Source organism: Echeneis naucrates, chromosome 14 (genome assembly GCF_900963305.1).
Source record: "Echeneis naucrates chromosome 14, fEcheNa1.1, whole genome shotgun sequence".
NCBI lineage: Eukaryota > Metazoa > Chordata > Actinopteri > Carangiformes > Echeneidae > Echeneis > Echeneis naucrates.
The window spans coordinates 13,047,415-13,116,594 of NC_042524.1; the positions used below are offsets into that span (position 1 = coordinate 13,047,415).

General features: G+C 40.5%; 8 protein-coding genes and 1 pseudogene across 12 annotated transcripts in view; 4 read left to right on the forward strand and 5 right to left on the reverse strand.

The window, feature by feature from the left end:
* Positions 1–379: 379 nt before the first annotated feature.
* Positions 380–3,572, reverse strand: LOC115054555 (rhodopsin kinase-like; annotated as a pseudogene).
* Positions 3,573–6,732: 3,160 nt separating this feature from the next.
* On the forward strand, positions 6,733–13,042 carry slc25a35 (solute carrier family 25 member 35). Of its 2 annotated transcripts, XM_029519228.1 has the most exons (5): positions 6,733–7,318; positions 7,406–7,471; positions 7,552–7,704; positions 8,907–9,041; positions 9,705–13,042. In XM_029519228.1, exons 1-5 carry the CDS (start codon positions 6,947–6,949, stop codon positions 9,873–9,875), a joined length of 897 nt encoding a protein of 298 aa, XP_029375088.1. In that variant the 5' UTR covers positions 6,733–6,946; the 3' UTR covers positions 9,876–13,042. The 2 variants fall into 2 exon arrangements, with proteins under 2 accessions (XP_029375088.1, XP_029375089.1); XM_029519229.1 differs by lacking the exon at positions 7,406–7,471.
* Positions 11,848–17,022, reverse strand: LOC115054169 (mannose-P-dolichol utilization defect 1 protein-like). Its single transcript, XM_029519230.1, has 7 exons — positions 16,932–17,022; positions 16,721–16,786; positions 16,069–16,201; positions 15,454–15,539; positions 14,187–14,302; positions 13,932–14,042; positions 11,848–13,828 (listed from the first exon to the last, which is right to left on the reverse strand). Exons 1-7 carry the CDS (start codon positions 17,020–17,022, stop codon positions 13,709–13,711), a joined length of 723 nt encoding a protein of 240 aa, XP_029375090.1. The 3' UTR covers positions 11,848–13,708.
* A 2,920-nt stretch (positions 17,023–19,942) lies between these two features.
* Positions 19,943–24,042, forward strand: LOC115054170 (transmembrane 4 L6 family member 1-like). 2 transcript variants are annotated; one of them, XM_029519233.1, is made up of 6 exons: positions 19,943–20,232; positions 21,424–21,500; positions 21,734–21,787; positions 22,600–22,733; positions 22,820–23,003; positions 23,124–24,042. In XM_029519233.1, exons 1-6 carry the CDS (start codon positions 20,181–20,183, stop codon positions 23,130–23,132), a joined length of 510 nt encoding a protein of 169 aa, XP_029375093.1. In that variant the 5' UTR covers positions 19,943–20,180; the 3' UTR covers positions 23,133–24,042. The 2 variants fall into 2 exon arrangements, with proteins under 2 accessions (XP_029375093.1, XP_029375092.1); XM_029519232.1 differs by having other exon boundaries at positions 19,943–21,500.
* Positions 24,043–24,799: 757 nt separating this feature from the next.
* tm4sf21a (transmembrane 4 L six family member 21a) lies at positions 24,800–26,584 on the forward strand. The gene is made up of 5 exons (XM_029519077.1): positions 24,800–25,069; positions 25,347–25,412; positions 25,911–26,044; positions 26,128–26,314; positions 26,432–26,584. The coding sequence occupies exons 1-5, from the start codon at positions 24,893–24,895 to the stop codon at positions 26,438–26,440; spliced, it is 573 nt and encodes a 190-aa protein (XP_029374937.1). The 5' UTR covers positions 24,800–24,892; the 3' UTR covers positions 26,441–26,584.
* Positions 26,585–26,590: 6 nt separating this feature from the next.
* On the reverse strand, positions 26,591–31,257 carry slc25a15b (solute carrier family 25 member 15b). 3 transcript variants are annotated; one of them, XM_029519076.1, is made up of 7 exons: positions 30,931–31,257; positions 30,174–30,270; positions 29,448–29,706; positions 28,881–29,018; positions 28,342–28,517; positions 28,084–28,242; positions 26,591–27,949 (listed from the first exon to the last, which is right to left on the reverse strand). In XM_029519076.1, the coding sequence occupies exons 2-7, from the start codon at positions 30,226–30,228 to the stop codon at positions 27,828–27,830; spliced, it is 909 nt and encodes a 302-aa protein (XP_029374936.1). In that variant the 5' UTR covers positions 30,229–30,270; positions 30,931–31,257; the 3' UTR covers positions 26,591–27,827. The 3 variants fall into 3 exon arrangements, with proteins under 3 accessions (XP_029374936.1, XP_029374934.1, XP_029374935.1); XM_029519074.1 differs by having other exon boundaries at positions 30,926–31,257; XM_029519075.1 differs by having other exon boundaries at positions 30,174–30,274; positions 30,926–31,257.
* Positions 31,258–44,332: 13,075 nt separating this feature from the next.
* Positions 44,333–49,300, reverse strand: LOC115054556 (insulin receptor substrate 1-B). Its single transcript, XM_029519821.1, has 2 exons — positions 48,952–49,300; positions 44,333–47,490 (listed from the first exon to the last, which is right to left on the reverse strand). Exons 1-2 carry the CDS (start codon positions 49,298–49,300, stop codon positions 44,333–44,335), a joined length of 3,507 nt encoding a protein of 1,168 aa, XP_029375681.1.
* Positions 49,301–54,031: 4,731 nt separating this feature from the next.
* Positions 54,032–61,695, reverse strand: gucy2d (guanylate cyclase 2D, retinal). The gene is made up of 18 exons (XM_029519822.1): positions 60,822–61,695; positions 60,436–60,737; positions 59,968–60,340; positions 59,774–59,858; positions 59,574–59,685; positions 59,363–59,482; positions 59,212–59,292; positions 58,721–58,897; positions 58,464–58,620; positions 58,216–58,365; positions 57,709–57,857; positions 57,452–57,615; positions 56,454–56,646; positions 55,927–56,101; positions 55,193–55,291; positions 54,427–54,521; positions 54,231–54,313; positions 54,032–54,116 (listed from the first exon to the last, which is right to left on the reverse strand). Exons 1-18 carry the CDS (start codon positions 61,693–61,695, stop codon positions 54,032–54,034), a joined length of 3,474 nt encoding a protein of 1,157 aa, XP_029375682.1.
* A 6,444-nt stretch (positions 61,696–68,139) lies between these two features.
* Positions 68,140–69,180, forward strand: part of hsd20b2 (hydroxysteroid (20-beta) dehydrogenase 2) — a 3,781-nt gene continuing 2,740 nt past the window's right edge. The window contains exons 1-4 of the mRNA XM_029519823.1: positions 68,140–68,290; positions 68,449–68,495; positions 68,589–68,664; positions 68,775–68,885. Of these exons, the coding sequence (XP_029375683.1) occupies positions 68,140–68,290; positions 68,449–68,495; positions 68,589–68,664; positions 68,775–68,885 (385 nt within the window). The remainder of the gene's footprint in view (positions 68,291–68,448; positions 68,496–68,588; positions 68,665–68,774; positions 68,886–69,180) is intronic.

Sequence of the window (69,180 nt, forward strand, 5' to 3'; positions counted from 1 at the left end):
AAACTGCTGAGGCTGGAAGACAAAAAACAGAACCTTGACATACATTTGTGCTTTGCAAGATTTTACTAATGCCATTTTTCTCATCTATACAATATTTGTTATAATGAAAATTATGTTTTCTCTAGAAAATAATTTTTATTCAATGTATTTGTAATCACTAAATGTAAATGATAGCATACACAGTAAAATGAATCAAAACCTTTTTCTAAAATTTATTTTCAACAAAATCAATCACTGTTACTGTATCCAGGACTGCTGTTCAGACAAGGAACAGATTATTGTACAAATAATCAGATAATACAGATTATGAGTAATTGCTAAATTTAATTCATTTCAATTTTATTCTTTCCTCTGCCCTGTTGCCATTTGTTGTCCTGAATCAAAGCAGCACACCCCCCCCACCTTTGGTCTCCGTGTAGTTTGGGTGAAGGTCATCAGGCAGCATGCCGCCCTCTCCCCAGATGCTCAGCTCCCCAAAGACACCTGTTTCAATCATTTTCTCCTGCCAGGGAATTGGGACGTTGCCAGAAGCAAAGTCATTGTAGAACTCAGTGTCTTTGTTATCCAGGACCGCACCTTTGATTGCACTGAAGGCGCCCACATCATCAATATCTTTGGTACAGACCATTTTGGGATCAGGGACAAATGGAGGAGGCAGCATGCCTTTGGGTAAAACAAAGAAGAGAATCAAGACAGAGTATAATATGTAAGTTCAGGAAATGTTTGTCCTTGAGGTATGTTTCTCAATTAATGCTTTCTCACTTGTGGGTAATTTAGAGAACGTCACTCACCTGCTTCCAGGCGGCTGCAGTTAATCTCTTTGATAAAGAGCTGATTCTTGAGCTCTGTGAACCTGAGACGTTTCCTCTCCCTCTCCATCAGGCCTTCACAGATATTCTCGTACTCATTGCTGAAGTTAGGTGGATATGTAACTAGATTGTTCAGGATTCTGTGAGTTACCTCTTCATTTTCAAACTGACAAAAGATACAAACACTTGGTATGTATGATGTTAACAGAGAGACGTTGCAATGGACATCAGCATTGGAGGATGTATTTGCATAAAGACGCTGCCTGATTCATTGACACATGTGGTACCTTCTCTCCTCGTACTCTGAAGGGCCCCTTGGCAGCAATCATCCCATACAGGGTGACTCCTAGAGTAAAATAGTCCACTGATTAGTCATACTCCTTCTTCTGGTGCAGCTCTGGAGCCATGAAACCCATATTCATCAATAATACTATAGATAAGCTGAATCTGAAATGGGCCAGTTTTGTTTGATTTCTTCCGAAGCTTGTGTTTAAGATATTGGATTTGTTTGCTTACCTGGAGTTCCAGCATATCCAGTAGTTTTGTCTTTTCCTGCTGGAAGTTCAACAGCCAGACCCAAATCTGACAAACGGACGTGTCCTACAATGGTGGCACATGTGTATTGAATATACCACCAACTATTATGTACAGAAAAGTATTCTCTCTGACTGGGTTGATTTTCATGAAACATATTTTTTCTTTTCTACAGAATTATTCTCTTATCCCTCACTAACATATTTGTGCAAAAAGAATTGCTACTCACTGACTTTGCTTCGCTGGGGGCTGATGGGTAAGGACAGACACTTGGGACAGGATCATCAGTGTCCATGCTGCAGGAAATGTCTCACCTGCATCATCCAGCAGTATGTTCTCTGGTTTCAGGTCTCTGTGCTGGTGAAGGAGCTCCAGCCCACAGATGATGTGAGCTGTATAGAAACAGGATCTCTTTTCATTGAAACGCAGGTTTTTTTCATCCACGTTATACATATGAAGTCTGTGAAAGTGGGGTAGAGACAAAGCTACTCAGGACTCCTCAAGTCATTCTGTGACTTATTCTCTGACGCTCCTCTGACGACTGTGTATTAGCTTGAGGGTTTATCCACTCTAGGCTGATTAGTATACTTGCGAGGGCAGGGACAGTATTCCTATGATGTTAATTACAGAAACCAGTATGTAGCATCTGTTTTAAAACATAATGTGCATGTCTGCAGGTTTCACTGAGACTGTGGGTAAGCTGTGAATTCAGAGCACCTGAGGTCTCCCCCATGTGTGATGGTCATGACTAACCAGAGGTCTCTGTTGGTCTGGAAAGTGTACTCTGAACATTTTACAAGGATGCGCTTCTCAATTGCTCCCTAGGCAGAAATAATCATCACAACGTGATTAGGAAAGAAAACCAGAAATGCGCAATGTTGGGAAAAAAAATTGTTAGCAAACAGGGAGGCCAACTAGACAGGGATTTTTTCTGCTGAGAGCTCCTTTGGACATTTTGAGCGATTATCTGATTTGTCAAACACAGGTCCATACATTTGTTTGATCTATTTGTTTTTGGTGTGGAATTTTTGGCCGGTCAAGGCTGTAAAAAAGCAGCAGCAGCAACTAAGTTTAGTCAAAATTGTTTCCTTTAATTTGGCTGTTGGGTGTATAATACAGGAGCTGTACAGCTTTGTGGCATAGCTAACTCTGTCTATCTACACTATGTCTCGCTATCAACTAAATGAGTTCTATTTTGCAGGTTTTCTTCTAATCATTCAATCATTTCACCTAATGAGATGTGTCTCTTCTCTGTGTGTAGTGTACTCACAGTGCATAATAATCTGTACATTTTAAGTAAGGGCCAAAATCTTAAACATATCTGCACATTGGTATCCAGCCTAATTTTACTTGAATTTCCACCTCAACAATACAGGTTATGCTGTGTTGCGGTGCTGCTCCAATTTCAGACAGCAAAATTAAAAGTTCTTTATCCACTTTTGCTTTTACAAGCTGTGAGGTTCAGTCGAGTGTATGGTCTGTGTGTCTGGCTCTGAGCTGCTTTGTGAGGTCTTTATGAGAGTCAAAAGTTTTGCAACGCTGTGGGCCGATGGGATGTTGCCAACAGAATGCACTCACTGCCTCTCTAACTCTTTTGGTTGACACTGGGGGCAGCACAGCAGCATATTGGTTCGTGCTTGTGCCCTACAAGCACGGGTACTCCGGTTTCCTCCCACCGGCCAAAGACATCATGTTTGGGTTAATTGGTGACTCTGAAGTGTCTGTAGGTCAGAGTGTGAGTGTGAGTGTGAGTGTGAGTGTGAGTGTGAATGGTTGTTGGTCTCTGTCTGTCTCTGTGTGTTGGCCCTGTGAAGGACTGCTGACCTGTCCAGGGTGACCCCACCCTCACCCAGAGTCAGCTGGGATTGGCTCCAGCACCCCCTGTGCCCCCAAAATGGATAATAGATTTTTTTTGGGCTTTCTGTACTCTGCCCTTCTCTTGACATACATTGTAGTCTTCTGTGTTTTTCCACAGCTCTCCTGCATTTTTCTGTGTTGCATTGCTCTCCAGAAACTGCTGGAACAGGCGCTTACCAATTGGTCGTTTGACACACATGCTGTCAAAGGTTGTGCCCACAGTTGCCTTCACAATTTGCTGATTTGCAGGAGTTTCAGCCTGGCACACATCTTCTTGTCACGCATGGCAGCAGCTGCAACTCTGTCCACGCTGCCACGGGTGGACACATAGGCAGAGTTGGCCACCACTGTCTCCAAACCACCAATGTCCATGGCTGCAACTTCCGTGGAGCACGTACACACACACCCAGAGTGAGAGGTCAGTGACAGAGCTGGAAAGTGTCTCTGTTTTTCCCTCTTCCACCAGATTTTTACGTTGTAACCATAAAGTGTCACTACTCACACTGAAAATAATATTTGTAACTTTATTCAAAAATTATTGTGATGTTGACTACTGTGTACCATCCATCATCAGCACTACATGCATTAAGTTATTTTGTTTAATCATGTAATCACTACAGTTCTATCCTGGGTGTGCAGCTTGTGTGAAGCTTGTCCAAGTGAATCAGAAAATGCTGCATGGAAGGAGAACAATGCTGCAATATGCTGCACCCTGCTGTTAGAAAGACAAAAGCAGCTGAAATGAGGGCGTCATTTTAAAAACTACAGACAGTGGCATAAAATTCAGCTTGTGTGTGAAAGGATTTGAGGGGTTGCAAGCCCAAGAAGGACATTAGCCTGAAGTCTCCTCAGTTTGTGAGTCCAGTTCCCTTCTATTGTTTTCATCTTGCTGATGTTTAGGGAAAATGTTCACAGGTGAATATTCACAGAACACATATTTGTAAATTATCCTACAACCTGAGCACAATCTGCATCTGAATTAAGTGTGTGGTTGAGGAAAGGAGACGGCAGAATCTTGATGCTGCAGTCAGTGAAGACAAACTATCAAACAGCAGACTAACTACTGTTATAGTTATGCAGAAGGATATATTCACCATAGACTAAGCCTGCTGGGAAGTCATTTGCAGTTTCAAAATCAGTCAGTTTCACTTTATGTAACACTCTGCACAGTTTACAGTAAGCGAATCCTACTTTCTTACTTAGTAAGAGGTCATTGTAACTGTACCTAAATTTAGTTTTATTTCAGGATACTGAACCTTTTTGGATCATATCTAGGTTAAAATCAGGACAAATGCACCAACTGACCACTGATAATTGATAATCTGACACAACATCTTAACTTACTACTTAAAAATGATTAGCTATGAACAAAAAATATACTACAACAGACAACACAAAGTTACATTTTAAATATATGGCAAAAATGATGAGGTAGAATGAGAATTAAATTATAATAAACAGAGTGAAAATTTGATCAAAAGTTTACAAATGTCTTACACTGATTCAGTGCTCCCTGCACTCGCTCAATGAAACTAGTCCTGGTGAGAAATATTTGTAATCTCAACACCTACTGCCAGACAGGATCACTGTGCAATGTGCAATGTTTTGTTTATGGAAGGTACATTAATTTTGAAAGAAGTGTTCAAAGAAGACAATAAATAACACAACAAAAAACAAGTGACCAGAAAATATGGGACCATTTTAAGCCCATTAAGATGTCCTGTCCTGTCCTGTGTTTTAATCTTATTTTAAAAAGCGGAGAGGTGAAACAGATTTTACATTCCAGTTTAATCCAGCTCAGTGACAAAGAACAAAGATACCAACCCACCCAGAACCACCCTCAAAGATACTGATATCTGAGCAGATCTAATCACAGCCTTTTCATCTGACAAGTCAAATGTGATATCACAGAAATAATGTCATTATACCTTCATTCCATCATTGCTCAATATCAAACATCGGTTTACCATTGTAGTAACTTGTTCTTCTGTCAAAAAGTGTATAATCTTTACCTGTTTGATGAAATCAGGGTGAAGTAAAAATCCCATTAGATTTGCATACACATTGGCGTTGTTTAGCCGTGGAGTTGTCTTGTGATCCTCTCCTCAGATGTTTAAATGGATATGTATTTAAAAACATCTCTGGAAGTCACTGTTGTCTCTCCGAAAATAATGGTGCTGCCCTGGTGACCCAGTACTGACCTGAACTTGATTTACCTCATCAAGGAAAATTTTAATAGGAACACTGATGAATGTGTGCCAGATGAAGGTCATCAAAGGTTAACATTATTAAATGTCAAGAGTCAGTTCATGCTCAGTTAAATCTTGAAAGTAAACTGTGACCTGAGGGGCTTTTTCTACCTTTAATAAGGAACTTTAACTTGTAAAATGAAAATGAAATGTGACTCCCAAAATATAAATTTTTTTGTTGTTTGTTTGTTTTCATTGCCTAACTGAGGGACTGGTAAAGGATAGTATTATCTTATCTTAACTTATCTTAACACTTTCAAGACCATTGTGAGCAGAGTTGTTATCGGTTTCTGGGGCCTTCTATTAGAGACACAGTATAAAAGTATTTTTCATTTGTTTTGACTTTTTCTCACTAAGACAGCCTCTTCTGAAGAAGCGCATTGATTAGTGTGTTTTCATTGGTGTGCAGATCACTGTTTGTTGTTGCAGCTGGGATCAGCTGGTTCACTCTGTACACTGCAAGTTCCAAACATGCAGTTACACAGCAAAAGTTCTTTTTATTCAGATATCCACTAGTTCGTGAATAGAAATGTAATGAATAATATACATAGTGAATAATACAATGATATGATGAATGTAAAGGATGACATCGACAGACAGACAGTCAGTCTAAGATGTACATTGTATCAACATGGCCGCACATTGACTTCACCTCTAAACCATCCTCCGAAAGATGGAGGGTAAATAAGCGTTTTCATTGGCTGACAGGACATGACGTCAAACGTACGTACACTGAAATACCAACGTGCCGATGACACATGAGACGTTCGCGGACGGCCAAGTGTAGGCCAAATTCGCATTAAATGCTGTTAAGGTGCCTCCTGATGGCTGAATGAATCGTTTCGTTGGTAAGTTTCATCAGACAGATGGATCCCAAACAATTCGGAAGATGGGTCACACCACACTAACGTCAACACACGCCACAGGTTAAAAAAAAAAAAAAAGCCATCCCTGCCAAAACATTTTTGGCTCACTCACTTCAGGAAACACCGTCCCAACAGGTGCTCCTTATCAAAGTCTACTTCCAACCATCTATACACGATGAAAACATGTAATATTCATCATTTCCCCCATCTATTTTATAACCGATAAAACTGGACCTGATTTAGGTCAGAACTGTGTTCCTTTTTGGAGTTTTTGTCTCTTTGACAGGAAGTAAAACTGAAACTAAATCATACGATGATATAAAGTGAAACGGAAAATGACATCACCCCATGTTACGACACATTGTAAAAAATAATAAAACAATGAAAAACATTCATAAGAAAAGGGCTGAGTTTGTTTGAATCCATTTTTCATCACAGTTAGCGGCGACTAACGGACGAGCCGCCGGTATATGGAGCAGGGATTTACGAGTGGGTCGTGAAGTGGCCTCATGGTTGCTCTCGGATAAGTGTCGGTGTGTGATGTTCGCGGAGCGGCCGCTGGGCTGATGGCGGCAGACACGGGGAGCCGTCCCTGAGCTCCACATCTGTCCCTTTCGAGCCGACGGTCAAGATGGATTTCGTGCTGAGCGGAGTGGCGGCGTGCGGAGCGTGTCTGTTCACCAACCCGCTGGAAGTGGTCAAGACCCGCATGCAGCTGCAGGGAGAGCTCCAGAGCCGGGGCACCTACCGGGTCTACTACCGCAACGTCTTCCACGCTTTCTACACCATCGGGAAGGTGGACGGGCTGGCCGGTCTGCAGAAGGGACTGGCCCCCGGACTGGTCTACCAGTTTTTTATGAATGGGGTCAGGCTGGGCTCCTACGCCATCATCGACTCCTCCGGTTACATCCACACCGATGGGAGGGTGAGCGCCCTGAAAACCACGTTAGCCGGAGCTGCGGCCGGAGTGGTGGGGGCCGTGATGGGCAGCCCCATATACCTGGTCTGTGAACTTATTTTACTTTCAGGCTGAAGTGTGACGTTTGAAGGTGAGCTGCCGCTTGTAACAGTGACCTGTTCCCATTAACAGGTCAAGACTCATCTGCAGAGTCAGTCCACCTCCTCCATAGCAGTTGGACACCAGTACAAACACCAGGTAACATTAGAGGAGTAAAGGGAGGTTTCTAGCACAGGGACACAGACATCGCTTTGCTCATGTGTGGCTCTTCCTGTCAGGGGATGATCCACGCTCTGGCAGCCATCTACAGGGAGCATGGCATGCTGGGACTGTGGAGGGGCTCCAGTGCTGCTGTGCCCAGGGTCAGCATAGGATCAGCTGCCCAGCTCTCCACCTTCTCCTCTTCCAAGGAGTTCGTGATTGACCTCCAGGTAGGAACATGTCTTAACAGAAAGTCATGGACGTCATCTAAACTCATGCTGACTGTACAGGGAGGAATGTTACTTACACTCAAGGTGCACATCTTTGCTATGAGCTCACTGTTCAAGGGTAAACATAACTTTTAGAGGGGAGTGGAGTCAAACTTTACTTGTTGCTTAACTGAGAAAGAGCTGCTAAAATTATCATTATATTTAAAGCACATAGGTGGAAAAAATACCAGGGTCGAGGCTTCTCAGATGTTGGTCTTTGTCTTTGCATTCTGGGCAACAGGTCAGATAAAAGCAGATGAAGCTCTGCATCCTGTGATGAACAGTATTCACGCATTAAATATGAATAAATTCAGCCTGTTTATCAGATGACAGAAAATAATAAGATATTCTGTTCAAACCGTTCATCCTGTCGGTAGAGCTCTAAACTCATTATCACACACAAGGCGTGTGTACAAATGACGAAAGCAGTAACTGACAAAATGCCAGGCATCGCACTCCTCTGGAATAGAAATTGGATACCTTTCATTCCCCTCTCTCCCCAGCCACACTCGCCTGACAACACAAGGCTTACACAACGAGTGCACCAGTTTACTGCATGCAAGTGACTACTGATCCAGCTGTACTTAAAAAAAAAAATTGATACTAAATACCAAAACCCCAAATGGTGGTTGCAAATGTTGGAATCATTTCACCACTTCCCCACCATGTACACAGATTAAGTGCACAGTATTTCCTTTATTTATTAGGTGGAGGTAGGATGTGTGAGCCACCCCAGGTAACACTCCCAATACCTCCAGTAATGACGTGTTAAAAGGGCTGCTGCTTACTTTAGTGGTTTATAGATTTACCATTATTATAAAGTATGACACAAATGTACCCTTCTGCTTTAACTTGAGTTTTCCTCTGTCACTTATTCTGTGCTGTGAAACTATAGTCCACACAGAAACCTGCTTCGACTGTGCTCCTTGTCTGTGTTCGTGTGTGTCTATGTGTGGGGCATTGCCCCTAAAAATAAGGCAATTCTTCCAGTCAACTGAATTTGGCAGGCCATAACCACACAGGGAGCTGCCCTGATGATTATATACTGGTCTTGCATCACTTCACTGATGCCATTTGTATTATGCTGCTCCCTGAACGTATGTTCTACAGTAAGTCCTGATGTTTTGGATTGCCGATTTCATATTATTGTCATTTTATTTTAGGTTTTCTCAAAGGACAGCTGGCCAGTGGCCCTCAGTGCTGGCATGATAAGCAGCGTGGTGGTGGTGTTGGCCATGACACCTTTTGACGTGGTGAGCACAAGACTGTACAACCAGCCAGTGGACCATTTGGGCAAGGTAAGAAGACAGACTGTTGAAGTTATAATTAATAAAATTCATGCACAGCTCACGTTTGTTACAGATAGCCATTCAATGAACAAATAGTCTAAGATATTTCAGTACCAGCTGTAGATGGCATATGAAGATGGCCATCATCTACAGGGTTCACAGAGTAGTTGTGAGCGCTCCACCTGGGCAGTGCCTCACTGCACCAAACCTCTGGCTAATCCAGGTGTGTGTGTGTGTGGCTGAGACAATTGCCCACCCACCTGCCCCTTAGGGCAACCCTGTCTCAATAATACATAACTTTGGGTTTTTATAAAGCTGATGATTATTTTATCATTGCTTTTGAAGCCAAGTGGCCATCTGAGGAAGTGCACTTTGTCATTTCCATGTTTCCATGTTCATCTTACCTCTCCAGAGGTTGCTGTTTTGTACTTAAGCAGAAAGTAACCTCAAGACAGGCATCTGAAAGCAAACGCCTGAAATAAAAGATAATATCTCTGGTTCTGGTACAATGATTTTGATATTTTCTAAACTGGCCCTATCAATCTGACTTATACTTGCAGCACTAAATTGGAGTGATTTTAAGGGTGAAACATACAGAAGGTAGTAACTCATTAAAAAAATTACAGCTGGGACATTTGACTGAGTCACTTTATTTATTTTATTGTCTATAAGGGGGAACTTTATAAAGGCTTCGTTGACTGCTTCTCCAAGACAGTGCGGAAGGAGGGCCTGACAGGACTCTACAAAGGCTTGGGAGCCTCTTATTTCCGCCTTGGTCCACACACCATTCTGTCCTTGTTCTTCTGGGATGAACTGCGCAAACTGTACCAGCAGTACAGTTAGCACCAGGGACAAGGAGACTGTGAAATGGGTAATTCATTAAGCTCTAAGTGCACAGGTTAATGGGTCCTCATTTAATGAGTTTGCTATTATGAGGTAAAAGAAAAACTAGGAGAGCTCCTTTTTTTATGTGAAAGAGCAAAGGTAACACTTTACACTCCAATAACAAAATGCATCAGGAAGCAGGATGAAACTCCAGTCAAGATCTCTGAACTGTTCTGTCTGACAGATATCGTTGGACTGGTGGGGGTAGCATACAGTATGCATTAATACCCTGCACAGAAACTTGAAGAAAAACGCAATACATACAGTATACTGTATGTCCGCCAGGGAAAATCCATCACACATCATGACTCTTTTAAGCTGCTTAAGTCTGTGGTTAGTTTAGTTATCATTCCCAAGGTTGTCCAACAAGGGAATAGCTGACGTACTTTCTGGAAAGATAAGGGATCAAACAAATAAATTGTGCCAACAGCCACAGCAGTGACACACAATATGAACTAATGTAGTATGTAATGTAATGTAACTTATGTAGGGCAGATGGCGACTGCGTCAAACTTTTGTTGACAAAAGTGACAACGGAAACTAGTATCTTCAAAGGGAAACAGATACTTTAGCAAAGTAATGAAGAAATGAGTCAGTAATACTGTAAATGACATGCATCTGCCTTGAAATGGCAAATGTTGAAGTTTGGTATCATACCAGAAGAAAGAATTAGGTGCATAAGGGATATTCCTGTAAACAACTTTACCTTCAAGATAACAAGTTGTTAAACTCAAAGATGAGTTGACTGGTTAGCCAGTCAGCAAGAACTCTTGTTCTTTTATTTGCATAAAATGAAGACATGTTTTACTTGGAAATGAGTAAAACTGTAATAAAATTGCATTTCACAACTCCCAGTGGATATACCTCATATAACAGAATCTCTTAGAGGTTTCAGTGTGACATTTTTAGACCTCAAAATCATCAAATAAGCTGCAGATTATCTTTTGTGTTGCTACCTAGTGTTTCTTTTTATATCATATATGACTATAAACCATTTAGCAACTCAATCTTTTACAAATATATAACTATGGAATTAGGTGACTTCAGATTCAACTTTGTTAGGTGATATGAATTTTTTTCCCTCACTGCTGAACTATTCCTGCTTGCCTCTGTGATTACAGAGCTGCAGTTTTTTAAACACAAAATGTATTTCAACATACTCCCTCAGGGTCACACCAAGAACAGTTTGTCTTTGACATGATTTTACCATACATCAGTAATCTAAAAGAAACGGTCTTTTCCACTGAAATGATATTGCATGTACAATGTGAGTTAACAAATTGCCTTATTCATTGTCAAGACGGAAATTCTTCTTTATTTGATATCTAAAATTATTAAATATGCAAGACACTTAATATATTTTACTTAAGATTTGAACTGTATATCACAACTGTCATCAGTCATTAATATTTACTGTCTAACAGTGTGTCAGGTATGCTTGACTTCCATTATCATGTGTGTGTTGTGGCTTTTAAAGCATTCAGTTTTTTCCATTGAAGAGCTGCTGTGCCAAGTACTAAAATATATTGCCAGTGAAACTTGGTGATATTGGCATGAAAGGTTATTTGTTTTTCTTCACATTTGGGACAGACAAGTTACTGACATCATGTACATATATAACATATATACGTCCATGAGTCAATTACTCATGAGTACAACATTGTTTTCTAGATTCAAAGTAGAGTCCATCTTTCAGACTTTAAAAGGGCGGTTTTACTGACTCCAGCAGCTCCTTGTCTTTCATTCAAGTCCCCAACTGTTAGTTACTGTAACAGAGTGCAGTGACTGCCTACTCTGTGTTGCCTGTACCTTTGAGGCTACTGGTCATACTGTCTTGAGTGGCCTCTTGAATCATACAAAATTGCTCTTTAATGACTGAGCCAGACCGAAAGAAGTGAACAATATTCTGCAGAGTCACTTAAATGGTATTTATTAGTTGCAATAGTGAGTGCACATCTTTTGACATGACAGACTGATGCGGTTTTCTCAAAACTTGTGCAGTGGTAAAGGCACCCTAACTTATAGCACATCGGCCTAGTTTCCATAACAGAAGAGAGGACACTGATGTTTTCACTTATGAGTTCATATTCTTCAAGTGACTTTTTCTTCTTAATATATTAACACTTTGTTTGCATTATAAACACTGTATTCAAACAAAGAAGGAAGGAAATATCATCTGTACTGAAATTGAAATTGCCAAACATTGTGCCATTTTTTTATTTTACATGAAATCAGCAAAATAATATTTGGTGGTTAAGATATTACAAAAACTTCTTCAAATGAGTTTTAAAAAGTAATTGCTTTAAACTACAATGCCTCATTCATGGTGTTCTGCCTATTAACCTAACTATGCCATATGATAAAGCAATCAATTGTGCTGTCAATTGAATGGAAACCTGCTAACAGTGTTAAGCAAAGATCACAAACTGCACCATTGGTGGTTATCATTTAAGCTGCTGATATTACCTGATCATGGATTTGATGGCTTTGATACTGCTGTTTGCTTGACTCTGTTACATGCAGCAGAGTAGTATTGAGTAATAAAATGCGTTTTCTTTAGCGTGCAGCAAATGTTTCTGTGTAAAGGACTTGAAGAAAAAAATAAGTGACCAGACGTGGTGGTGTTACTTGCCATATTTTGCATCGATGAATTTCATAGAAGACAAAATAATGTCTAACGTTCCATCATGTTGTACTCAGCCTTTACTACAAGAGTGTCACACTAGTGTAATGCTACTGTGTTGAATTCACACAGCTGAGCTCTGGGTGACTTATTAGACTAATTTGAAGAATTTCCCCAACTGGCTGAAAAAAATAGGGTAAATGGAGTTGGGTTTTCCTTTGCATAACGCATATTATCACGACCTCAGAGAATAAAATTCATTTTAATTGACAGACTGTTTTGGATGATTTAAAAGAAACTCAATGTTGAATCATGCAGTATAAAAAGTTCTGAAATGTTTAGGCTAATATTCTCAAACAAAAGAAAAAGTAACATTAAACAAGAGCAGGAGCTCCGAGAACATAAGCAAGTAAACACTTGTGTTTAGCAGCTTAAGGTTTTCTTTGTTCAGTCTAATATTGCGTGTTTACATTAACCATAAATTCATACTGATGGAAATAAATCTTGGCACCAGTTTCTCTGGTCTCTTTTCATGATTCTCTTACAGGATTTTCTTTGTGTAAAACTCTGGACGTGTCTGTCGTGCCTGAAGCTTGTTCACACATTCACAGAGTCAACTGTTATACTGTGAACACTACCAAATTACCTGGGTTGTGAAATGACTGAAGGAAACCTACGAGGAGAAGAAGACTTTTTGTAGTCCTGACATCGAAGTCACTGAAGGTTACACTGTTATTCTGCTTGCTTCCACTTTCAAATACCTTTTAAGGGGCATGACAGTGGTAATTCTCATTTGCAGGTACTTAAGAGTAAGTAAACTTAGGCCTTATTCCCAAAGGGAAATTGGTCTTTGTCACATTATTGCATTTTATTGCCTCCCCTGGAAAAATATAACAGACCAGAAAAACATTTTCACAAGAACAGCTAACTCACAATCAAACATTATAATAAAAAAAAAAAAACAATCATGGACCACCTGTCAACACAGAGACATACAATGAGACTGGTTACCTTGATTTAAAGTAGATATGAGTGTAGTACAGGCAAGTTAGCACATAAAGTCAATGGTTACTGTTATTGATGTACCAACATCAGGCACAAACGATTTCTTGAATGAGAAGTCTGAGAAGTTGCATGATGTGTGTCCAGTTGCTGCCACCCACCTCCTCTACTCCTTTTTCTCTTTAGCGCCGGTGCTGCTCCTGTAGCAGAGGACCTGGATCAGGAGGACACTGCTGAGACATGCTGACACTATATGTGACAGCGTAGCCAATGAGGTTCCAGTCTCCTATAGCCAAGGATTCAATCCACCTCAGTTAATGGAGACCGAGATAATAGATTAGGGCAGTGTAAAATATGCAGTTGTGTTGGTGGGATTCCTGAAAGCATACCTGTAGAGAAATCCAGACAAAGCCGTAAGATCCTGCCCACGTCAGTAACACTGACAGCGTGGACAGTTGGCCTGTATGGCCGTTAAAGTAGTTGGTTCCAGCCTGGAGAACCTGGAAAGAAATCCAACGGATAAATAAATTGTCTTTTGCTAAGTTTTGATAAGTCACATCGTTGCTTAACTTCACAGGTCTCATTAATGACAGAACAGCTCTAACATGGAGCTGGGTGGCCAAGATAAGTCGCTGACTTCATACCTTGCTTGGAATTAAAGCTGCCAATTGTGAGGCCTGAATCACTGTGATGACTGCTGTTGCTCCATAGGAACCAAGGAGGACCGTTACAGCACTGTAGGCCAGAAGGAAAAGCACTCCTGCCACATTTACAGAAAACAGGATGTGGTGTATGAGACAGTACAAACGAGAACACCACAGTGCGGCATTGTAGGGGTCCCTGCTGCGTGTGATCAAACACACAGCACAGAGACTTGTCAGAGTAACATGTCTGGTATATGAATCTTTTGTATGAGCTGACAGACAGAGGAACACATTCAAGCTATCCAACATAAATGACGTGTTCATGCTCTGGGTCATTCCAAATTACTCTTCAGATTAGATGAAAGAAGAGTGGTGATAAGGCGATTAGTTATGCCCACATCTAGTATGGTGGGTGTTTGTAAACTCTAAAGTTCTGTGTTGTTTGAGCCACATAGTTAATTCCTCAAACTGTCTCTGTTGGAACACATTGTCTATCTGTGCTTGGTAAATTATTTTGGTAAAACTGGTTCAGGAATGTTGTGGCTTTGTGCAGACGTACTTTACCATGACCTATTATCATTACCACTGCCACTTTATATTTTTTGTACTTCTATTGCTTGTTCTATTCTCATATTTCTATACCTGTGGTTGCTGCTGTAATGACAGAATTTCCTAAACATGGGATAAATAAAGTCCTATTTCAGTGCTTCATACAGTAAAGTACAGTAATTACAGCGTTTAGACAGATAAATTGTCTGTCAGGGCCAGCAGTTTTCTTAAGAAATGGCCAGTACACTAAGTGTGCTCTGGTAAGTGGTGGATTACAACTGTTGCCAAAAGGCAGTACTTATCTGAGTCTGTTATCTGTATCGAAACTTCTTCTCCAGCTGAACAGGGATCAAATCCAATATATTTGTCTTTATCAAGGTCATTTTTAAAAACAGCAAATGTCAACCTCATTAAATCCCCAATGGATGAAAAATACAGTTTGATAATTGCATAAAAATATGAATGACAACGCTACCTGGAGCAACAGATAAGCATGAATCCACATAATGGAGTAAAGGTAAAGAATTGTCCTGCTGTTTTGGTAAATTATTTACAGGCTTTTTTTTTTTTTTCCCAAAGCATATATTAAGTGTTTAAACATTCACCTTTCCAGAACTTGGTTGGGGGATGAGAGCCACAAGGAAGTTTAAGTAAAGTGATCATTCACTAGTCTTTTCATTAGTTGACAACACACAGAAACAGACACACACATGCTAACCTGTGAGAGTATGAGCACGATAATGCAGGATGAGGAAGACAATTGCAGCTGTCTGGGCCAGAGTGAAGAGCCGATCAGCCCAGGCACTGTGGAGAAGATGGACCAAAACAACACACATTTGTTTAGAACCTCACTGACTCTGGTGTGGCTTCCTGCTTCGCAGGAATGTGGAACTGTAAAATCAATCAGCTGCTGCACTTAAAACCTTGTGTAGTTGACATATGATGGAATAAAGTGCCAAGACCTACCCAACCCTTTACATGCTGGCAATCACTAGTAAAACAGCTGAATAGTGATCACCATAAACAACTGATGGAAGAACGGAAACAGTGTTAGGCAGAAATTCTGATTTCTGACAACACTTTATCATTAATCTAAATGTCTGCATTAACAGTCTCCACAGTTCACATCAGTAAGAAGTGGAAAGTTTGTAATGTGATGATTATTAGCACCTGTGATGCATTGCCTGATACTAGCGAATCAGCATCAACTGAGAAGCTGTCAGAGACAGTTCTCTCATAATACTTAGCAACAAGGAGCCTCTAAATAATTTTGACTGTGTATCTGAAGTAATGAATTTAACTGAAAGACATTTCAATGTGGGCTCATACGTACAAGAGTGGCAAGTTGTTGGCCATGGCATATATGACAGGACATGAGAAAGAATAAAGTTGCAGCAGGGCAGAAGGCAGACTCAGCCCATCTGCACTTCCTCTGCACAGCATCTTCAGCAGCTGAGCTGCCAAAGCTGCAGGGAGACGACAGACAAGGAGGCAAAAACCTGTCAACTCTACAAACTAAGACCTGGTGGCTGTACAGACAGCAGATTGGCAATCAAGAAGTAAATGATAGAGACAGTATGTCAGTCTGTGGCTGAGCAGATGCTGGTAACACTGGTAACTAACCCAAGCTGTTTCTTTTAAGTCACACAAAACACAATATGGAAAAATTACTTCAGAGAACTTAATAACAGCAGAGACAATGTCCTGATTGCCACTGTTGCCAAGTGCTTGCTCACTGGGGGATCTGTTGGGTCTCTTTAAATAAATTTGTAAAGAGTTTGGTCTAGACCTGCTCTATATGTAAAGTGCCTTGATGTAACTTTGTTATGATTTGGCGCTATACAAATAAATCTGATTTGATTTGATTCGAGCGAGGATTACTGAATTGCTGAGGGAATAATGAGTCATGAAGGTGGGGCTGTGTCATTTCTTGTGAATGATAGTGAGATGGGATCAGCTGGGTGTCGGCTGAGGCGACGTCTTACCCATTAACATGTCCAGCACAATCGCAAATCCGGACGCCTTGTTTAGTAAAAACCTCAGACATGGCACTGTGGCGGAAGAGAAAAACAATCAGACAACGCCTGCATAGCTGGATCTGTGTGAAACACCACGTGTGCGTGTAAAACATAGACTCTATCATAGTTTTGGGTCACAAAGTCCATTTTCAATGTCCCTCGATCCTCCTGTTCTCACCATGCAAATGAAAGTTGACGAAAATCTCGTCAAAGCATTTTTCTGGCATTAAATAGGAAACCAGGAAGTCTCTGACCGGAGACGTGGCCATGGTCTGTCCGCAGCAGCCCGGAGGGGGGCAAAGTTTCCCTGATCCTTATCCTGATCCAGGGGCAGCTAAATCAAACACGTCAGGGCGATATTAATTCACTGAGGTGGTGTTTGTGTTTTGTCTCGAATAAACATTACTTAAAAAATTAAATCTATAGCTTCCACAAATTGACTATTTGGTTTTTGTGTATTTTTCGGTCCATTCAATGTAAAAGAGTTTTCTTTCTTTCTTTACCATTTTAGTATTCTATTTTAAATTTCCAATGAAGGTCTAAAATCTCTTATTTAGAGAAGGGCTGGGATCATTTGCTTTGGTGACCTCAGGTACTTGGCATACTTGGCTAATGGCATCATGATGGTGGCAGCTGAGACATCCTTACAGAGAGAAGGTCAGCAGGTCACCTCTCAGCACTGTGCCACACTGAAACACACTGCCTCTATGCTGATCGAGCTAATAAAAACACTGCAGTTTACAGACCTAAAGATGGCAGCATGCAGACACTTCCCATCCACTTAAAACTCCCAGAGATAATCTGAGCAGAATAAGCTGCACAAATGTAGTTCGCACACACCAAGCAAAGTGCGTATGAATATGTGAGCATTTTCATTTCATGAATTCCATTATTGCACAATGATTCGTAAATCATTGAAAGGGAAACTGTAATCTTCAGTTGATACCACAATGAACCTGCACTGTCAAAAATTGGTTCACATCCTCTTCAGCTGATGAACATGGCAACAGCCTCAAACTCTACATGCTTCAACAGTGTGGTTACATCTGCAGTCAGCAAAACGGTTGAGGGTTTGACAACCCATGATGATGAAACAGCATACAGCAAAGAGATCCAGACATTGTCTGCATGACACAGGTAAAGTGACTTGATGCTCAGAACAAAGACAAGTAAGAAGATAATTATGGAATTAAGAAAACAAAGAAACACACATCACACAGGCAGTTGAAAAGTTCTCCAGCTTCAAATTTCTTGTCATGAACCTGACCTGAAGTCTTAACATCTCCAGCCTCATTAAAAGTGCTCGGAACAGTCCTTTTTACAAGAGGACGCTAAAACTCAACTAACTCCCACTGAAGTTGTTTATCAATTTCTGCTGCTGCACCATTGAGACTATTGTGGCTGGAGAGTGTGATTCTCCAGCTGCACTGCAGCCGATAGTGAGAACAGCTAAGTGGATTGTTGACATCCACTCTAACCATCTCCTGAAGAAGGCGCCTAACATCCGCAAAGTGTCCTCCCAACCCGGTCACTCTGTTTACCAGCCTCCCGTCAGGCAGACTGAGAACTACAGCCAGGACATTCATTCATTCATTAATCTTAATCACACCACTTATCCATTTCCAGGTCGTGGTGGGTTCTGGAGCCAATCCCAGCTCACACTGGGTGAGGGTGGGGTCGCCAGTCCATCACAGGGCCAACACACAGAGAGAGACAGAGACAAACAACCACTCACACTCACTACAGACAATTTCGAGTCACCAGTTAACCCAAACATGATGTCTTTGGACGATGGGAGGAAACTGGAGTACACGGAGCAAATGCAAACAGCCACATGGAGAACATGCAAACTCTGCACAGAAAGGCCCCAGGCCGGGAATTGAACCCGCAACCTTCTTATTGAGGGGCAACAGCACTAACCTGCTGTGCTGCCATAGCCAGAACAGTCAGACTAAAATAAAAAAAATAAAATATATATTATTATTATTAGTAGTAGTATTATTATTAGTATTTTTTTTATTCATTCATTTTCAACCACTTATCCAGTTCTGTTGTCAGGGGTGGTTAGTGTTTGGGGGGGTTGCTGAAGCCAATCCCAGCTCACACTGGACAGCTCTATACATATTTTATCTTTATTTATTTGTTTCCTAATAAAAAAAACTATCTAAGTAGTCTATCTGCTGCTATCTAAAGTGAACAGTTGCCAAACAAAGCCGCATTATTGGTTTTATAATGTAATAACAATAAAGTATCTCATTATCCATATCATTCCGCCCAATGAAAGTCCAAAGTCCATTTCTCTGTTGGAGTGAAAATGTAACCTTTTTCTGGTCCCTAATGAATAAATAAACAGACAAGTCTGTGAGTCGCTTTTTCAATAAAAACAAGAAATATATTATACACAAATACCAGATAATTTCCATCTTTAATGCGTTGTGGCTGATTTACATCTAATGTGATACAATGACTGATTGCAGGTTTGATAAAACATTTGTGTAATAGTCAGCTAAAAGCAGGAGAGAATGTAATTGCCTTAATATAAAACAACTTCCCTAAAATAACCTTCAGCTCCATCTCCACATCTTGCACACTGACAGATTTAACGCAGCACCTTGTCGCAACGACCACCATCACCTCACCATGGATTACCATGCCATCTGATAATATGAAATAGTGACATGAGGTATATGTAATAGTGAAGCAGTAAATTCTAGATGGTGCAAAAGATACGTGTCAAATTCACTGGAAAACAGACTATTTCTGCATTTCTATGACTTTGCATCTCCAGTGAGTTGCAAGTCTCACACCAGTTCTCCATTAACCCTTTAAAGGGCACTCATTGAAATACTTTGAAATTCAAAATTTCAACCTAGGAGTGTTATTGGTGGACCTAGCTATTTTGACATTTTTGAAAAAATTTATATTTCATGGAGAAAATTAAGGTCAATAAAGTTACCATATTCAGTTCCTTGCCCTGAAGTGGTAAAAAAAATTAAAAGAAAGAATTTTATATGTAAAAAAATACAAGAAAGACATATATCAGGTAAATAGAACATACATTTAACAGCATTAGAACATAACTTTTAAAGCTTTACAACAGAGGTGCTGGTACTCGCATACACCGCTAATACTACAAGTCCCAGAATGCTTTGCGTTGGTGCGCCCCCTCATTTTCTGTTGACAGTCATTAGCATCCATTCTACCAGGCAACTCGGACAAACTGATCTCACCCGCCGTGTTTCCTATTGCACAGTTTGGGAAAAACTCAGCGTCGAGCCCAGGAGCGCAGATTTGGACTGCTCTGCAATCCGTTTTGAGGTTGACGCGGAAAGTGCACCGGCCAACCTCCAAATGGCGCTGATGAACTCCCCGACACACTGATCCAACTCTATGTCTCTGTGATGAAGATGAAGGAGCCGTCTCACAGATGACCCTGAGGATTTCCTCAGCTCGGAGCCTGACCCCAGACATTGATGCAGGTATCGGGCTCGAACCAATGAGCATCAGAGCAAACTGAGCTGAATGTTGTCTTGATGCACTTTTTCTACTCCAAGGCATGGACTGTTGAGAGTTGAAAGACTGCATTTCCATTGAAGGAAATTATTATTATTATTATTGGTTGTTTTGTTGTTGACCTGTTCAAGAAGATTTACATTAAATAGAAACTTGAAAGGCTACAGATGGAGAGAGACATAATAAGAAACTAATACGACTGATATGTGTTTTATTTCAAACTTAATTTCTCATGTGTTAATAATATTAAGCTTTGGTTGTTCCAGATTCAAAAGTAAAGTTGTAAAGTTTTACATATCTGGAGAGAAGGGAAAAGATGCACAGCTGTAGTCCATTTTTCAATAAATATTGAGTTTGGCCCGCGACTTCGTCCCAGCTTTTAATTTTGGCCCACTGTGAATTTGAGTTTGACACATCTAGAACATCCGAGCAGACAACTGTTGAATATTAAACTGACAAATTACTCATTCACTATTTTTAGCTTCAGGATTTCTCAAAATGGGTCAATATTTTCTCTAAATTAATTTAGCCTGTTATAAAAGCGTTTGACACCATTAAAACATATTGTCTGAAACTCCATTACCTTAAGTGCGGCGTGTGTCCTAAAACGGACATCTCCGATAACGTTAGTTTTTAGACAAATCGGACGTACGATCAAATATGGTGTCCGCATTTTTCATGCCGTAATTTCGTCCTCCACATCAACTTAACCATGGTTTGTTTTGATTTCGTGACCGGAAGTTTGTAAAGAGTCAGGCCGATCGAGCGTCTTTTTCGGACATGTGCGCAAAGAGGAAGATTGGTGGGCTGAGGGCCTCTGCTGATTGGCCGAATGCGTCTGTGATGTAAGGTGATCTGTGCTGATTGGCCGCGTGGAAAGAAAATATGCTTCTGGACGTCACCGAGAAGCGGAAACACGGCAAATATAATGTGTACAGAAGTTACCAAAAACAGCCACTTGGCCGATGAAGGGTTAAGGTTTTCACACAGTGATGCCTTTCTCTGCCCTGAACTGATGGAACTTCTCTGCAGTGAAAACAGGAAGGATTTGAATGAAATGTGCAGTCCAAAATGCTCCCGGTGCATTGTTGGTGCTCTGTATGTGTTACTTCTCCTGTCCATCATCTGTAACATTGTGTTGTTCTTTCCTGGTGGAGATGCCAAGTATGCCAGAGAGGGACACATTACCGAGGAGGTGAAATGGCTGGGGGGTGTCATCGGAGGGGGTCTTGTGGTGAGTTGTCTTCACTGTTAAATCAGTGTGAAACAATTTCTGAGGTGTAATGTTCAGCATCAAGGATTTTTTTTTTTTTTTGCTGGTCATTTGGTCTGCTCTGACTCGTACTTTTTTTGCCCCAATGTAGTGTAGTTGGAAAAGAAGCTCAAAAAAAAAAAAGAAAAAAACGTGACGTAATAATTTGGAACTCATTTTTCACTGATGCTGCATCTAATTTCCCGTTACTACAGATGCTGATCCCAGCAGTTTGCATGCACCTGTCTGAACAGCAGAGCTGCTTTGGGGTGAGTCACTCAGAAGTAGCGATTTTAGGTGTCAGTCAAAAATATACTCTTATGGTTAGAGCAAATATGGACACCAGCTAGTCTGAGAAATACTGCGATTAAAGAGAAACATGCTGAGTAGTGCTGCATCATTTCATAAAGACATTTATTTATCAAGATCAGTGCAACTGTCTTACGCAAATGGCTTTTTAATTTTCAAAACTTAATATGCTATTGCAAAATACATTGTTCTGTTCTTTAGCTTTCTTAAAAGTTGCTAAGCATAATAATGTCTGATATCACTTTTATACATGAAATGTACAATTGCAAAAAAACTTTAGGAAAGATAAATACAATTGTTTCATTTTTAGGCTGTGCACTCCCAGTGTCACAATAAACAAGCTTTTGTTGAACAGATTTTAAATGATAATTATTTAATTGTTTGTTAAATGAATTATCATTATTTTAATAAAATTTGTCTTCTGACTATGATATAGTACATTTGCACACAAAAGGAAATACAATAGCCATTTGTATGATATGCCATATAATTTCTTTCTCAATTTATTTTAATTCCGGCATTATAAGTCTTCAAAAACATGTAGAAAAGAACCAACTGAAACAGAAAATTACTCCTCAGTCTGTCTTTTTGTGTTGGTAAATACAAATAAAGGAGAGTGTGAGTGACGAAAGAGGAAGCACTTTCCATGAACTTCAATAATTCTAAATAAATTCTAAATTCTAATTAAAGTTAATTATCAAGCATGGCGAAGAGTTCATTGTTAAAACACAGTTTAACAAAGTGACCCTCAGTTTTCTTTAAACTTCTGCAGATGATCGTGTTGGTTATATTTGCTGTCATGGGTGGGGCTGGGGCCCTATACAGTTTCATTGTGGCCTTATATGGTGTGGTAAATGGACCCCTCTGCAAAGTCAATGGCATATGGACAACACCTTTCAAAAACAGGTGACAGATCGTCCTTTTCATCACTTTAAAATGACATTTGTGCTTTTTACGAAGTTCTGTAACGACAGGTCTCTTTTTGTACATAGTTCTTTTACCAACCTTGACGATAAATACTGGAGAAGTTGCACTGAGCCCAAGAACGTGGTGCAGTTCAATATCATACTGTTTAGTATCCTGATGGCAATCAGCTTTCTGCAGTTGTTGCTCTGTGTCATTCAGATTATTAATGGCCTCTTTGGTTGCCTGTTTGGAATCTGCATCAACAAAGAAGTAATCTCATATTTTCTGTCAAAATATCTGAATCCATTCATTCCTAACTCTAACCCTAACGCTCCATTCCTGCTTATCCTTATCCATGTTATTTTCTTTCTTTTTCTTTTTAAAATACAGGAAGGTTAAGTTCCTGGTTGTGAGGCCTCAGATGACTTTCCATACCATCTGTGGAGGCAACTGATGTCTGGTGTATTTCTTGAACACATCTGCATAAGACCATCAGTATCAAAGTTTCTGATATTGTAGTGCATTTCATAGGGCTTTACACTGCAGTGTTTGAGGGTATGTTTTGAGAAGTATTAAAAAGGACAACCTTCAATAAAATTTAAATTTAAAATATAAGATGCTGGTCCACTGCTGCATATGTGTTTTTATTTTCTCATTTATATTCATGTGTGTCTTATTGTACCCAAATGCGATACAGGGCAAAGTTCTTTTTTTCCCATTTCATGCAGATTAGTTTATTATTTATCACTCAGCACATTTCACTGTAATATGAACTCTTATTGACTATCTGTCCCTTGGTCCACTGTTGAAAATGCCTGGAAGTTCATCAGTTCATGTAAGACATGAACAGTAGACTGTCTATAATGCAATATATATATTCATTGGCAGCCTTTCATGATCCCAACACACAACTGCAATAGCAATCATAGCCAAGACTTAACAATTATTATTAATGCCTTTATGTAAATAATCACCACAAATGTTAATATGTTAATGATGATATGATTATGAAATGTTTGTATTTTCCATATGCCTGATTGTTTGTTTGTATTCAGTCATAAAATTTAGACAGTTTAATAAAATGGTACAAAATCTATGTAGCTTGAGACATAATTTAGGTGTTGAGTAAAGGATATAATGGCAAATTCCGATCTTACAAACCTTCAGATTCCTCATCTAAATAATTTGGACTATACCTTATCAGCACAACACCATGAGAATTCATTGCCTTAATTTTTTAATTCTTCTGTTTGAGAGTCTGTGCTAAATGATGTCGCTGTATTGCTCTACATAACAAATAAAAAAGTGATCATCCCTTCTCCTTGTGGGATGAGGGAAACTCTAAGTCACTGTATTTTCCTATTTACAACCACCATTATTGTGGCGTTCACACTGCCTCGCCCAAGAGTTGCCAGGAAACAGCTCATATTTGGGAGACAGCGTTTCTTTTTGTTATTTAAGTTTTAATTTTAGTTGTTTATTCAGTCCCTATCAATTTCCTGTCAGAACTTGGAGCTCACTGGAATCAACTACTTATTAGAAACAAAAAAATGTAGTCCATGTGTGGTCAGTCAGCAACAACAATGACTTCATTGAGGTATATTAGGCTACCCAAGGTCTAAAGTCCAACTGAGCTGTGAGTCACCATATCAATAAAGGACCGCTTTACTGCACTAGGTGGAGTTATGCATTACCTCACACTGAACCTTTCTTTCTTCTTTAATATTTAGTAGCACTTGATATATTACAGCAACAAAGAGCAGAACAGAAATTAATTTCTATCAGCATTTTGAAGACTTGAACACTAAATTAAACATAAGAGTGCTAGAGCGATCTAGCCGCCACATTTCTGCCTCAGATGACCTGAATTTATTCACTCTTAAGCAATAAAAAAACCCATCCGCACATTATCTCAAATATGTTGACAGAGAAAGCCCCGCCTCTCAGTGTCACAGTGGAACAAGTCATATTTCCTGTGAGAGCCAATCCCAGGTTGTGTTTGTCTATGTTATCTGTTATTTCTCCTCCCTCACCCAAACATTGCTTGAAAACATTTGATTTCAGCTTCCAGTCCAAATACATCCCCACTCTTCAGGTCAGACCGTCTTCTGTTTTAACAGCAAGCTTTCATAGAGTCCCTTTGTTTCGTATCTGTCAACATGTGCACTGGAAAATGCTCCCTTTGCATTGCTGCTGCTTTGTACCCCTTAGTAGTCATATCTATCATCTGTAACATTGTGTTGTTCTTTCCTGATGGAGACATTAAGTACGCCAAAGATGGACACATTACTGAGGAGGTGAAATACATGGGGGGTCTCATCGGAGGTGGTGTAATGGTGAGTTTTCTCCTGCCTGTTCCTGACAGATGTGACGAATCTGTAAACTGCTCTCTTTAGTGTAGCCTCAGAAAAGTGCTTTTTTTAAATGCATGAATGTAAAAAAGATAAGTATTGTTTTCAAAACTCCTAAAGCCAATTTGCTGTATTTATCTAAATCTGAATCTGACAATCTCTACAGTCTGGAGAGTAACATCAACATTGCTACAAGTTAAATGCTCAGGTTGAGTAAATTAAGCTGAATATTAACCACTGTCAACCCACCTTCCTGCAACAGGTGTTGATCCCAGCACTTTACATCCACTTGACTGGAAAACAGGGGTGCTGTGGGAATCGCTGTGGGGTGAGTCAAATGAGACATTTCACATGTTCAGTAACTGAATATGAAGTAAACCAAAACAACACGTAATCTACAGTTCAAATCAACATAAACGGTGGTAAAAGAAACAGTTCAGGGACTAATTTATACAACGTTGTGGAAATGTGTTGACTCGAAAATGTCTTCCACAGTTGTATGCAAACTCCCTCTCCAAAGTTACACAGAGGTTAAGTCTCTTAGAAAGAGAAAAAATACTCTGCAAATTGTTGGATCACTAAATTGTTGCACATCATTGAAAGATACCAGACTGTAATAAATAACAAAACCATCAGTACGGATATGAAGACTGTTCATGCCTGTTTGATTTATCTTTATCATGGGGACAACCAAAAACACAAAAGATGACCATTTTTAGAGATCTAATCAGTGGGTGACTGAGAGCCAGCTCCTCCCTACGCTCATAAATTAATTTATGAAGAACATGAAATAACATGACCTTTCTTTATCACTTCCCCTCTGTAGATGTTCTTATCAATTGCATTCGCCACTCTGGGTGTGGCTGGCGCCCTGTACAGCTTTATTGTAGCAGTGCTTGGTTTGCAGAACGGGCCCCTCTGCAAGGTGCTTGTTCTCTGGACAACACCTTTTAAAAACAGGTGACACCAACAAGCAACTGTCTGGCCACACAGTGAGAAGTTGCTAAAGACCTGATCGTTAATCAACCTTTCATTTCCCACAGTGAGCATAATTACCTGACTGACAGCACACAGTGGGGAACCTGCACAGAGCCCAACAACATTGTGGAGTTCAACATCGGCTTGTTTGCTACCCTGCTGGCCACAAGCTGCTTGGAGCTGATTCTTTGTGCCATTCAGATGGTCAATGGGCTCTTCGGCTGCCTTTGTGGAACCTGCAACGACAAAGGGGTAGGATGGAGCTGAGCTGATGGATAGGATAGAAATGAGCCTAAATTAATGCCAATCTGTGCTCTTTTTTAAAACGTGTTATTTCTGTGAATTTTGACTGTTATTTTCCACTTACAGCCGCTGTGAGTGTCTGATAGTTGGCCAACGCCCTCTGCTGGAGCACTGAGGCCATCCCAAGAGCGCCTGGTTAAAAAAAAAAACAAAAACAAACAAACAAGAAAAAAAAAACACTACGACTGCGCATTCTTGATGAGATTTTTATATATTTTTGTGTGTATATCATGTGGCTTCATATTTCTTTCACACAACAAAGAGATTAAATCGCTACCCTTTGTGATGAGTTTTCTTTCAAAATGTAATGTTTTGACACTATTGAAAATCCAGGACAAAGTTCATTGAGATCTTTAATACATTTTGTATTATTGCAATGAATACCAGTATCGACATCTACAATCTACAAATATGTGTGTCATCTGAATACAATATCTAAATTTCACAATATTCAGGAGACACAGGAATATGACTGAGGAATCAGAATTGCCAACTACTGAGCCCTGTCGGAGAAAAACCTGCATATAGAATACAGTGTGAAAATGGCAGATTAGAGGAAGCAGCTGATATTTTCAAACTGGGCTTTACATGATAATCAAGGTTATACAGCAAAAAAAAAAAAAAAAGCAGTGATTTAAAAGGCAAACAATGTGTCCCAAAACGGCAAAGACTAAATACTAACAATCATGCGCAATAGAATATGGTAAACACAAATGCCCTCAAGATACAAGAATAGGGTGCCTTCTTATCTACTACTTCTCATTATTTGGCTGATGAGGGGAACATTTTCAGACCCCACTTAAAAAAAAAAAAAAAAAAAAACTGCTCAAAAACAGTAAAGCTGCTCAATGTGGTAAGCAAATGTTTTAGAGTTGGTATCAGTTCATTTGCGCTTTACTGTGACTTTGCTTGAAGAAAAGTAGCACATGTTAGAAAACAGAGGGATAATTTGCTCTCAACAAAAACTCAAACACATTTTCAAAGCAGATTTTAGATGAACTAGTATGTGCCACTTCAAGTTTTCAAACAAAAAATCTTCATGCAATGAGTCAGTAAGGTTTTCAAATTTTGTGCAGTAAGATAACATCACAACTCACGTATCAAGAGCAGGTATGACAACCATTGGAAATAATTGGTAGTTCTATGTAGATATGTAATTGAGGTAGACATTATTGTCATGTACTCTACCGTGGCAGCAGCATTTTGGATTGTAAAAAAGAAAGAACATATAGGTAAAAATACATGCATGTTATGCATTAAAAGGTGCAAACACTAAGTTAAAGGTATACCTTTCAGTTCAAAAGAGATGGAGTTTGTCAGTATGAGTTTAACAATGGCAGTAAATGGCAAAAACCAGATCCTTCCTTTAATAAGCTGCAAGGTTTCAAGTGGCGTTTCAAGGTTTCAAGGCTAAAATACTTCTACATTGCTTCTCCATTAGTTTTTGTGCATATGGTCCCTTTTAGGAGTCAAACTGCTTCATCATTAGCTTCCGGCTGACCTCATAACCCAGGAACAGTGCCCCATTTGCAGGAAAGGTACGGACCATGGTCGGGGTGAGACCAGAGTAGAGTGCCCTCACACCTAAACACACGAAACAGCAAGCATAACAGTAATGTAATGGAAACACTAGAATCGTTTCACCATTAAAACTGAATGCAAAACACTTCCGCTAAGCTTATCAAAACAAAGGAATATGAAACTAAGCTTCTGCCTACCTTCACTGCGGGCAATGGTCATGAAGGTTTTGAAAAAGCCAGCCTGTTTGCCCATCATTGACATGACCTGGATCCGAGACTTGACACAGTCCATGGGATAGACCACCAACCACAGACAGGCCCCTCCAAAACCACCACTGAAGACAATTGGAGCCATACCTTCAACACACAACATACACCCGTTACACGCCAAGTCAAAGACCTCAACTGTGCAATTGTATGCCCTGTGACGATGCAGGCAGATTTTGTTTCCAGTACCTATGTCGTCCTTGTCACACTTCATGTAGTCTGCAAAGCCTGTGCGACAAAGCTCATAAGCACCAAAAAAGCAGAAGTAGCCAGGGACCTCTCTGGCTATGGTGGTGGTCAGGCCCTGGAAGAAGCCGAGTGGTCCCTCGTTTCTTATAATGGATTTCACCACAGACCACACTGTGCTTCAGACAGAGCAGAAGAGACACATGACATAATTATTCACTTTCTTTCACTTGAAAAATCCCCATGCAGCAGAATTCATGAAAGACACAATATCATCATGTATACTACAATCTGTTAACACTTAAAAAAAAAAAAAAAAAAAAAAAAAAAGAGTAGCTCACAGTAAAAACGTGCATCTATTAGTATTCATGATGGGCACCCTAAACTGAAATTTTTCTAATTCCCCCAGAAGTCTTATTAGTCACTTTGATGACTGAGCTGAAGTTATTCTCTAGACTGATATTTGGCCATATATAAAATCTAAACTTTTGTATTTGTATAATATAGATGATCCCAAAAAACATGTGACCAAAGACACTTACTTCTCAGTCTTTGCTATTTTCCCTGATGCCTCCATTTCATACATGGCTTGTAGCCGACATTTGACAAGCTCCGTGGGGCAGAGCACAAGAGAGGAGAAGATTGATGCGACCGAGCCAGCACATGCTTTCTGCACATCACTGTCAGAGAGGGAAGTATAAACATAAAAACAATTACAGAATTTATATACAGTATATTATCAACAGGAAGGGGGAGCACGGCGGCTTAGTGCTGGGGACTTTCTGTGTGGAGTTTCCATGTTCTCCCCCGTGCATGTGTGGGTTTCCTCAGGGTGCTCCAGTTTCCTCTCACCATCCAAAGACATCATGTTTGGGCTAATTGGTGACTCTGAAGTGTCTGTAGGTCTGAGTGTGAGTGTGAGTGGTTTTGTTGGTCTCTGTGTGTTGGCCCTGTGATGGACTGGTGACCTGTCCAGGGTGACCCCGCCCTCACCCAGAGCGAGCTGGGATTGGCTGCAGCAGCCCCACGACCCGGAAGCGGATAAGCAGTTGAAGATGAAGATGAGATATCAGCATTGGATATCAGCATTGTCAATCAAACCATAGTACCTCAGCACAGCTTCGTTGTGCAGCCCAGCTGTGATGCGAATGATCTGCTGGCAGAAGCCGTAGCTCATGAAGAGCACAGAGTTCTCAGCAATGTTGGCCATCAGTGCTGGTGAGGTGCCCTGGTAGAGACCCCGGAGCCCCACATGTTTGTAGGTCGACACGATGCAGTGGATGAAACTGCGGTACAGTGCCGGAAAGGTCTGCATCTTGACCTTTGCAGTGTCCAGAGGCTGCCCACTGAAGACACATGCTGCCCCCCCTTGGAAGAAGACAGTGGAGAAAAAATGTCAAAAACAAGTTATCCCTTAAAAACAAGCTCATGTAATCTAGTTGATACATTTTATTGGAAAATCAAAGTTTGTGCGCAATAAATGGGCTGTGGAGAGAGACAAGAACCATAGAGTGCTTTACTGTGGCTTGCGCTTCACTGAGCAGTACAAACAGACAATAGAAACCCGGAGAGAAACAAGCCGGAAAAAGACACAGGTCATCAAAATGTCATGTCAGACATGGCCACCGAGTGGTTAAATGAAGCAGTAGAAAAGCAGTTAAATTATCTCACACTGAGAATGAGCATGCTTTATTGTCACTCCAGTTTAAGTTGTACATGTTGTGCAGGTCATGCTTCAGGAACGAGAAACATAAAAAACCAAGAATAATAAGCTGTGGAGCAGAGTACTGTGTCTGGTGTACACTGTAACCATGTTTTTTTAGGACTGTAATTACCTATAGCTCCTGCAGAGAGGTCAATGATGGCCTGGACCACTGGGTGTGGGGCCATGGTGTCCAAAAAGATGCCAGAGGAGGTTTCTATTTTTTGTCACTATCTCAAAAAAAAAAAAAAAGAAGTAAAATAATAAACACACAAAATAGAGATTATGCTTTTTTCCCCACCTCTTAACTCCACTCACAACATGCACAGCTTCATCTCAACAGAATCACTGAAAGCTGTCATTTTCTTCAAATGGTCCTCAGATAGTACATGTGTGTTCATGTTTCAGCAGCAGGATCACAGATCAGCACAGGCAGCAGCAGCTGTTGGCTTCAAAGTCCACCACAATAAAAACTGCATTTTTCTTTTATCAGTGATTATTTACAGGAAGCTACGTGTGATTTGTATGGAAACAGAATCACTGTCATTCTTACTGAAATGTCTTACTGAAATCCCTGCTGATACATAATAACCACTGAGAAAGAGAATTTGGCCCCTTGTTGAAATGTGGAGATAAAAAAAAAAAGTGTCTTTATTTAATTGTATTTTATTTGAACATCTCCAATTACTGAGCTACGGTGATGTCCACTCAAAAAGGTGTCAACGCATTTATGATTATGTGATTAAACAGCAGTAAACCGCTCTTTCCTCCCACCGACCATCTGTGACCTCCGTCCTCCACAGTCAGCTGTGGGGCCATAGATGTTCATGTCCCCGTGTGTAGCATCTCTATGCTAAGGACAGCTAAAGGCAGTTGTGTTTGTACCTTACAGCAGCCGGAGCGGCTCCGTCCGGAGGGTCGACGTGTCGCAGCCGGCGAAGCTAACGGTAGGCAGCATGCTAACTGAGCTCCGGAGCAGACATCCAGCCTTTCCAGTCCGCTCCTCCGCAGTCCGCCCCCCCCTGTCCGGCCCGGCGCTCCATGAATGCCTCCGCTCATCGGGGATACTGATGTGGAGGAGGGCAGCTGGGGAGACTGAGAGCTCCCACTCCGCTTTAAAATACAGCTACCAAAACCCCAACCAGACCACTACTGCTAATACAAGGCTAAGATGGTACACTAAATATTACTGGCTGAAATAGTCTTATTGGGCACAGTTATTCAGCTTTAATTTATTAGGTTGCTGTTAGGAATACAACTGTCCTTATACTTCAATCTACTTCCATTAGGTATTGTATTGTAAATAAAATATAAGCTACAAATATAGCTGGAATAGCTGGAATTGGATGTTGAGAAAAGATAAAATATTCAAATCCAATAACAACAAATCACATCTTTTCAATTTAAGATCTCTGCAGCAGCATGACAATCAAAGCTTCCGGTTTACATTCTTCTTCTACTACTGATTACCTGAAATCCCGTTCGTCTTCTTCTTAGCTTCTTCTTAGCTTCTTGTTGGCTCCACTTGGCGGACCGGAGTGTGGGGAAAAGTTGCGAAACGGGGAAAACCCACTAAATCCTACTAAACTTCATTAATTAGCAGATGGGTGTTTTCTATAATGTCTTTCCCAGCAGTTTCTCAGTATAATATATGACAATGTTTTCTATCCGCCATCGCTTCCCTTCTTTCTTCATCTTGCCTGCTTTCACTCATCAATCAGTGGCCTACGTGTTTATGGTTTATTGCATTGTGTGCTCAGTCCATTTGGCTGTTTGCCTCTTCTGTGTTGCATGTCAACCTGTATGTCCTACTCTCAGATGGACAGCTGTTCCTCTGAGGTCCAGCCCTTTAATCTCCCAACGCCTACATGTTTTTGTATATTGTAAAGATGCCTGCTTATGTCAATAATTCCACTGACTTTCGGTTCTCTGGCTGTAATCCTTCACAATAATTTGAACCGTATTTGAATCGCAATAAACTGTAGTTTTAATGAAGATTAATACATCTGCCTTCTTGTTTCCTTCCAACCCTACATGGGAGGGAGATATCCGGTCACCCATAATGTCACTAGAGCAGCCAATAAAACCTTTGATATACCCTGCCTGTATGACAACTTCACAGATGAAATGCTTGAAAGCACTGACAAGCCATCAGGGGCGATTATGATACTTGGATGGTTATTTCCTTGCTCTCGTTATAATGCTAACAATATTCCAAGTAACTCAGCTGTGAACTGGAAGATGGCATAATACTTTTTTCATCACTGCAGCCCCACAATGAAGGATGAAGCATGCAGCACCTGCACACCCAGACTCCAGCTCTTTGTGACCATCTGAAAATTTGAGTGTCTTATGTTGGTGGTGGTCAACAACATCTTTAGTAGTATTTCCCATGTTGATAATTTAGGTTTTTCTTTTAATGTTTGCTTCAGACTTTTATCTACAGGAGGTTTAATCAATCTCAAAGGAGTCTTAGTATTATGCAAAACTGATAAAAAAAAAAAGAGTTTTCAGTTTCATTTCTCAACACTCGAGTGAAATTATGTTTGAAAGGTGTGATTTTCTTCATCCTTACAGATTACCGTGCCAAGATAATTGTGACCTTCCTTCCTTGTAGAGGCTTTTTCATCATTTCAGTTTACATTATGGACACTTGTGATCTTTGAAATTGTCCACTGCAAATCTGAAGAGCATGAACCTGTTCAACCCCTCTAAGGTTTTTAAGGTTGTTTTCTGCTGCAGATATGAAATCATAATCTATGACTGCTCCTACATGAGCCCAATAAATATTTAATAAAGATGTCATGTTTTCTCAACAATACTGCCCTGACAGGCTTTTATCTTTTTGTATTATATTTTTATTTAGTAAACATGTTTACCTGGTAAGCTGGCATTGAACAGAACCTCCATTTGAGTACTTGTTTATAATTATATATTGTTATTTCACAGGTACTGATTTCTGATCTTCAAAGAAACTTGTTATTTTGTATAAGATGGTATACATTCCCATTTTTTGCCCATCCTTTTACTTAGTCTATTACAACTTTATTTCTGAAACTACTTTGATCCATAACACAATAATCAATTTTGTTCAACCTGTTCAAAGTAACAGTCGACTGCAAACACTGCACTGTTGGTTTTCTTTTTTAGGGAGATAGGATATCTAATACACAATTTACATATTGCATATATACATACAGTAATTTCTATAGTTTGACAACATATAATTTTTTTATCTTTTTCAACATAAAAACACCAGCGATCATCATTTCTTTCTCAGTTTGAGCTTTCCTAACTTCCATGATTTTTCCTAACTGTGATGTTACATTGTTGGTTTGATGGATCTTTACCTAATTTTAGTATTATCATCTGTGCCCTGTGTCTGTATCAACAGGATTATCTACATCCCTTATCACGTTTAACAAATTTAACAGCTCCAGGTACGCTAACATGCTGTAAGAGATACCATCTCTCCTTGGTGTGGTCTCCCATGAAATTCAAATGCCTTGCATCATAAATCTTTGTCTTCTCTGGATTAACTCTCTTCTCTGCAGCTCCTGGATTGTGTAGAAGAGTATTGTCTTTACATTACTGAGGCAGTGATGTAGGCTGACACTCTGCTCTTCTGTTACTATAGCTCCTTCTTCCCCACACTCATTATCATGGGCATACCAACACATCTTTGCTGCTCTTGGCTGATTGCGGCCATGTGATTTTGGCAGTATCTATGGCCTAAAATTGTCACACACCAATACTACAATTACTTTGAATAGTAGTCTAGGCTTATCCAATATGATCATGATGGATTGTAACAATCATGTTTATCTTCTTTCCTGCCACCAACTTCAATACCTTCCATCTCACCTTCTGATACATCACTTTTTTACTAAAACTCTTTCCTTGGCTTGCTGGCAGAAAGGCTTTGTGACTTCAGCTTTCACTTGCAGTTTAATTAAGTTAAGGTAAAAAGAAAAACAAACAAACAAACAAAACAAAAAACACTTTGGTTAATAAAAAAAGAAAAAAAAAAAGATTATGGGTAGGAGAGTTTGCTGGTTTAAATTGTCGCACTCATGCGTATTTTACTGCAAGCCCAAGCAGCGACAAACCCCCAACACATTTGTGGTATTATGTTATTTAGCAGCAATGTGTTATTTAGACAAAACCCTATTATTGGTTGAATCAGACTTTAAAGGCACAAACAATCCTGTAGATGAGGTAGTAATGTACCAAAACTCCTGGCCTTTGCATACCTTTACACATTTACACAACATCCCTGCAACATAAAACATTTCTAGATCAGGTCAGGTGAGACTACAGAGGGAGAATTAAAGTTAGGTCGCCTAACTCAACTTTTGTTCCCCTTCTTTCACATCTGTTGGAAAACTAACTAGGCCATTGTTCATAACCAGTGCTGTTTGTACTTCTTTTACAATAAGGCTAAAAGATCACTCCGAGCTTGGTCTAATATATTCAAAACCCTGGTAAAAGTACTTATGAAATAACTATCCACCAACTATATCACATAAAATCCATATGTGTAAGCTGTATAAATAGAGGAACTTCTCAGTGTGCTGTTCTGAATTAGAGCTGCCCTTGTGGTGCTGCACTCTCAATTTCATAAACAGCTTTGTGCATAATTACCCTGATGTATCATTAGGGGTGTCTGGAAGTACTTCCTCTTCTCTCCTATCCCATCTCCATTAAACTCAGGTCTAGTGCTCATTCAGACATAATGGCCAGTGTGGAAAACACTTCTGAAACAGAGATTAGAAGATTAGGAGTTTCATGAGCCTCAATTTAAACACATATATCCTTTTATGTTGTACGAAAAGAAGAGTTGTAGCACAGTGGGTTTTTTTTTGCATGTTGCCAAAGAATACATAGAAATTTACAAAATAAATATCTTTGTTGGTTGTATACAACATATTATCTATTAAAATATGTGAACAAAGGCATGTTGCCTAAAATTCTATTTGCTCTTGTCTTTTGCACAATAAAACACAGTTAGATGGTTGTGCTGTACTCTGACAATCTAAAGGTCGTACTGGTATGGTAGGTTTTCAGTTACAGTTATTATTTCAAAAGATATTTGGAGCTATCCAGAAGGTACCAGTGCGCTGGTTTTCAGAAATAATCGAAGAAAGTTCACTGTGAAATGGAGAATTTCAAAAGCAGCACAACCTGTGTAAAATGATTGATGTGTTTCACAAAGGTCAGAACAGCTGATCAATGTGTCTTTCACCTCATGCGTTCGTATCATCTCTGCTGCTGTTTAAATCCAGCAGATTAGCGACATTAGCAAACTATGGTGTCCTGATTGAATTTTTTATTGAACCAACACATATTTGACGTGCAGTTATCAGAGAAAATTATTCCATTCTATTCTATTTTTTAGATTAACATCTTTTGTTTTGTTTTTTTAATTATAAATCTTTGATTATACTTTCAGAGCTACTCACAACTCACAAGATAAAGTTCTGAGGAATTTTTTGGAATTCAGATTAAGGGTATTTGGTGAGTGAACAGACTTCTCCGCTCCTGAATTATTCTGTACAACTTTAAATTGGTGACCTAATAATAAATTCCCTAGTCAAACATCAGAACAGCAAAAAGCCACTCTGTTGTTGTTCACCTCTGAATTAAAATAGCGCCAAAATACCATCTGTTTGAACAGAGTATCCAGGGATTAAACACGCGTACCCCCTGTCCACAGGCTTATCCTTAAAAACTCTGACCAGTGATGACTTATTGGTCTAGACACTTGACTACACATTGAACAGTTAGACACACAGTCAGTAAAACACACAGATTTTCCTTTTTTCACTTTGCCTTTTATAAAAAAACAAAACGAAACAAAAAAACAGAAAACATTGACGTTGTCTACATCACAGACAAGAATCATCAATATTCTGTGTTAAACAATTCAATGATGAACAGAATGAACCCCATGCCCATCCCTCCCCTGAAGCAAACTCCTCTATACACAGTATACTTTACATACCTATAGTTCCTGTTCACTCTTTTTAAATTTTACATCATTATCAAAGTAGTGTCAATAGCTTTAAAATACTTACAGTGCTCTTTCCATTGTAATTATAATTGCTATCCTGATTGTACATACAGTATCATTTCCCACAGTTAGAGCCTGTTGACCAAGTTATGTGCCTCGTTTTCAACGATATGTTAAAAAATACTGTCAAGAGACACAATCAGTCTCTTTGTTTCACCAAACCAAAATACTTGGCAGCAGGATTCTCATGATTCATAGTTGAGATGCATTTTCATACAAGCCGCCATTTGTCATGAGACTAGAATCACTGCAAAGAGCCTCACACTGTTAAAGCCGTTTTAAATACAATATACATTAAATTATACCCAAATCCAGAGATTTTATATGGCCCCCCTAGTTGATGTCAATAAAATCCTGAACCTTTCTCAGACTCTCCAAGGGGGTTTACTACCAACTGTTACGTCTGCTCGGACTTTAGATTATGAGGTACAGTCAGAGAATCTCGATAATCCCCAATTAGAAGAGTTACACTGAAGGAATAACAAAGAGATTACAAAAGATCACTTTAACAAAAGACTTCTGCCGGTACATTTGTGTACTGAAATTAGAAAAGTGGAACTAGTCCACATATTTGTATGGATTTGTTTCTCAAGAGTTTGGAAATAATGTTCTCAGTATCGAGCACAAACTGTTGGCAGTAGAGGGCTGTGCTCAATCGATAGACTTGTTTTTTTTTTTTTTTCTTACTTCCTAAGATTAAAAACAGTGACTGATAAGTGCCTGACAAATGTGTAAAAACCAGATTTTCTATTAGTTTGTGTCAGAGGTTCTCAATCCTGCATGGCCACATGTCTCAAGTGTGAAGCTCAGAGATCACCATCACATAAAAAACTTTGGCACCAGAAACAAGTCCTTCGAAAAGGAAATGTTGGCCAGGTGTTGCGCACATCTCCAACTGAATACTGAAGAAATGTGTGGAAGACTTGGTTTTCCAAGAGCTGGTATGAATTTCATTCTGTGCATTGAGATAACTGACACACAACTGAATAATGACCAGACACCAGTGATCACAAACAGGCACTTGAGTGTCCTTTCAGATGTGAGTTGAGAGCTGGGTCAGTCCATAAAGTACCTCTAGACTCAGCAGAGTCAATATCTCTATCTTCAGGATTGAAGCACTCAAAATTGTTTTTCATGATTAACAACATGCAGGTAGTTCAGCTTTTGTTATCCACAACAGGGTTAATATTATTTGACTAATGAGCCAGGCCCCCACACCCCCCCGAAAAATAAAAATTCTATCTAAATGTGGGAAAAGCTACCCGTGTCAAAAACACATCAAGAAAGCGTTCTTCGTTTATACCCTGTATACACACAGCCTGAGCCCTGGGTACAAGAGTTTGGTCACAGAAATCAGTGAAACGTTTGGCATCACGACACCATATCCAGGAGACATTTTTTTAAATATTTGCTACCAACATGTCTTGACTCAGTATCACTAATGTAACAACATTGCCAAACTCTCCATCAGCAGCTCTGGATACTGTACCTACCCAGTCTTAAACTATAGGTTACACTACTATAAGAAAAACACAGTTTGCTTAAAAAACATTTGACTCCATTTAAATTTTCACAATTTATTTTTTGGCCCAGTGGCTATCAAGTGAAAAAGTGAGTTCTCATTTTTTTTATTACTATTATTTTTTTTTTTTTTCACTCAGATCTATGACAGATTTTATGTGTCTGCTCTGCAAGTTATCTTTAAGGTAGACCTTTGAATTGTTGTCAGACTTGTTATTTTTGGCAATTAGTTCGACAGCAGCAGAATGTTATAAGGAAAGAAATGAGAGTGAGTTTGAGCTGAAATGGTACTGAATCATAGTTTAGACAAAGTCCCATGTTTGTAGACAGACAGAGAGAGAGAGAGAGAGAGACAAAGAGAACAAGAGTAGTACTATTCACACCTTCTGGGAACTGAATCCACATCATGATAATCCACCTCCAAATAATAAGAGCAATACACATGCGTGTTAATACTGTTTTAGCCCAGATTAGCAGTCAGGCACGAGTACTGGCTGCCCTGAGGAGTTGATGTTTGCTGTGGGCTTGATAATATGCTGCAAGTAAATTAGTGCACATATTTGATTTTCTGTCTAATACTGAGTCAAATTCTGTTTCATCAGTGGACAACTCAGTTTCTACAGAAGACACTTCAACTATATTCATTCCTTCTTGGTTTAAAGCAGGGAAGTCAGTACACAATAAGTCATTAAAAATATGATTTGCCAGGTTTATACAATGTAGAATCTTCATGCATGTTTTTTTTTCTTTTCGCCCACAAGCTACTGGATGCACAAATAACAATTCAGATTGACAACGTCCAGTCTGCACCAGGCCAGCAGCTTAGTGAAAGGGTCAAAAAAGAAGAAGTACATGGGCCGAAGAGGATATGTCCCAGAACGTGAAACTACAGAGTTAAAGAGAAGGAGATCTTTTTTCGTTTTTTTTAATCTTTTTCTCTTTTTTTTCCCCCTTTTTTTTCTTATGATGGCAAAACCTCAGCTCGATGAAGCTGAACAAAGAGTGAGAGAGTGCTTACATTGTGGCTGAAGTGTTAGGCACTGCAAAAAATAATGTTTTTTTTTTTCTCCCATGTTGCTGACAAAAAACAGTAAGGCAATTTGATTATGGTTGACTGATAGCAATATAAGGTGGTGGTCTGTCCTCTGTAAAGTTCACCATATGCACAATTTAGACTCAGGAGAGAAACAAATTTTTTCTACATGTTTACAACGCATTTTCAGATTACCTGTGTAAAAACAGCTACAATCAAAAAGGAGGCACTTTATAAAAGAGTATATAGATATCTAGGCTATGTTGTATTAATCATTATATGTATACTGTATATCTTATTTACCATTGTAATGTGTCATTTTATATTAGAATTGTGTTAACTGTTTTGCAAATGAGAAAAACAAACTACAGTATGTACTATAGTATAGTGTACAGTTAAAGTAGAAAAGTACGGTTGCCAAAAAAGTATTTACACGTTGACTTTTCCCAGACATTTGTGCTACACAGCGCTTCAAAATACATTTATACCAGATTATTTTCAGAGCCAAATGCTAAACAATCTTATTGTGAGGTGGAAATGTAATGGCAGAGAATTATTTCATGCTTAAAAACTGAATTGTTGATTATCTCATCTTGTTCGTATCCCAACCAGAAAATGCGCGTGACTTTTCATGTGGGCTGCAGTTAGAGGCGCTACAGTAAAATGAACTAAAGGGAGAGCTTTAACTTTCCTGTTGGTGTAAATTTATTGTAACCATCCAATCTTTTCTTCGATATGGTAGTGACATCAGAAATATAGATTTAATCTCAGTTTTTCACACTGTGCTGTTTGGAAAAGCTGCATCTAGCATCTCCAACATGCCTGGCCATGTGGCTCAGGCATTATGAAACTGGTCTCAACAGTCATCTGTCTGTCTCGTCTGATATATGTTGTTTTGTTTAGAGTTCGGGGGTGGGTGCTCAAGCCCATCGGGAAAAACAAGAGCAAGCTGCTGCATGTGTTCAGTTCACTCATCTAACAGTTTACTTAACAGATTTTTCTTCAAAAATAGATTAGATTGAAAATTTCCCATTTTATTAGCAGATATTAAGTGGGGTCCAAAACCCTGAGATACATTTACCAATTGCTTCATTGTAAATATCAACAATAATATAGATTTGAATAGTGTTACACGCCCCTTTTGTCAGTCTGTTGTAAGGTCCCTTTGGCAGCAAGGACATTTACATTCACACTAATTATTTCCCTACTGTCTCGTTGAAGCTAATTTAACTAAGTTATGTACATGTACATCAGGAATATGCTATGCTACTTTGCCAATTTTATGAAAGTTGTAAACTGATGATGGAATAAAATTATAGATCTGTGTCTATGAATATGTTGGGTTTTTTAAAATCTGGATCAATGTGCTGCATGAAAGCTGCAGCTTTAATGTGACTTTTCCTCTGGCGTATAGCTGCCACATATATAAATTATGTGAAATGTCATATTTATTTTATTTGTTTGCTTTTTGGCTGCACTTACTTTGAAATGTCAGATTTGAAATGAAAGGCTAAAAATGTTGGTGTTCATAATTTCATAAGTTCATAATTCATAATTCATAATTAAATTATGGTCACTTGTATTTAAGGATAACAATTACTGAGTTTTGTTTGACATTATAATGCATCACCGCTGAGGAATTATGTTAAAACGCGGGCAGAGTATCCACTGTGAGTCTGCATGACTGTTCATCATCACTTTACACTGAACACTACATAGTGCTTAAATCAATACAGGAGAAATGCTAAAATCCAACCCTGATGCATTGACTAGGCCTTCTGGCAACCCCCATTTGGAAATCAGTCGTATTGACATGATAGGACATGTTTAGTTTGAGTATCGTCAGACTGGGGCTGTATAACCACATGCAGTGCACATATGAAGCTTCAGGGGTAAAACCTAATTCTTTGTAAAATATCCAGTTTTTCTCATCCCTCAGACAGACCTCTGTGCAGAGGAACTACAATGCGGTCTTGTCAGTATGAAAATGAAGATTTAACCCTATCTGGCTATATTTAATAAAATTTACAGTGCAGTAATTCAATCATAAACTCTGTGATTTTCAAATGTATTTTCTTACTATGTGAAAAAAGGACAGAAACTTATGTTTCAATTTCATTTGTATAAAATAATTTCAACACCAATTACACAAACTTTACTTTGGTTTACCCCCAAAATTTGAATTTGACACGCTCTGGTAGCATAAGAAAAGTTGCCAGTAAATATAAAGGCTTTTTTGGCAACGGAATATAACAAATAAAATATGTTAACAGTGACAGCATGTGCGAGTGTATGAAACCTCTGCCCAGGCAGCATTTCCCTCTTTGAGTAAAAATGACACCTGATGAACATTTAACTTAGAAGACAGACAACGGATGATTTGGCACATATGGCACGACAAATTAGAAACCACAGGACCTGATAGTTCCCATTCCAAATTCAGCTGACACTGTGACAGTATGCCAGCAGCCATGTTGAGTTACAATCACAAGCCAAATGTGCAAACATAATGTATGTCCTTATTTGGATGACTGTTACTGAGCTGTGATCAGGTGAAGTTAAATGAAGCCATTAACAGGATGTGCTGGAGCCACCATGATCAGCATAACAGCCACCTGAGAACTTACCTAGAATGCCATCCTTTGTCTGTTTGTAGTTAAACGACAATCAAATGCCATTTTTATTCAAAACAAGGCAAAAAAAATTAAGCCTTTTCCTTACCCTGTGTCTGTGCGTTTGTTTGTTTGTGTGTGTGTGTGTGTGTGTGTGTGTGTGTGTGTTTGGCACACGTTTAGCTGACAGAAAACAGCAGACGGATGGAGATGTGTTTTCCATGGTCTCAGTGTTCAGACTCCAGTGTCCAGCTCTGTTGTGGAAACAGATCGGGCTGCCGCCGAGTGTGGAGCAGTTGTACCGGCATCACTCTCACCCAAGAAGAGGATCAACAATCTGGAGTTTAAAAAAGAAAGAAAGAAAGAAAAAAAAAATGGTTTATTTCATTTTCCACATCAAATCTTTAAATTTGTTTTGTTTTTATGTTGGTAAGGTAGTTGAGCCTGGATTATATATTCCCCAAAGCGTTGTGCTTTTGTTCAATCTAGGGCATGTGCTGGCTGTTTGGGAAATATCACATGATACCTGATCTTTCTTAAAGGATTTTCTTATCGCTGTCTCATGCACACTGTTGCAGATGTCAATATTATGTGTCTTGTCTTATCACTCCTGGGGATTTTGAACCTTTTAATGATCCCTCTAAACAGCACAACAACTGGGGTCCCTGGTTCTGATCCTGTTAGCAAAATAAAGTCAGTGACAGCAAGCAAGCAACATTATAGCACAAATGATGATCAGCAATGCAATGGCAAAGATTTCATTTTGTCTGATATGGTCGACTGAGAGAAAGAATTACTTTATAAAAATAACTTTATTAAAGAATAACTCCTCTAAGAACCCACAAATAGTGTCTGCCTCAGGGGAAGCCCGGAAGAGAGTGCTGATAAATCAACCTGTGGTTTGAGGATGTCTGCGCCAGTCTACCCACCATCACCGTTCGCTTTCAGTGTCAAATGATTGTCTGCAACCTCAGCACTAAGCTTGTTTACACTGCTGTGTAAAATGATAGTGTGGATGCTTAAAAATTTCTGCACTTTGGAGGCAGTTTGTTGCTGCTGAATTACCTAGTTACAGTGACAGGTGTTTCTATTATTTTATCCCTCTTATGTATATCAGTGAGGATAGAATAAGTAACAGAAGCCTCATTGTTCAGAATAATACAGTTAGACCAACACTATAAAATACGACCTGCACATGAATCAATCCTCTTCAACACAACTTCAATAAAACTGATTTTAACCCTCTAAAGGGGATTTGAACAGGACTGCTTTAGTGTTGATTGTGCTGAATAATAAACTTGTGCCAAACCTTCTTAAATTGTAGACTTTGAGCTCATATTTACTTTTGTGTATGAAGTTCTGTGTGGTCTACACTCATAACTTATCATTGAGCCACATATGAGATAATCAGTAAACTTATTAACTTCAGTATTTGTAGAGCCAAAAGCAACTATATCAACACAAACACTAGCATTTTGCTCATAATGCATCTGTGACAATGCTGGATTTAAAACATCATGCATCCATGCATTTCCTCTTAGTCTATTATTTTTTGTGAAAGATTTAATTCGGCCATCTAATTAAATTCAAAATTAAACAGCTTCAATAATGACATATTCACAAAATTATTTAACTGTTGACTGAACATTTGAGAACTGATTTTTTTTTTTTTTTTTAACTACAGTACAACCACCAATAGCCCTTTATCTAGCCCTCATATATTACATAGCATTATTAGAGTACCGCTGCAGCTACTCAATGCAGAATAAATACTGGCTTATAGGAGGAGAGGCACATTAGACATTAATCAATGTGTTAAAAGTAAGATGAAAAACTATTTACGGAATATTAATACAGCCTTCTTTTCCTTGCTATCTATGTCAAATGAATAAAAAAATATTCCCAATTGAAAAAAATGATCATTTATTATGATTATGCATGTAAACATAGAGATGGAATGGCATTAGATAAATCAGACATGCAAATGTTGTAGCTGTAGCCATATAAATAAGCTTCACAATTAGTCCTCTGATTCATTTCTACCTGTATATTTACATTTTAACACACTACCTTTCTTTTTCTTGACGTGCAATGGATCTCTTGTGTACACATTTAAATGTATCCATTAAAATGTTCTTCAGGCACCAAAATTAACCATTAGATAATGTCGTCTGTGTAGTGTGAGGGAAGCCTCAGCACTGCCATGTAAAATCCTGCCGCCAATTGAACACCCACACATAAACATAAACACCTGGCCTGTATGCAGTCCCCTCTACCTCCATTTATGTGAAATGGCTCATTACCAGCAGACAAATCAATTGGCTTTGCTCTCTGAACACCCACTTGTGATAATAAGAGACTCTACAGACAACTCACAGCCTGGAAACTCTGTGCTACCCACCAGCTTGAAGCAAAGGTACACATCAGTAAAGGATGAAAGAGGAAGGAGTGACTAAAACCCAGACATGAGTTTTGTCTGTGGATTATTCATATTGCATCGAAAGCTTACATCCAGCTAGACAAATAATATTCTGCATTATATCCTTTTCCTTTTACCTACTTTGAAATATTTCTCAGTTCTTCCATTTTTTTTTGTTAATGACCATTACTGCCACAACTAACAATTAGAAATATATGTAAATAAAATATTGAAAATACTTTATGTTATTTTATATACTATGTACCAAATTACATAGTGCCTTTAAATGCTGTCTTTATCTGAACATTAATCCAAAAACCAAGGAGACTAACAAAATTTTTAAACTTTTTATATAAAATTTCTAAACAAATATAAAATATTATAGTGATGTAACTATTTTATCAATGGCTTTGTAGCCAGTGTCTAGCACTCTTGCATCTCTGTTGTTCATTGCAGTGACCAGTGAGGTCACAAGTGACATCAATTAACTCTCTATCTACAGGAAAAACCAACGTAGACACGGCAACCTTAGGCAAGAGGTATATGGGGCCTCATCCGTAGAGTGTCTGAATATTCTCTGAACACAAACATTATCTCAGTCAGATAATGTTGCTTGATTTTAACATTAGATGGATTAGTTCCCCCAGTAGCTCTTACCTTGACCATCCTTTCTGTTCTGGTGTGCTCTCAGTTCTTCTGACTTATAGAAGTCAATACTGGCATAAGTGTTGAGGCTGGACCCAGCATTGCTACCCATTGCACTTCCCCCGATGTTGTAGGTGGCAGAGGTACGCTCCACTCCAGCTTGAGGACTCTCCTTAATGGCCAAGTCAAGGTCAATGTAGTTAAGGCCTTGTTCAGCAGACGAGGTGGAGGCTTGTGGTGCAGTTGTGGCAGACAAACTAGCTGCCTGCCCATTCTCCCACAGGGAGCAATCCAAACCATGCCGATGGCTCACTGCCTGGTTGCCCTCTGGGAAGAGGGAGGTAGAAGAGGGTGGGTGGCGTGGTAAGGAGGGAGGTGAGCTATACGTCTCTGAGTGGTGACACCGCCGTCCTTGTGGGTCACCTCTGACTAGTCTGCTGCTTCGTTCGGGGGACTGGAAGGACTTTACTGGGGAAAAACCCAAACTTGTCTCCTGGTCCATGGATGAGGACTGACTAGAGTGGATGGCAGACCTCGCTGAAATGCTGGAATCTGAACCTTTGCTGTCTGTAAATGGAGCAGGCTCATCTGATGGCACTGCTGCCATCTTTACTTTTGTTCTGTACCCGGCGTTGCCCTCTGTCGCCAGAGGAGAGGATGTGCCATGTTCATGCCGAGCCTTGGGGGCAACAGCTGATGGACCCTGTGGGGTGCTGAATGTGGACCTAACAGGAGTCAGAGGCGTTGCAGACTTCCCTAAATCCATGCTGACATATTCGGCAGAGGTGGACAACGGTGCAGAGAAACTGCGGGGGAGGTTAGCAGGATTATCGTGGCAGAGCAGTGGTTGGTTCAAGGGTCGGAGTGTTCCGTGGATCACCGGCTGTCCACGTTCAGATTCCGCACATCGTCCTCCTTGATACTTATTGTCATCTTTGAACACAATACTAACATACTCACCAACATTTTGAGACACAGATGATGGTAGATTCTCCTTCACCCTGGGTAGAGTGTTTGCTTTAGCAATGTCTGAAGACACACTGAGGGGACAACCCCTGCGCTGTTGCTTTGGGCTCTTACTGCCACGCTTCTGATGGTGGCGTCCATCTTTTGTGCATGTTCCTGCACTTTTGTACTCTGCTCCAGATCTTAATAAACTTAACCCTCTCCCTGCTGATGTTGACTTGTCTTCCAGGCTTTCGCTGCTGGCGGAGCTAGAGGAGAAAGAAGACGAAGACATGGAGAGTTGGCAACCTCCTGCAGAGCGCACTGCAATTTTGTTTCTCTTGCTGTATCCAACTCCCCCTCCCCTTCCAGCACTATCATGCCCACTGCTGTCCTTTTTTCCTTCTCCTTTGTTTAGGTCTTCCTCAAAGCGAGTATAGAGAGTATGTTGATAAGCCCGTGGCAGGGAGAAATAAGAATTAAACATTTTTGGCTGCAGCTGGTGCTGCTCAGGGTGGGAAGGCGGCGTGCTGCAGGCAGAGCGGCTGCTGACAGGTGAGATGTTCATGTAGTCACTGGCGGCCCGGCTCTCCATGCTAGCCCTGCTTTCCCACATACCGAGTCCATGCAGGTCTGTGGAGCTGGTGCTATTTGGAGACATGACCATGTAGCCCTCAGAGCTGGGCTGCTGGATGTGCTGAGGAGGAGACACACTGTTGTTGGGGGTCATAGCCATATATTCATCATCTGCCCCAGGTTTAGCACTGGTGTCAGACATACCTATTGAGAGAGAAAGTGAAACGGGTGGAGACGTCACTCCAGGCAGCATTGACATATAGCCACTATCCAAAGCTTGTCCTGTGTTGACTTCTCCCCTGCTTTTGTCACACCTTTTCCTGTTTTCCCCAACTACATCCATCTGCCCACTGCCAACTGCCAGACCTTGATGCAAATCAGCTCTCTGTCTGTTAGCACTCTGCGACATAATGGCATATTCTTCAGCTTCCTCATCATCTTCATCTTTTCTCTGTGGGGTCAGTCTTTCATGAGCTGCCAAAGGCAGAGAAGCCCTCTTACTTAGTAGCCTTCGTTCTGCCTCAGATTCCCGACTGGATGAGCGCCGTAGAATCCGTCGGCCTTTGGAACGATGGTGGGAACCAAGGAGTCCCTCTCGCTGTCCCATGACTAAATAGCTGGAGGAGCCGTCCCCATGTGCATGATGTCCAGACAGACTGGGCACAAGAAGAGAGTGCTCCCCTGGACTGGAACCGTACTCATCGGAGGAGCCATAGTCGCTTGGTGATCCTGAAACAGAAACTCTCTGAGAAACACGAGGGTAGGAGCAGACTGTGATGCCTCCAACTGCTGCCCCCACTAGGCCACACTCTGAACCATGACCAGAGCTGGAGGACAGACTTGGTGCAGGAGAGGGGGCGGGGTTAGGTGTGTAGCGTGCAAGACTGAGGGTAATCTTAGCAGGAGTTGGGGCCCTGGTGGGCTTGGGCCTCAGTGTTGGTGTAGTTGAGCATGATCCATTAAGACTTGGGCTTGAGCTGGCCCATGTCCCTTTGGCACTTGCCGCGCCTTCCTCCGACCGGGCGCCGATGCTGGCTGTTCGTGCCCTTGGAAATCCGTGGCGAGACGTGGGTGAAGTGCTCGTGCTGCTGCCTCCTGTTCCAGGGGTCTCTGTGCGGGCTCGTCTGGAGAAGCCCACCTGGCTTGGTGGCAGATTTGGATGATGACGACGGCTCGGGACACTGATGGGGTTTGAAGCAGTTCCACCTCCACAAGATGTTCCAACAGACTGCGATTTGCTGCGTTGACGAAACTCCTCACTCAGGGCCTTCATGGCCTCCAGCAGGGTCTCGTGCATGTTCTGAGCCACCACAGAGTCGTCCACCTGCATCCAGAACTCTCCAGGGCCCGTAATCGCTGAGCGACCCACCTCAATGAAGAAAAAATTCTCCGAATGGCCACATCTGCGAACATTCATCAGCTGCAACACCACAGCCGCCACATCAGAGTTGAGTTTGACAAAGTTGACTGTTTTGTCAGTTAGGCACAGCCGGTAGATGCCCACTAAGTTCCTGGCATGCCCGAGACCTTTAGGCCAAACCTTGACCTGCCAGACTTCCTTGAAGGTTGGAACAGGAGATGGGGAGCTACACTCTCCACTACTGCCATAGTCTTCAGGAGTTTTACCTGAAAAACAACGAAGAATAAATAAATACAAACATTTAGGCACTAAATGATATAATACATACATTGAAATAACAAAGTAATATATTGAAATATAATAAATAAAAATTGTAAAAGCTATGCATAAAAATGACCTATTGATTAATACAACAAACTAGTGTTGGTGACGGTAATGAATAATATCTTGTGTTCCTTATCATTGCTAAATTGCTACACACAATGATGGCTCTATATCTGCCAGGCAGCTGCAGCTATCACCGTCACTTTATAGATACAGCTTTCTAATTAACTTACTCTTTGGATGTATAGAATACACCAGGCTCCATTGTGAAACAATGCAGCATTTCAGTTTAGTGCCAATCACATGACAAATTCCAAAAGAAAAAAAAAATCATTTTTATTGCCACAGACTTACTGTTATCTTCATAGACCAAACAACCATCCTTCATGTAGCTTTATTAAATATGAGCTGCCGTATATGTAAATTTCCGTCTGAACGTACCTCGACATATTATTTAAAAATACACCGAAATTGAATGAAATAAAATTTAGAGTCGTGTTTTATTGTGGCTGTTCCCGAGGCATAATCTGAACAAAATGGGGGTCTGTCCTCTGATGTGTCTATTTAGAGGTCCACAACGTGACAACATATAAACAGGGCAAGCCCGTCGATCCAAACTAACTGAAAGGCAGAGCAGGCAGAGCATGCACAGGGAGGGAGGGTGCTGGTGTTGAGCCACAGCATAAGGATAACAACGCAAACACGAGGATACCCAACAGAAACACATTTTCCAGTGAGAGCGCACTGACGGTGCCATCTCCTCCCAACCAGCAGCACCGTCTCACACAAATGTAGGTTAGGCGAGCGGCAGCCGGGGCTGTGCAGAAAAACAAAAACACGGGCTCCGGCGGAGTGCACCACGATAGGCTACTACTATATGATGCATCCCTGGGATGGTTGCTATATGCCCACTGCGCCATGCAAAAAAACACACCGTCGTGCAAAACGGGTTGCATTTGGACTGGAGCTCATCCGGATGCTGCTCTGTGTAAATGCCGCTTCATGCATTTGATGACATTTTTGCAGGCGGAAAAAGATTGGCAGGTTGTGAGTGTATTAAACCGACGCTTATTGAGATTGTGCTGCACAAACACAGCACATGCCGCCCATAGTGTGGGTCTACCCTGTTCATCGGATCCACCTGCCTCATGGTTGGGAAACACACACACACACACACACACACGCACCTCACAAACTGATTGAATAAGACCAAGTGATTGGCATTGTATGGCCGAACTGCGCTCAGTGAAAATGAATATTCAAACAAATCGGAGCCGGTGACATGAGATGAGCTCTCAGGAATGGCCGGGCCAGAGAGTGTATGGAGAACAAACAGCCGAGGGCAGGATAGGCCTGATGCAGAGACAGACAGGAGACATCACATTACACTTCACGGGTCTTACAGTTGCACTGGAGATCCAGCATCGCCTGGTACCACTCGTTCTGGACCTCCTCGCTGTCTGCAGCGATGGCAAAGCTCTCGCTGCGGGTATAAAGGACGATCATGTGCTTGTTCTTGGAATCTGCCCGCTTGTTGATGTTGAAGCAAGTCTCCAGGTTCAGGACTTTCTTGGGCACAGGTGATTTACTGCGGAATTTCTTCTCGTTCTCGTAATACTCCAGCCGAGCGGGACCGTGCTCCGAGGCCGCCCTCAGCACGAAGAATCGCCGGTGCATTGATTTGTGTTTGCGGAGATAACCGCTCTTCTGTACGTCTTCATAGTTCTGCGGCTCCGCTGCTTGGTTCTCCATGGCCGAGGCAGGGCGAGGGGGGGAAATCAGAAGCCGATGATCTCACAGAAAAAACCCAAGCCCATGTGTGCTCCTCGTCGATCGACAGCAAACTACATCCCTCGTCCTCCCCGCGTCCACGTCTAAGTGTCCAGCAAGTGTGCGAAGGCTCAGGATGGGAGAATCGGCCGGACCATGTTGTGGATCTGGGATCATACTCTGGGATCCGCGCACCGAGCGCGCACAGGCGGGCGGCACCGCTGCTGGTCCTGCAGCCCGGCTCAGTCCCGGCCGAGCGAGTCCGGCACAGCGCAGTTCAGCAGCCTAAGGACGTCTCCTCCACCTGTCTGAGGTTTCCACATTCAGTCGTTGCCCACCACCGTCAAGTCAGGCGGCATAAAAACTGAACTTCCGGTCTCGATTTTCAAAATAAAACAACGATCGCCCTGTTGACCATCTGTTGCCCACCACTTATCGAAATGCAAAGTGTAGTGCATGCAGAGGTGGGCTTTCCTGTGTCCCTTTAGATCTGTGGGTCTGTCCTGAGTCTGCCCAGGCTTTAAGGACACTAAACTGACTCCCAGAAGTCCCCAAAACCACCTTCTTCACCTCCCCTGGTAAGTGAACACAACCTTGTCTGTTGGATGGGCGAAGACAGAAATGTCTACCAGTGGTCTCTGTGTTTCCACGTCCTGAGAGAAAAACACACACATGCATCAGCCACACACAACCGGCTCTGATGGCCATAAGAGTGATCCGCTGCACTACAAAGAGCAGATGGTTCGGTTTGTCACGAGTTTTTGTTGTGCTCAACGGCCCTGTCGTGCCTTAATTGTGAAGGGAAACCTGCTGAGTTTCCGGTCCCCCCATGCTCCCTCTGGGGTAACTTCACCCTGCCTCTGCCGGACTGACACCTCTAAGCCGGTGCCAGTCAAATGCCAGCGGGGCTTCAGGACTGATGAGGAGCGCAGAGGAACACGGTGTTCAGGCGAGGAAGACTTGGTTTATGGTGATGTGGGCAATCCCACATTTTGCTCCATGTGATTGAGCTTTTGTCTCCACTGGCTGCACAAAGACAGCAGGAAAAACAACTGCAGAACGTGCTGTTTCAGAGGTTAGGGCTTATGCAGCTATAGGCCTTATATATTTTGGGGAGTAATTATACCGATTGTTGTGCAGCCATTAAATTCAAATTAGCATATTTTACAGCAAAATAAATAAATAAAAATGCTTCTTCCAGTAGTTTACACATTAGGTACATCAAGTATATGCCGATAATTCAAATCCCTATAGAGAAACTGCTTAGGAATATGAGATTTAGGGATATGACGACAAGAGTGTTATATTTCTGTAATGTCTTCTTTCGTTTTAATTTCATCTAATCAAATTAAATGCAAATATATTCCAGTAAGCATTTGACCACCTGCTGCAAGACATTCCAGGCTTATTGATGATAACATGCAATGTATCATTAGTCCAATTAAATTTGTGACCACACGCAGAAGTAAAATATACTCAACAGCAGGGTATCTCCTGTGACATATTGAGCTGATTGTTGTGTAGTGAGGTTTCTGGGATGGTTTTAAGCTTCAAAGATGCAAAAGGGAGATGAGTCCCCAGAGCATACACTGTTGTGGTGGTTAGCTTCTGAAATGTAGACTGGGGTACTTTTTATGACTGCTTATTTTGTGACCCAAGCTGTAGACACAGACAGAATAATTACTGAATTATGGCTGATAGCAGAACACCAATGGCCCGAGTTAATTCATACTCAAATCAACAAAAACTACATCACATTGGATGCTATAGCAGGACAGTCTTTGTCATGTTGTAAATGGTACAGTTGAATCTTGGGGGTGTGACTGCACCACCAAAGTGCCAAAAAGGGTTTGGCATAGCAGCTTGTCAAACTGATCGAGTTGCCCTCATACCAACCCCTGTAAGTGGCAGAAATCAAAATTTGTTTTGAGCTGACATTGTCCTCAAGGCACTGATATCAGTAGTAGCTATTCCTACAAGCAGAGCAGACACATCTGTTCATAGTCTGACTTTTACCTCATACTGCTTTTATTTTATATTCATCTAAGTTTGAAGATCTGATAAACTAAAGCAGTAAATATTTTCTGTCGCTGACTAAAAACTGTTAATCTCAAAACCTGTTGGAAACACTTGCTGGTAGTTTTGCTGTCAGGCTCTGTTCCAGCAGGAAATCCATAATTTGCACTATACCAAATGAAACTGTAACACGGCCACTTTGCAAGTTTGATTATGAGGTGTAGCATATTGCACAGAAGTGGCATTATGTAAAACTCTCCTTACATTTCCTTTGGATTGTTACACCACTGAATAAAACAGTCACACCAGCCCAAAGCTTTTTAGCATGTCTTTCACTTGTCTCTTCATAATTGAAGATTGTTGCTGTCATCCATTGTTGCCAAGTCTCCTCTCATTCCCCGCCCAAGAGTGCTTCCTCAAATTGAATGAACCAGATTTTAGTGGTAAAACCTACTGACTTAAAATGCCTTACCTGTCCTTTGCAGTATAGCTTCCTAGTCTTTATTGACTGTTGATGCAAAATTTAGATCAGCCTTAACATATTTTGATGGGATTCAAGAATTAGCAGTAAGACAGTAAGGCAGTTTTCACTAAAACAATAATTTATTTACAGAAACACATTAAAATCACTTTCAAAATGAACTATACAGTCCGTTCAATTTTGATGAAATATATCTATTTGGCAAATTGATTAAAAATCTAGAAAAAAGTGTCCTATCTATACAATAAAATAACATTTGATTTTTTTTAGCCATCAAAGACATATTCAGACAGCTTCTCTCATCCTCTTTCTTTTCCTCATCTTCAGGGGTTTAATCTTGTTTGAAGAGTCAGTGCTGGTGCTTAACGGTATGAAAGACTACACCACAAAGAAACAGCCTGATAACCAAATCATTTGTTTTGTCTATACACTGAGATACTGTGACAAGTCAATGTATGTTCTGAGTGGTCAGCACTGAGCGCCCAAGGAGAAAATGTCTGCAGACTGAAACTGTTGTCAGAAGAAAATCACATGCTGACATTGCCTGCCTATTGTTGCTTTAGTGTCAGTGCTGCAGCAGACAATAAGCAAGCCAAAAAAGAGTGAAGCTGCTTGCTTTTTCTGTTGTGTGTGTGTTGCGTTTTGTTGATCTCTCCTTTTGTGTTAGGGGTTTAGGGAACCCAAGTAGAAGAAACTCCACTAAAACATCCTTAACCCTGTAGAACACAAAGACAAGTTATGTACATATTTACAGTATGTACTGTACACATCCACCGGCCGAAGAGAAATAGCTCAGAGGACTATACCATTATCTGCACACTCCCCTCATATGACCTGCAAAAATTCAACTAGACTTAACCTTCAGATCCTGAGACAGAAAAATGAGAGGATAATGACAGAAAAATGTTTTGCTTGATTTTATATATGCAGTCTGCAGCATTTACTGGAGATGATGATTTCAGCCAGTGCAGAGCAGATATACAGTTGTCGAGAAAATTAGGTCTACCCTTTGCTATCCTATTAAAACCCACAACAATCTGTACCAAGCTGCATGCAGTCATTATTTTTATGGGCAATAGTTTGGGTCGTATTTGCATGTTGTGTACGTTGCCTTGGAAGTAAATGCCAGCATGATGCTAAAAGCAATACATACATCATTACAAAGAATACATAATGTATGCAGTATCATAACATCATGAGCGAGAGTAAGATCCTGCAGATGCAAATTATAAGACTTTAAAACAACGGCTTCATGTGGGTCCTTTTTAAAGAACTACTACTCAAGAACAAATACTCTTTGAATATGCTTCACTGAACAGATTTGTGTTGTTCATGTTGAATGAAACAGACCTATCAGTCAAATCAACACTAACAGGCTTGTTCCAGTAATGGAAAGCTGCTTACAATTTTCACTATGCATCAAGAATTGAATCTAATATTAAATAAACAAACCAAAGGCTTTGTTTGACACATTCAGACAATGCTTTGGAAGATATGGCTTCATTTGTCAAATGAGTGAATAATCATGTTGATAGAATACGAAAGCAGAATCGGAGCAATACTTAAACTGAACTCTCAAACCCGACTAACCTATCTAGTGTTTCCAGCTGGGATTACTGTGTGATTGTTCTAATTTATTAATTCAGTGCTGTTGTTGAAAAAAGGCTAATGCTTTCAAAGTGATTGCAGCGTGGACTCTATTATGCCCAAGATGACAAGTCCAGCACTAATAGCCTCCACCCTCGAGTTGTGATGAAATCTCTCCAATCTCTCTACAAGGATCAGTACACTTACATATAGTGCATGATGCACACCGGTCTTGCATGTGATCCTTTTGTAGACATATCCATCATTATCACCTGCTTTTGGGATTGACAACTGTAGAAGAAATACTCCGTTTCCTCTTTTTAACTCCTTTCTGCATGCTGCAGCCAAAGCTCATGGTGGCAATTGATCATGTTAAACCATGAATGAAGAGAATAATGATCCCCAAGAGAGATTATTTTTGTTGAGATATGATTTTAACGCATTCAAAAAGTGTGAATTTCCTGGTGCAGGGTTTCATTTTGAGTGCAGCACAAATTATAGTACACTGTGGCTCATTTAAGACAAGACCGGACCATTCACTTTTCATTCATTCAGACATCTCTGTGCATTTTCTTTCACTGAAAACAATATCACTTCTCAATTATGGGGCTTCAGTGAAAAACATCAGACTATCCCATCTTCTTCTGCCGATCCAGGAATTTCTGTCTTCTGTCAACAGGTATCTCATCTAAAGAGATACCATGATTGCTTCCCCTGTAATGAGAAATACAGGAACACTCGAACACAGAGCAGGACACAACAGACCGTGCATACAAAAAGGCCTTCTGAACTTTGCACAGCTGAACTATGTACAAAATATCCTCTTACCCTTGAAGATCTGGAGGAATAGGCAGAGGTTTGTTGAAATCTTCTCTCCCAACCAACCAGTATGTGTTCTCAACACCTTTCCCCTAGAAAAAAAAGACCATTAGCGTTTATTTGCTCCTATTCCCAAGCCAGTGCTACACAGGATACATTACATATAAACTATGATGGAAGCTCTCCTTATCTTTGTTTTATTTACCTTTAACTCTGTCATGCCTCTAACTTCGATTTTGTATCCCAGCTTCAAGCTGTTCAGCACATCGACTGTGCTTTGGTTCACGTGGATTCTGTAAGCTGTGATAAGAAATACAGAAAGTTTGCAATATTTACCCACTGAAACTGCTTCAACAACAGGCATACATGTGAATCTGTGTCATCCTCTGAACTTCAGGCTTAAAAGATTTTCCTTTGGTTCTAAGACCGCATTTCAATTATGGAGTGCTGTACCAGCCCTCCTGTGCTGGTCTGCAGCCACATGGTGGCAGTAGACCACAGACTGTTACTATATGCTGCTTATGTTTAAAATAAATAAATAATGCATTGCTTTAATGCATAAATGCATTATTGTTGTCATAAACAAAATAGCACAGACTGAAATAGACAAAAAACAGTTTAAAGCTGACCAGATGGTTTCACCACAGTATGGGATCTCCATGAAATGTACGAGTTCTATTTTTAAACATGTGCAAGAGGGATTTAGCCGTTAATACTGAAGTTTATATTTAATTTATACAGCAGGCACAGGGTAATCAAGGCAAGGGTCACTGAAGACATTTACACTGAAACTTCAAATTGCCTTCTAATTCTGCTGATAGTCTTAAAGGATTAGCAGGGAGTGCTCATTTAAAGCCCTGTTTAGCCTCAAGCAGCATGCATACAAACTGCCATACACCTGTCTCCTCAACCACAGTCAGGGAAGCAAGAAGAGAAAAGAATGAATCCAACATAATATACAGCAGACTCACACAACCCCGTGGACTCCATTCGAGATGCTGTGTTGACAGTGTCCCCAAACAGACAGTACCGGGGCATGGTAAGACCCACCACTCCTGCTACTACTGGGCCTGCAAGTACAGCACCCAAGAGCTCACAAGAGCACACACAAACAGAGGGTGGAAGGCCGTTGGATAGCAATATTTCATCTCATAAACAAATGTGTTTGTCTGATTTTCACTTTGTAACATGACTGTAATGACTATTTTTTTTCTCTGTGCATATTAGCATTAATTCACCATATTAGACTCACAATTTTTCAGCCATTTAGTAAAAGTGTGCTCCTATCGACTGACATTATCAAAATCGTTAGGAATTGGTAAACAGAAATGACCACTTCTGTGTGCATAAAAAAATCATAGAATACAGTTCAACATCCAGAGTGTGCAGTGTGTTAATTGGATGACAGTACTCTAAGTGGATAGTCTATCATTGTTCCAGGAATAATTTCCAGACAAGGATAAAGGAGGTAAAAAAATACCCCTTGCCTGAGAGCTTGGACTTCTGTATTGTTATACCTCTGCAACAAATTATCTTTTCCTCAGTAAGAAATGGAGTTTAGACTGATTTAACACTATATTGCTCACTGTGCATGTATGTGAGTCTAAAACAAAGAACCCACAAAGAACCCCTCATATGCAGCATTAGCATTTGATATCATGATAACTGTTCCTTACGGCACACGGGAGGCAAACATGTAGCTCACCAGAGTGCAGACCGATGCGGATCCTGACTTTAAGCTCAGGCATGTGCCTCATCTTGAAGGTCCCGATGCAGTGGAGGATGTCAAGAGACATGTTGGCCATTTCAGCTGCATGACGAGTGCCATTCCTATTAGGGACTCCCGAGGCTACCATGTAGGCATCTCCAATAGTTTCCACCTATAAGAAGACAAGTTAAACACACACCTGTGTTAGAAGTAGTGTGCACACCATATTAAAATGAAATTAGGCAGGAATTATGGTCCGGGTATATATCAGATAGAGGAGCAACTGAAGCAAAGTTTTGGAAACAATAAAGAGATTCTAGATCAAATTTTCAGGGTCATGTTGATCATACAGAATTTGAAATTAGGTTTGGTTTAAAAACATTTTTTTTTAATCAACAAATTAAACAGGGAAATCATTGTTCATCATCTGCATAATAACAATAAAAACACAGTTAGTTATTACTGACTCAAACAAGAATAGTGAAAAAACTAGGCCTTCCTGACAAAGACCCCTCAACACTCACCTTGTATACGTCATGCAGGCCAATGATAGCATCGAAGCAGGTGTACAGGTCATTGAGCAAGTCGACCACCTCAATGGGCTCACTGAGAGCGGATATGGTGGTGAAGCCCACAATGTCACTGAAGTACAGAGTGACCTCGTTGAAATGCTCAGGTTTGACAGGCTTCCCAGTCTTCAGTGCCTGAGCCACAGACCTTGAAAAAGAAATGTGACCAGTGGAGAGGAGACAAGGATTTCTTTTCTGTGACATTTCTAAAATCAAAGAGTGAGATATGGTGCAGTGTGTCAACACTGTGCTGCAACAGCACTCTCCTCTCAATATGCAGTTAAAATAAGGAAAACCACTTCTCTTTGACACATCAGTTACTTGAAATGGCAGCATTTATTTTTATTTGATGTGATATAATGAAGCTTCAATGAGATATTCATTGCTGTGAAAAGCACACTTGTGTTTATTAATGTGTCCTTGTTTTGACAACTAAATAAAAGAAACAGCCACCGCTAAGAGATGGTTTTGGTAATCACTTGCACTACAAATTTCAAAGGAAACACAGAGGTAGAGGCTGATGTGCTGCACAACACGCATCATTCAGTATTTTATATATGTACTTTTTGGAGCCTTAAAGATATAAATAACCTAATCAGCAACCATGTAAAATAACACATTCTGATAGAAATGGTTCTGATTACATAAAATCTAATAGCAGGACAACTTTGATTAGTTTTGTTTGGCGGGTGCTGCTAAGCATGTCTGAGTCTATTCAATCTAAAGATGTTTGAAAAGAAAGGGGTTGCTTTAGACAGGTTTTGAATCACATTCTTAATGTACATTGATTAGACGCCTTTTTCACAGCTACCCTGGTCTCTGTGGTGCCTCTGTAGTGTTATTGTCACACTTCTCCTCTATAACATTTTGAATTGATCGGTGTACTGTTGTCATGTTGATACTCTGCAGTCTACATGTCCTTTGTGAGTCAGATAAAATTGGTGAGCACTCACTTGGGCAACATCTGAGCCACCAGAGCATCAGTCTTCTGCCTCTCAACCTCCAGCTCCTCTGTCCTCTCTCTGATCAGATCCTCCAGGTTGGAGGAGTATTGTTCCAACATGCGCAGCATCGAATCAATGATGTTGGTCTTCTTTCCCTTGGTGATGCTCTTGAACTATCAGATGAAAAAATGAGGGGGGGGGCACTTATGTCATCTCCGCCTAAGAAGGACCAACTCTGTATCAGCCCTGGTTTTCAGATTCTTTACCTGTTTGAAGATCTCCTCAAAGGTTGGCCTCTTCTCTGGCTCTTCACTCCAGGCCTGTTTCATGACCTGTATCACATCCAATGGGGCTTCGTCCACTGACACAGCAGGCCGACACAAAGGAGGAGGCTCTTTGACCTTGCTAATAATCTCTGCCAACACAGCCACATTGACCAGAGCACAGAAATGTTGGACACACAGGCACCAAGACAGAGAGAATTCACGCAGCCATTAACTGCGAATGTCACTGATGATTTTTGAACAACTATTGTGACATTTATCAATTTATTTTTAAATCAGTGTGAACAATTTAATTTGTGTAATATTAGTGGAATTAGTGGAACTACAAATGGGCTGTGTTCATAGTACATTATTATGGATGGCCATTGATCTTTGGTCCCTGGCAGAGAACATACACTAACAGGTAAATATATAAAAATCATTTACAAAACTACATTGCTTTATTCAATATATAAAGTTTTAGGATGTGGTTATTAAAGCGCGACTCACCCTTGGGAGGCATGTCCAACATACAGAAAGGTGCTGAGCGAGAGATGACCTCCTGCATGACAATGGAAAAGCTGTAAACATCTCCTTGGAACGTGCCCTTCTTCCTCTGACCGGAATTTCGTAACAGCTCAGGAGCCGTCCAAAACAGATCTTTTTCATTCGAAAAACATGCATCATGCATTGTTAGACAAAGAAATTTGATACATGCGTCAGTCACCAAAGCAGGCCATGAATGAACACAAACTCACCCTCTGGCTTTTCTTCCTCAACGTCAATACCTTGGGAAATCAAGATTTCATTGAACCCATAATCTGTCACCTTCAACACAAAGCGTCCATCTACCACACAGTTACGGGATTTGAGCCTTCCATGGATGATGTCACGATTGTGCAGATACTTCATTCCCTGATGACAGTTTGTAGAAATGTGTTAGAACTGAGATAATAATCATCAAAAAAAATTATAGTTAGGAAGTATACAAAACAAGTATTATTTTCTCCTTCACCCGAATCAGATCCATTAAAAGGGAAGACTTGAACATCCAGTCAAGCCGCACATCCTCATTGCTAAGCAGATCCTCCAAGCTGCCTCTGGAGCAGTGTTCCGTCACAACACCAAAGATCCCAGAGTCAAAGAACAGTCCCAAGAACAGATTGAGGTTCTCATGCCTCATGTCTCTGAGCTGAGGGGAAGACAATGTAAATATCAAAGCTCAGAGATGAACAGCTTGTCTCTTGGATGTAATCTCACTTTGCATCCATAGTGCAGTTAGTTTTCTCTCATTTTGAAAATAAGACAACGTCATATATTTGAGCTCAAACATACAGCAGATCACAGGATAATCACAGATTCATACCAACATATAATTTCTGGTTTCTGATATTTATGGAGAGTCAGCATACTATCAATGAGACATACCTTCAGCTACCGAGGAAAAACATTTGAATACAGAAAGTCAGCAGTGCTTTGTTCCCATTCCTCCACTTAGTCACTTACCTTGACAAATACACACTCAGTGCTGCTGTTGACACCTGATACTGACCCACTGGGTAATTTCTTCAACCAAACCCAGTCACCCTGTGAGGCAAAGAAAACAATAGTCTTTATGAAGCCACCTCAAGACATTAGCTTGTGCCGCTCTACTCACCTCAAACACAGCAACATTGGAGCTGTCTGGTGTTGAAGCCAAGTAGCTGCGGCCTGACACTGAGTGGTGAGGCGTCTTCATGTCCAGCTGGCTTTTCATGATGCTTTCATCATTCAGCTTCTGCTCACACACAGGACCCAAAGACTCAGCTTAAAGACAGCTTTCTCACAATACTGTGTCAGCCTGTTCATAGATTCCACTTAGAACTGACCCTTCTGCTGACTTGAGTGTTGATGAAGACCAAGTCATCCAGGGTCAGCACTACCCTTGCTGATCCACCGATACCACCTCCTCCCAAGTTGAACCTAATCCTGCCGTGCCTCCTGAACAATAACAATAACAATATGTTATAAAACCCGCACATTTCAGCATTGGATGATTTAGCAACCTTTGATATTCTGATGTACATACTTAAGTCGAAAGGAGATTAGGAATCCAAAACCAGCCAATCCAAAGAACAAAGGGAAGAGAAAGAACATAGTGACTGAATCCAAGCCTTGGGAAAAAGGAACAAACACAAAGTTGGACAGTTTGGATGGACTGAGCGCAAAAATGCCAGCTTTTAGATTAGACTTGTCTTTCAGTCATATTACTGGTTTACTGACCTCCTGAACAAGCAAAGTATGGGCTAAACCAGCAGCCTGAGTCTCTGTAGGGTGTACTTCCTGCAAAATGGATCGAACGACCAAGGTACTTCAAGCTGCCTGTTTTTCCATCTGTATTAGCAGCTTCCAGAACATGAGTGGAGTAGAGAGTGCTGCCGATGCCACTGTAGTCCAGCACTACATAACGAGCCTGCATACCATCACCATTCCTACTGGCTCTCAGGGGCTGATTAAAGCCTTCAAATTCAAAGCCGCCCTCACTGTCACCCAGCATCTGACCAGTCACCCAACGGCCTCCATTGGCGCGTACCTGTTCTGTAGCCATTGCTATGTAATACATCATGTTGTAAATGGTGCCAAAGAATGGAGAAACCTAGCACAGGAGACAGAGATGCAACAGTTGTAAATTCAAAAGTGAAAAGTTTGTCATCATTTTCTACCATGACAACACACAGAAGAGAGTTGTACCTCCTCTGGTGGGGTGCTGCTGCGGATTTCAAAGCTGTTCTGAGCATCTCTAAAGGCTTCATGGAAATTGCGATTTCCAGAGTCAATGGTGATGGTGAGAACACCATCATAGGCTTTCCGCAGATTGGTGTCATTGCCAAGAGAATAGTAGAATGTATCTTTGTAGGGCAGTGAGTACAGGAGGGTGTCATAGGGGATGAACACATAGCCACGATCGATCATACGCATTCTCAGGGCTGTAGTCAGAAGTTCGTACTGGGCTGGACCACCAATCAGGACAGAAGGCATGCACATGATGACCACTGTGGAGAGAGGGGGGGTTTAAAAACTCATATGTTTGCATCATTGATGTGGAGGTTCTTTTCATCTCTGCATTTGCACCTCACCTCTGACTCGGTCTGCTTCTCGTACTTTTGTCAGGGCTCTGCGAGGCCCATCCTTGTCAGACTTCATAGTCACGACAGGGTTGACTGGAAGGCCGAGTGCCCTCAGTGAGGAGGCCAGCTCCTGTCCAGTGGCTTCCCACAGGTCTGACTCTTCTGAAATAATGGCCACATGGGCCCACCGGAAGAACCGCAACACAGAGAAGAGAACACGGGAGGAAAGTGGCAGCGGCCTGAGGAAGGTGGGGTACATCCTTCCTTTATCCATGTTCGGTTTTAGGCAGCCCCATGAAAGAATCCCAACATCCCACTCTTTTGCATACAAAGCTGCTGAGGAGCAGTATCCTGGGTTGGCAGGGCCAAGGAAAGCAGCACCATAACCTTCGAGTTCACCAAAATGAGCAAGGCCACGGGACGACTTGCATTCCTCATTGATCAGCGTGTAGTCATACCAGTAGCCTTTATTTAGGTAAGGGTTCTTGTTTATGCGGCTTATGGCGAGTCGGGCTGCCAAGTCAGGTAGGGCCTTAGAGTATAAGAGGTCACATTTCCATGGCCCAACCAAGGCCACCTTGAAAGTGGTTGCCCAGCCTTGACAGGGCAGAAATGAGAACATGAGTAAGGGAAGAAGAAACCAGCTGCCCCACCAGCTGCTGGAGCGTTGCACTGGGGATGATGGCAACTGTGGTTTTGATGACAGTGATCTTGATGAAAACGATGATGATACTGACAATGATTTTAACTGACTAAACCCACTGCAGCTGTTTGTAACTACTGTCCGTAAATGTGTTTTCCTTTTCATGTCTCTTGAGTCATGATGCCATCGTGGGTGGTACGACAGGTTGTGCAGGAAGCGCGGGTCTCTGTGACTTGACATCTCCTCACACAACTATTCTGATGCTTTGGACACAGAAGAGGGGAGTTTACAGTGATTAGTGTGACAGTGTGTACGTCTTTTGTGGATGGGACGGTCTTCCCTTGGCACTCAGTGGGCCTCTAGTCCAAAGCTGGACAGGCAATGACACAACCCCAAGTCATCACTGCCTCCAGAAAAAAGAAAACAAAAAAAGTGGAATGAATTAGATACTTTCAACAATGACAACGAGATATAAGTTCTGTAATACAAGCAAGAACATCTCTGGGTTGGGTTTCCACAGTACAGACATGATCCTTGACATTAACCTACATCTTGCTGAGCTGTTTTTTTTTTTTTTTTTTTAAAGAATGGGATCCTGAATCTTATCAGTGTCCATCTGTCTGACTGAGGACACGATGCCCAAGGTGCCAGTGCTGTAAACTGGAGAATTAATGGGCTGTTAGCAAGCTGATTAGTCCTGGTAAAGCCAAGGAATTTAAAATCAAGCGCAAGATAATGTGAGAGCTAAATCTGGCCTTGATGTCTTAATTTGGTCTCTATGTCTCTTTCCCCCTCTAAAGTCAATCTCTTGAGCTCTTCTCAGTAATGACTGCTCTTTTTCATTCCACAGATTCTTGACATGTGCATCTAAATTTACCAACTAAATTCACAACCACCAGAAAAGGCAGAACATAATTTTGTCCAAAAACAAATGATTTTTGATTCTGCTTAAATTAGTGTTGCAGGTTAGTTCAGAAAAGGCTGCATTAACATTAACAACATTTTTAGCTGGCTGTAAATCCAATCCAATGTTTTACCATAAAACATTTCATGCTCTACAAATCACAGGAGTTTTGAAAATGTATAGTTGAATTCCTATTTGTGATGTACATACAAGTCCTTCTTTTCAGAAATGCACTTCTTAAAAATGGCTGCTCTTGTCCCAAGAATTGACGCTGACAGCTAAGGTAAATACATTTTTTTATTTTGACCTATGCAAAAAATTTGAGCACTGATAAATTGAAACAAACTGGTTTATGAAGACTAATTAAAAGCTGAAGCTCAAGGTTTAATATGCTCGAACTATAACCTCAAATTAAAAATGATGCATGAAAAGATGTGTGCCTTATGGACAGTTTTAAAGCAATATTAGCTTTTTTTGAGGGCTTATTTTTGGAATAATAATAATAATAACATATATATGGTCCGTATTATGCATCAAATAAAAAAAGGGCAAAACATAAAATGTTACCACAAGCAGCTGATTCATCCTTATGTTCTCAAGATAGAATGTAGCAACCAAGCAGCAGCCCACAAACCTCCTCAGGTGACTAATACCAATGCTGTCTTAAAGGCTCATCGGCTAAGTGAAGCACTGACTAGAATATTCTCCCCATTTGAAAGAGCTTTAAAAAAAAAAGGTCATATCAAGCTAATCCTTCAAAATCCTCTTTACCTTTAATTTATAGACCAATGAATTTTGAGCATTTACTATTGTTAATGGGAAAATTGATAAGTCGATCTTTGGTGTTGAAACAATCTGACCTTTACAGGAGTAGCTGCACACAGAGCTATCATGACTAATGAGATGTTCACATAATTAGGCCGCATCTACAAAAGAGATGAGACAATCAAATAATATTGATTTAATAAGAGAAAATACTGACCGGGAGCAGTTATTCTACACAGGAGCCATGTCAGTGAAAAGCACTATCCAAACATCCAAGCCTCTGTTGGATTAAGTATATAGAAGTATATAGCAGGTGAAGTTATCTTTGGTCCTTTGTTGTAATAAAAACCATAGGTAATAGGTAATCCAAATAAAAAGTAAAAGGAGAAAAGGTCAAATCATCCTCTGGCATTCAAGATCCTTAAGGATAAAACTGAAAATAATAAACCTCCACATTTCCAGCAGGTTCATCTTCGTTCAGTTCTTTCTGTCCATGTTTTGGACTGAGACTCACCCCAAACCAAAGAGCAGTGGGACGGTGTGTGAGAAGAGCGAGTCCGATCCACTGGATTGGTTAAAAAAAAATAGATATGGTAGATAGGTGAAGTAACATGTAAAGGAAAGAGAGGGAAGGACCAGCAAGCTTTGACTTCTCAGTCCTCTTTAGCTTTTAATCCATTCTAGTGTGGGAGCAGTGTGGATAAAGGGAGGGCTGGAGGAGATGAACAAGAAGGTGAAAGTGGTGGCATGTGTCCTCTTCTGTTGGGAATACAAGGTGACCATTCAGTTTACACACTGTAAACTGGTGCAGCTGACATTTGAGCACTTTGTATATTTTAGTTATTTTGCCTGATTCAATTAATGAATTTACCCTTTTATCTTAATAGCAATAGATGGGATTATTGTTGGGGAGAAAATGGTGGCTATAATGTCCTTCGCTCCAACTCCATCTGCCTGACATCTAGGGCTTTTTTTTTTTTTTTTTTTTTTTTTTCCCCCCCCTAAAACAGGGACAAATCAACTCATTAAAAAATTCATGCATTAATAGTAAATTTAAGACTATAATCCACAAAAAGGGCCATACATTTGCCTGAAGAAAATAAATGAATGAAAAAAAGTTAATAACCTGACTAATGCTAACCAGAACAATTACAAAGCTCAGCAGTATTGATAATACAGCAGAATACGTGGTACTCACCTGGATCTGCAGCCTCATGCAACCTCACTGCTGCATTATATGTATGGCTTCAACCTGTGTTCTTCCCTCATCCACTACTCCTGCCACAGCAGCAAAGGATGCTAACTGAAACTGAAACTGACCCCCCCCCCCCCCCCCCCCCCACCTTCCATCCCATAAAAAAGGAAAACCTGTTAGCTATATACTGCAATATCTTTAATTCAATAACCTCAAACTCACACCAATGGAAACACCAGAAAAATGAACACTGATTATGATAATATCATGTGCTTTTTTTAATGATATATGATGAATTGCCATCCTTAAAGTGCCCAGCTTTCTTCACATTACCTTAGGCATCATGCCCACCCTAACAAAGTTTAGGATCAGATAACAGTCACAGCTCAAATGTCAATATAAGCATCTTACATATAAGTCACATAAGAAGTATATAGGCAGGAGCTGAAGGCTTAAAATATCTTGTGCTAATCTACTGAAAGTCTGCTTTTGCTCTTTTGACCTGGGAGCATGTACAGGTCACTGCAGCACTACAACAGGAATTATAGCCTGTCAGGGGAGGGTGGTCCACATTTTCAAAAAAGCTTTCAAATCAGAAGATTTTCACAAGTTATATAGAATATCAATTAAAACACTTCACTTCAGTATTTGCTTCTAAGTTTTGTAATTATGAAGGTGTCCTATGCTATATGCAGAAGAGCAAGGCCTTGTTTGTTCTTGTTTAGCCTGTCCTGCACACTGATAGCAGCCTTGTTGAAGTAAATCAGATTAGTCAGGTGAGACTGTGCTAAACTGATCTGCTGCCCACAAGCCTCTTAGTGACATGGCCAACGGCACTGACAGAGATCACTTCAAAGCAAGGTCAGACATAAAGCCAGCCCAGCTGAGCAAAGAACCAGCTTGGCCTACTGCAGAATCAGCAACATGGCACACTACTGATATGAAACCAGCACTTGTGCCCTCTGATCACTCACTATGCAATTCATCTATATTCTGAACCACAGTCGCACAGGCAACACATGCTAAGTTACGTAGCTTTCAGCATTTGTAAAACAAATGGGAGATGACTTTGAGTATAAAGGGCAACAAGAATTTGAGACTTAGCTCCTTTTTTTCATTTATAACTTTCCAAATGCACCCAATGTGGCGTGTCTCTGCTCAGGGCTGAGTGAATCGATGACTTACAGGGACACTGCTCTCTTGGAATTCTTTACTTTCTCTGCTGAAGCTATTTATCCCAGTTAATTAACCAATTACTGGGAAGAGACTATGGGAGGAGCGATACAGAGGCTTACTGTTGACAGTTGTCTCCATGGTGACCTCACGAAATTGATGAGGTGAATTCATTTGGCTACCTCCCACTGTGACATCACTGAGTTTTTCCGGGATCTCAGGCTCAGAGCTGGGCAGGAAGGTAGAGTCCTCCCTGACATGTCGGCCACTATGAAACTTGTCTCTCCTTTCTGAAGCAGTGGCCACAGAGCTGTGACTTGTGCAACATTAAATGTAACATAAAAATTCACGTACGAAATTATTTTAAATTGTGTTTTCCAGAGATTTATAGAAACACATTGGTAGAGATCTCCCACATTATTTGAGTAAGCTAAAAAAAAAAAAAAAGTGTGACAACCAGACAACAGAAAAATATGGTGGTGAGACGGTCGTGTGCATGTTGAAGAAGAGAAATAAGAAATTGAAGTTTTTGTTTGCTTGTTTTTTTAAATATAAAACTTCAATTTCAGTGTTTCAATAAATGACCTTGCAGTGTCTTATATTTAGGTCATTGCCAAAGTTAGCATGATTTGCTTTTTTTAATCAAAAACTATAACCATATGAATATAGCACGTTGCAAAATACGGTCATTTGTTACTCTTAAAATAAGAGCTTCACAAATACAACGTTAACTTACTTGTTCCCGTTTTCCCCGGTAACCCGGACCAATTAAACAATCGGACAGCACACTTCCGGTGTGGCTTTATTCTCATCGCAGTTTTTTGCGTTGTGGAGTTTGCAGTTGCGTGAGCCTTCTCGGCCACCGTAGGAAATACCATTAACGCCACCAGTATCACAGACACAATTACATCACCATCATCCGTTTTAACTGTGACCTCTGACGTAATGAGGAGAGGCACACGGTAATGGCTGTTTCCTCTAATGGGCTCCCATTATCCTCCACCACATGCACCAGGGGGCCCGTCTCATCCTTTAAACTTCAACACAACATTTATTATAATCTCATATATTGTCTGTTGTGTTCATGCTCATAATTAAATAATTACAAGTTATTATCTGATTCTGAGTAAAGAGAGCAACAATATTAACTTTTACCAAATTTGATTTGACTTATAATGATGAGCACCTAACAGCTGTGACCTATCAGGTTACTGCAGTGAACCCTGGTGGTGGATGGTAGCGCCCTAAAGTCACGTTGTTCAACTTCATATTGAGATAGACACCAGTTCACAAGAAACAAATCATCTGTAAAAACATCCCAATCTTTTTTACATTTGACAGCTTCATTGGCAATTATTCATGCATTCAATAACTTCACAGATGGCTGTGACAAGAGAGGAAAATTTGGTGCGTTTTAAAAATTACATTTTTGCTTCATATCTCCTTTTAGCGGGGCTCTTTTGAAACTTTACTTGAAGTTTGATCAAATTTTTAGCTGTCGGTATATATTCAGTTTTCTGATATATACACACAGCACAATTACAATCTGCATTAAGTTTATTTGTGTCTTTGCTCATATAAGCCGACATCAGATGGTCAAAGAAGTGGTGCAGGAAATGTTTTATTTAATGAAAATGACATTGAAGAAAACAAGAGCCTTTAGACCCAGAAATGCGATGAATCTAACTGAAATTTGCACGTGCGCAGGGCTCACGTTTTGTTCACAATCAAATATTTATTTTTTGTGATAAGCAGCCTTTTCCCATCACTTGGATCGTGGGAGAGTATATGTATTTCCAACTTGAATTTCTGTCCTGAGCCTAAATGTTATCAGCCAGCCATTTAATCTGGAGCGTTGTCAGGTTTATCGATGTACAGACGTTGATTTTGTATGAATTTGTAGGACTATTTCTGCTGATGTAAAAACCCAGCAGATTGCAACTGCTGCAAAGACTAATCATCTGTCAGAGATACTGTGTCATCTTCACAGCTACGTTACAGTTTTTATCTCGACTACAGCTCCTTGACAAGTTATAATTGTTTTGGGTTCTTGTGATTAGATGGAAATGCTTCTCACGTAATGAAGACTGGTGATTTTACAGGATGTGCTGTTGTGACCTCACAAATTTTTGTTAGAAAGTGTGCATTACAAATTGAAGATATGGGACTCTATTGAGCAGAAATATGGGTATTTTAGTATTTTAACCAGCTTTTTCTCATCAAATTATGGACATAGTTAAATTACTGCTGTCTTGTTTTCAAATTATTCTCTCGAGGTCAATATATAAAAATAGATGAGCTGTGAAACATAAATAGATGACCTCTTCCTGCCAATGGCAATCACCATGCAGTGGCAAGGAATACAAAAACAAAGCTTTTTAACACATTTAACAAGAATTACATTTCTCAAAATTAGGTTTATTCATTTATTAGTTATTCAAAAACTCTGTTGGGGTTTGCCATGTTTATGTGGATTCTGAGCTTCCAGGGCATGTCTGCCCTCATGACACACCCAGAGAGGTGGAGCAGTGTGGAGCACTGTAATAGAGAACATAAAAACCTGCCGTACTCAGAAATATCAATTTGGGATTTGTCTGTTTTGCCTGGTGTGCTACAAGGGAATCTTGTTCAGGACCTCTGCTGTACAATGTCACTCATCAAGGTGTTGACCATTATAGCGTTAGTCCCAGTTGTTTTCAACCTACTGAAACTGGCCTGGAAATGTTGGCGTGGGCTAAGAGAGTTTGTGTTGTCAGAATATTGGAAGGTGAATTTAAGGACGTATGGACAATGGGCAGGTAAAGTCAAAGAAAACCTGTTGCATGCTGTATTTCAGTTTACAAACTGTATTTATTGTATCTATGTGTGCGTAAAAAAATGTGAAGAATTTAAGAGTTCTTATAAATTACTGCAATATAATTCTACAATTATACTGATTGCTGTGGAATTTCTGCAGTTGTAACAGGCGCAACATCCGGCATTGGTAAAGCTTATGCCAAGCAAGTGAGTCTCCTGTACACAACCACAACAATTTAAAGCTCTGAATAGTTGGTACGCTCACTGACCAAACCCGTCGGTCTGTGTGCCTCCTTCTAGCTGGCACAGAGAGGCCTGGATGTCATTTTGGTAAGCAGATCTGATGAAAAACTTCAGGTGGTTGCCAAAGAGATAGGTTAGTGAAACTTTAAAAAGTACTCTAGGATTTCATACTGTTTTCCAACCGAACACATTTTTTGTTCAATGTACGAATCCAATATTCAAAATATCACTTGTCCCCCTCAGAGGACCGTTATGGACGAAAGACTCGTACCATCCGAGTGGACTTCACAGATGGCCACAGCATCTACCGTGCTATAGCCAAGGAACTAGAAGGCCTGGAGATTGGAATTCTGGGTAATAGGAAAACTGATTACAGAAAAAATAACAAGGAATTGGATCTCATTTAGATACTGTATGAAATGAAAAAAAAAGGAAATATCAGAAACTAATACTTTAATAAAAGATGGATCCATCTGTGGCATCACTTGAATGAGGCAGTATAATATCTGTTCTACCTGTCAAGTTAAAGAACACAACAAATTCATGCTGAACCTTCGAAGCAGAGCAGCTGTATGTTGATGTGCTTTTATATGACTGACTTAGCTTTGAAAAATATCAGGTTTTTCAATGAATAATGAGCATTAAACCA

Bases quoted from the DNA above. Each gene is read 5' to 3' on its own strand.
- tm4sf21a (XM_029519077.1), top strand. From the start codon at position 24,893: ATGTGCACTGGAAAATGCTCCCTTTGCATTGCTGCTGCTTTGTACCCC. The intron at 25,413-25,910 runs GTGAGTCAAATG...TCCCCTCTGTAG, and splicing joins GCTGTGGGAATCGCTGTGGG to ATGTTCTTATCAATTGCATT. The intron at 26,045-26,127 runs GTGACACCAACA...CATTTCCCACAG, and splicing joins ACAACACCTTTTAAAAACAG to TGAGCATAATTACCTGACTG.
- slc25a15b (XM_029519076.1), bottom strand. From the start codon at position 30,228: ATGGCCCCACACCCAGTGGTCCAGGCCATCATTGACCTCTCTGCAGGA. The intron at 29,707-30,173 runs GTAATTACAGTC...TCTTCTTCCAAG, and splicing joins CCTCTCTGCAGGAGCTATAG to GGGGGGCAGCATGTGTCTTC. The intron at 28,243-28,341 runs GTACTGGAAACA...TGTGTGTTGAAG, and splicing joins GTGTGACAAGGACGACATAG to GTATGGCTCCAATTGTCTTC.
- gucy2d (XM_029519822.1), bottom strand. From the start codon at position 61,695: ATGTCAAGTCACAGAGACCCGCGCTTCCTGCACAACCTGTCGTACCAC. The intron at 59,293-59,362 runs GTGAGTAGAGCG...TTTGCCTCACAG, and splicing joins CCAATGTTGCTGTGTTTGAG to GGTGACTGGGTTTGGTTGAA. The intron at 57,616-57,708 runs GTAAAGAATCTG...TTCATCTGATAG, and splicing joins TTGAGGAGATCTTCAAACAG to TTCAAGAGCATCACCAAGGG.
- LOC115054170 (XM_029519232.1), top strand. From the start codon at position 21,195: ATGTGTACAGAAGTTACCAAAAACAGCCACTTGGCCGATGAAGGGTTA. The intron at 21,501-21,733 runs GTGAGTTGTCTT...CCGTTACTACAG, and splicing joins TCATCGGAGGGGGTCTTGTG to ATGCTGATCCCAGCAGTTTG. The intron at 22,734-22,819 runs GTGACAGATCGT...TTTTGTACATAG, and splicing joins ACAACACCTTTCAAAAACAG to TTCTTTTACCAACCTTGACG.
- slc25a35 (XM_029519228.1), top strand. From the start codon at position 6,947: ATGGATTTCGTGCTGAGCGGAGTGGCGGCGTGCGGAGCGTGTCTGTTC. The intron at 7,319-7,405 runs GTCTGTGAACTT...TCCCATTAACAG, and splicing joins TGGGCAGCCCCATATACCTG to GTCAAGACTCATCTGCAGAG. The intron at 7,472-7,551 runs GTAACATTAGAG...TCTTCCTGTCAG, and splicing joins GACACCAGTACAAACACCAG to GGGATGATCCACGCTCTGGC.
- LOC115054169 (XM_029519230.1), bottom strand. From the start codon at position 17,022: ATGGCCACGTCTCCGGTCAGAGACTTCCTGGTTTCCTATTTAATGCCA. The intron at 15,540-16,068 runs GTACGTATGAGC...TCTTCTCCACAG, and splicing joins GCCAACAACTTGCCACTCTT to TGCCTGGGCTGATCGGCTCT. The intron at 14,043-14,186 runs GTATGAAGTCAG...ATTTCTTTCCAG, and splicing joins CAGCTTTAATTCCAAGCAAG to GTTCTCCAGGCTGGAACCAA.
- LOC115054556 (XM_029519821.1), bottom strand. From the start codon at position 49,300: ATGGAGAACCAAGCAGCGGAGCCGCAGAACTATGAAGACGTACAGAAG. The intron at 47,491-48,951 runs GTAAGACCCGTG...GTTGTTTTTCAG, and splicing joins GCTGGATCTCCAGTGCAACT to GTAAAACTCCTGAAGACTAT.